Source organism: Thamnophis elegans, chromosome 1 (assembly GCF_009769535.1).
Source record: "Thamnophis elegans isolate rThaEle1 chromosome 1, rThaEle1.pri, whole genome shotgun sequence".
Taxonomy (NCBI): Eukaryota; Metazoa; Chordata; class Lepidosauria; order Squamata; family Colubridae; genus Thamnophis; species Thamnophis elegans.
The window spans coordinates 61,049,346-61,121,434 of NC_045541.1; the positions used below are offsets into that span (position 1 = coordinate 61,049,346).

The 72,089-nt window shown below is 42.1% G+C and overlaps 1 protein-coding gene across 1 annotated transcript; it reads right to left on the reverse strand.

Annotated features, from left to right (window-relative positions):
• Positions 1-2,884: 2,884 nt before the first annotated feature.
• IGFBP5 (insulin like growth factor binding protein 5) lies at positions 2,885-48,860 on the reverse strand. The gene is made up of 4 exons (XM_032217093.1): positions 47,813-48,860; positions 10,921-11,150; positions 9,728-9,847; positions 2,885-9,144 (listed from the first exon to the last, which is right to left on the reverse strand). Exons 1-4 carry the CDS (start codon positions 48,141-48,143, stop codon positions 9,013-9,015), a joined length of 813 nt encoding a protein of 270 aa, XP_032072984.1. The 5' UTR covers positions 48,144-48,860; the 3' UTR covers positions 2,885-9,012.
• Positions 48,861-72,089: the final 23,229 nt, after the last annotated feature.

A 72,089-nucleotide genomic window follows, 5' to 3' on the forward strand; every position in this document is an offset into this window, starting at 1 on the left:
TAAGCTTAAGAGATGCTGGTATAGGATGGGCTACCAAACCATCTCTAGGTGGCTGCACTCTCTGCCCCTTATGAAAAGTATAAAAGATGGCAAAAAGTTGCAAACACAACGAACGACACATAGAGTAAAAACTTCAGAGAAAAAGATGTTGTGCAAATGTTGGTCCAGGAGCTTTGCTTGTTGGGTTCTTAGCAACTCTATAAGACACATTGATAGGTCCCCCCCCCCTCTGTAATTCTCTTAATATTTATTCAATAATTCAAAACAAAGATTAGATAGATGTATCAGCTAGGTGTGCATTTTAAAAATAACCCCTTGCTAACGATTCTTGACAACTCTTGATATGTGAACATCTGTAGATCACCACCCTCCCCAGAGGTGGGTTCCTACCAGTTTGCACCAGTTCGGTGGAAACAATAGTGGAAATGGCAACTGAGTCGCTGAACCGGTAGGGATGGCATGCTTGCCACATCCCCGAACCGGTTCTCCAGTTGCCACGACATCTTTTTTTGACATTTTTAATGTTCTGCGCATGCATGGACCTATTTATAGGCAACTGCACATGTGCGAACACAAATTGCATGTGTACCAAACCGGCAGTAATGCTGGCAGAAACCTCCCTTCCCGAGGATGTGAAAAGAGCTGCAATGATGGATAGGATCAGAATTTGTGCACATTGGGTGCATTACCATTTCACATTTTTCCATATCTCTGACAGATATACTCTGTGGTTGTTATACTTTATGATGGAATATAATGTTGCACTTTTATGGCCATTTGTGCAGCAATTCTGTTCTCTGTGCAGTAGCTCTGTAACTCATTCTTTTTTTTCCCCACTTGTTGGATGGAACCTCTAATCTGTGCTTCCCTCTTGTGGACAGTGGTGAAGTAGCAGTCAGTGTCCCCCCCCCCCCCCCAGCCCCTTTTAAATAGTGGTGATTTACGGCAACATAGAGATTATTTTCAGGGAAAGTTTATGCCTTCCACTTTATGCCTTAGACTTTAAGGTTCCCCAAGTCTCTTTGTTGTTATGACAGAAAAGACTGTTTCACTGATTTTTTAAAAAACATATTTATCATAAAAGAAACAGTTGAGTGTAGTGGTTAAGGTATGGGTTTAGAAACCAGAAGATGTGCATTCTTCCTTCAAGCACAAAAGTATTCTCTTTCAGCCCCACCCACCTCACAGGGTTATTGTTGTGGAGAATATATGAGTTTGGGACTTTATGTATGCCATTTTGAGTTGATTGTACAAAATAAAGTAAACCAGTAATCATAAAAGTAGAATACAGGCAGGGATAAAATTCAGCAGGTTCTGACAGATTCTGGAGAATCGGTAGCGGAATATTTTGAGCAGTTTGGAGAATCGTCAAACTCAAACACCACCTCTGGCTGGCCCCAGAGTGGGGAGGGAATGGAGATTTTGCAGTATCCTTCACCCAGGAGTGGGGTGGGAATGGAGATTTTGCAGTATCCTTCCCCCAGGAGTGGGGAGGGAATGGAGATTAGCAGTATCCTTCCCCCTGGAGTGGGGTGAGAATGGGAATTTTCCAGTATCCTTCCCCCAGGAGTGGGGTGGGAATGGAGATTTTGCCGTATCCTTCCCCCTAGAGTGGGGCAAGAGTGGGGATTTTGCAGTATCCTTCCCCCAGGAGTGGGGAGGGAATGGGAATTTTGCAGTATCCTTTCCCTGGAGTGGGATGGGATTGGGGATTTTGCAGTATCCTTCCCCCAGGAGTGGGGAAGGAATGGGAAGTTTGCAGTATCCTTCCCCCAGGAGTGGAGAGGGAATGGGGATTTTGTAGTATCCTTCCCCTGCCACACCCACCAATCCACACCCACAGAACCGGTAGTAAAAAAATTGAATTTCACCACTGAATACAGGGGATGTATTCAAAAGCAATTGTATTCATGGGAAGAAGAGGAGGAAGAGATGAAACTACAACTATTAGCTGGGTAATGTATTGTGCATTTTTATCTTCCCCACCATGCACATCAGAAATAGTCCAAGAATTACACTTGAGCTACATTGGCAAGAGTGGCAGCTTGACGGATGTCCTTGAATCTCCTCTATTCCAATGTAAGAAAAACAAGGCTTTTTTTTGTCATGAGGCAGAAAGCAGAAGCACACACATTCATGTGCATGCATGTGTGTATGTATGTTGAATCAATCGATTGATTGATTGTTGAATCAATTTTCCGGTCAGTTTTGACACCTGGCAATTACCTTGAACAGTCCCTGCAGGTTTCTTTGTCAAGTTTCAGAAATGATTTGGCCTTGCCTCCTTCCTGGGGTTGAGAGAAAGGGACTGGCTCAAGATTACTCAGCTGGTGTTTGTGCATAAGGCAGGACTCCTGGTCTCCTGGTTTCAAGCTCGGTAGCAATAGCAATAACTATTTACATTCTAGCAAATTAATCAATATTCTAAATATGACTACAACCAAAGAGGTCAATAGAATAGAACAAATGTTTTCATGAGCTAGTTAGAAATAATTTTGAATTCACAATGTCTGGTGTCATCATGGTGTAGATGTGACTTTGACCTAAGGATACTCCAAACTCTTCATCTTCTCTCCCATGAAAAAGCAGATGCAATTGGCTCTTAGTGTAAAAGTGACGTAAAACAGTGGGGAACCCTGATGAATTAAGGATAATTCTGATGCTCAGCTATGCCATGAGGTGCCCTATAACCTTCAAGACTTGTGTAATAATACGTCTTTGATCCATCGCCATGTCTATGTTGGTGTTTTGTCCATGTCCATTAATACTTTGATAGTACCAAAGAGTCAAAAGATTCTCCATTGGCCTTCTTAATGCCAGGCTGGCCAGTTTTAATCCAGCATATAGTGAACACACAGACTTGTTTTAGGCCATGCACACAGACTTAACTGAATGCATAACTTTATTAAATAAATGCTTTGTCATAAGAAAAGACAAAGATCAAAGAGTAACATAAATTATAAGTTGAATAAATAGTATACAGCAATCTTCACCTTTTAATAAAATGTGAGATTCTTTTTTTTAAGTACAAAATGCTAAACAGAGCATTACACTCCTCATCCATTGTCAGGTTTTGTTTTTTTCACAAACTGCATTTCCCCCCCACCGGTAAGAGTATGAATATTCTTGCTTACTGCAAAGGAAAACAAAAACAAAATAGCCACAGAAGTATGTATGTATGTATGTATGTATGTATGTATGTATGTATGTATGTATGTATGTATATATGTATGTATGTAAAGCTATTAAAAGCTACTGTAAAATGTGTAGTGAATAAATGGTGTAATGAAAAATAAAACCAGGCAGAATCTCGGAATCTTGTCGTTCACTGTGCTATCATGGGGTGTAATCATTGCATTGGAAGGGCTTAAAGGGGGGGGGGGCAAGGTTGCAAATGGAAGGACTCAAGTTTTGGGACATTAGCCAAGCAGCTCCTAACAAGAAGGTGGGGTGGGGTGGGGGCTGGGAACCTGGGTGACTGGCTAACTGCGTAAGTCATCTAGGCTCTGTTAAAAGTGAAAGAAGGAAGGAGAGAGGGATGAAGTGGAGAAATAGTGCAGTCCTCCTCTTTGAACTAGTGGTTTCAAAATACAACTGTCCACCACAGCACTGACAAAGGATCTCTGGCTGCAAATAGGTTTGGACTATTCTAGAAGCTGCCTGCCTTTGAATATTATCAGCTGCAGTGTGACTCTCTAGAGAAGGCCTCTCTGACTTCGATGCTTTCCAGATGCATTAGAACCCTAAGGTCTTGCCAGGGTGGCTTAGGCTTTGGAGAGTATTAAGGCACATCTGGAGACCCTTCAGGTTGGAGAAGGCTGTTGGAGGTCTAGGTGTGCTCCTAATCCCAACTGGCTGATGATGCTCTTGGAGTTCAGAATTGACTACCTTTGGTGTCTCCAAAGCCTCCTTCCCACTTGCATTCTTTATACTTCTGAAGGGAGTGTCCCCCACTGCTTTGTCTTTTATCATTTTTATTACCTCCTCTCACTGTGATTCACTCCTCTGATGGGAGGAGGGTCATGTTTTGGGGGGAGGGGGGAACGGGGGAGCCTTCTCCCTTTGGTCAAGGATAAAGATGGGATTCAAAGCAGCAGGATTGTTGGCCAAAGTGACTTGCTTCCCTTTTCCTCCACTTAGAGCAGGGCTGAACAAATTATTTTGGAACTTGGGCAGGAATCCTAGAAAGACCTTTCTTCCTTTTGCAGGAAAGAAAGAAAGAAAGAAAGAAATAAGAAAAAAAGAAAGAGAAAGAAAGAAAGGGGATCTTTACTCAGAAGCAACCGCCTGAAGCAATTTCATCTTCTTCCAAATGACTGGACTAGAAGGTAAAGGAGATTAGTAGGTGGAGAAAGAATAAAGGTTAATTCTAAGGATAGCTGCCCTCATGGTGAAGAGCCCCCTCCCCAAATTTGCTTTATTCACCTTTCCTAGAATAAAAGAATCAAAGCTTGCAGGGATGGCTTAGAAAAGGAGCTTTGTTGCATTTCTAGTGAGATTTTAAGTGCTGAGGCAAGAAATCCAGTGAAGATTTCTATGTGTTGAAGTCTACCCTAGTGACTTATCCTCCAGGCTGTTTACCGTAAATCAAGATTAAATAATACAGATGTAAGGGAAGTTCTACTGTAACTAACATACTTGGGTTGATTTCTCTTTCTTATCTCAGTCAGCCAAATAATATAGTGAAGGGACTATCCTTGGAGGCAGTTGATGAGTGTCTGAAACAGTGGGGGCAGAAATATTGCATTGGGGCTGACAAGGGAACAGCTATATGGGGAAATGATTCCCACGAGTCACTTCCCTTGACAGTAGAATTAGTCTATGTGTCTCATGTGACCTTCCTCAAGCCTGTTTATGGAGGAAGAAAAGCTAGTATTATCTATGCAGGGTAATGTTTTCAAGTGTCAGGAAACAACAGATTCTTATCAAGGATGGAGGGAGAGGAGGAAAAGGAAATAACATTTCCTTTTCTGAGTTAAAGCTAGGGAAGGAAGGAAGAAGCATTTCAGTTACATTCTTTCGTCTTAGGCAATTTAGGATGAATTTGTATCTCAGACACTTAACAATACTTTTTCTTTCTAAATTAACGATTATTTCTCTTTCTAGGAAACTTAGGAAATTCAGTCATATAGTAGGATTCTTGACAGTCTTAGAAAGCTATTGCTGTCAGGATACTTTGGAAAGAGCTAAGCAAAATATATATATTATAGTAATAGAAACCCAGCATGATCTGTAAAATTGCCTCACTTACTTTTCTTATGTGCCTAGTACATCTCCCACTTTATGTTCTAGGCAGATGTACCTGCCAATGTATATACCTCTTTAATGCTAGCTTTACAGAAAGAGCTATTGATTTTAGAACCCTCAGGCTTTCTCTCTCTTAAAACAATCATGTGCATGGAGACAAATGCTCCAGTTAAGAGTCCCTGCCCTATAGAAAATTAAGAGACTTCAACCCATCCTTAGGCAGGGTCAGTTTCATTCAAAAGGGGACCAAACTCAACCTCCACCATTAAAATCTGAAGCTAGCAGATATGACATACATGAGAAGGACCATTCTGTTTCTCTAGTCTAGTCCAGTTATAATGGATGGAAGGCAAAGGGGTTTTCTAAATTTACTTCCCCTGGAAATGTCAGGCCATAGTAAAGGTAGGAATAATCATGGCAGCCATTGATCACTTGAAGGAATTCTAAGACAAATGACTCTTTCACAACATTGGGTCATCCCAGCTGGGAGGGAACGCTGGCCATTTTTCCAAAGAGACCCCTGACTGCCATTTGGCTATCGTTGGACAAGAAATTCTGTCCTCGGGGATTGAGAAGTCTGACGGGGATTGGATTTAACTCTTCCTAACTCCTCATAGAAGACCTGACAGAAAATCGAAATCCTACACAAATTTCTTGCTTGGGCATAAGTTACCACAGATGCTGTCAAAAACGTCCCTCAAGTTGCCAACAGCACAGATTCTCTTCCTCCTTTCACCATCACATTGATATGTACTCTTTTCATACATCACATACTTGGGACGGAGAAGTCCATTCGTACAATTTCTGGATTTGTTATGTAGACCAACCTTCTCCTACTTAATGCCATCCTAACAGGAGAGCTTTTCCCTGGAGGTTTTGTGGATCACTTTCCCAACACTTTTGAGAGTTGCCAAGTTGGAAAAGCTGGCACAGGAATTTTAAGACCTACGCTGTCATTACTTAGCATTAGTGATATCTAGCATCTTATCTATCATAGAATTTGAAAGGAAACTTATCCATTTGACTAATTATAGACCCAGCAGAATACCCAAGGGCTTCCTTAGAACAGAAGAGGGCAGAAACCATTCAACCAGCTACCAGCCCTGTGTAGATAGTAAACTTAGGCCTATTATGGGAAGGGGGGAAATACTTGGGTCCAGCTGTCACAGTAGCAAATATTTCAATCAAAAGTACAGTCCAACCACTTGTTTGTATGAAAGCTCATGGTAGGCTGAGCTGCAACTCTTAGAAGAATAGCTATGAAATCACGGCTGCCAAAGCCCAGGGAAGATGACAGATGGAGCACTTAGAGGTGACAATTTCTGGAAATAACAAATAATTGGATCAGATATCAAGACTTGGGACAAATGGATAGAGCTGAATTTTTCTTTCATGGTGTATAGTAACCAACAACTAATCAGACTTCAAACATGTATTGAAGAAATAAATGTTTGCATCCATCCTTGTAAGAAGAGGTTTTTGCCTTCTGCTTTCACAGTGAGGCCAAATATCCCAATTTTCTTGTCAATTCCCATATCCCTGTTAAAGCCAGATATTCATTAGCTTTCCAATGTAGTTTTGGAACCTAGTTGAATATTAGTGGTGAAGGAAGAGGAGCCGGGAAGCAAAACCCACCAGTGTCACTTGGATGTAATAGCCAATCCTGTCAGGAGGATTTCTTATTTCCTTTCATCTGTGTTAGCTGTGAGTATTGTGCATCATAGGTGTCCTTCTGGTTCTCCCATCAGTAGCACCCATTCTGGATGCTGGACACTTGTGGGCTTGCTGTTCCTGCTCCTAGGAAGCCAGCTTTTTTCCTCCATGCTTCTGATCAGTACTTGGCTTGGAAGTGCTTGCAGTCAGCCCCAGCAAGATCCTCAAGTCCTTTAGAGTCTTCTCTTGGAAGGGGAAATATATTCAGGACTGTCTTATATTGGCTAGTTAGATCAGGGTGGGCCAATATTTCTCGCTGGCTGCTATTTCAAGGATTAGTCCCACAATCAGAATGGGAGCTGTTCCTTCTTGTTTTTGCCTTGCCTTCCATTCATTGTTATGGGCAATGGGGGAACAACAACAACAACCTTGTTATGGCAGTGTCCATGGAAACATAACAACGAATTAAAGCAACAATTATAATTACAAAGAAATTAAAGGGCTTTAGTGGTCTGCCCAAGCCTGAATGCCAAAGCTGTTGAATCAATGGTCTCTGCAAGTGGTTGTGTGGGTTTGGTTTCTCTTCCTTTCCTGACAGGGTCCCTAGGTTTTTTCAGTGGGGCACTGTCAAAAATTAAATAGATACAGCTTCTCCCCAGGACAAATAACACATTAATGTAGTAGATCAAATCTTCACTGTTGAATTTCTGCTTACTAAGCAGCTGTTAGAGATGCTAGAAGTTTGGTTAGAAGAGAGAGGCAGGGGGAAAAAGGGATAACTTCTTTCCAGCCAGTCACTCAAGTAGGCTTTCAAATAGTAGCAGCCTCTGCCCTACAGAGACTTATCTGAATGTTGTCGATATGGGGAAATGGTAAAACATTTCAGACAGATCACATTTACATTTCCAGTATGTGTAATTTTATGAATCATCAACTGGGCTCTTGGAATTTTCATTGTAAAGGATATTTGGGATATCGTAGTGAAGAATCAGGTGTCCTTCCAGAGTTAAACAAAAAACAAAAAAAGCAAAGGGATCTTACTGATTTAGCCTGTCAGAAGGTGGAAATCCACAGGTGTGTTTATAGAAGCAACAAACATTTCAGGCTTTAAGTGCCTGCAAGATGTCTGGCAAACCATGTTTCAACTTGGGCACTGTTCCTGCAAATACACAACTCTGAAAACCTTTGACTTGTGCAAGTAGCCCTGAACAAGTTGCCGGGCCTTCGTGCACAATTAAAATCAAAGGGCTTTGCATGTCAGGAAATGGGATTGTTCAATTGAGAACAAAGAGTAAAAATCTGTGCACACATCTGTATTTACATAGGAAAGGACTATACAAGACACTTTAAATAATCAGGTCGAACCCTTTTGCTGTCCTGGGAAAGAAACCCACTGGGGACAGTAAGTTTTTAATTCTTAATTTTGCTTCATCCCACTATAGGATTCTGTTGTCATCTGACCTTTTGATTTTTAATAAAAGGGAAGTCATAGCGGGCAAGGGCACCAACATGCTTTTAGTCCTTGTAAGGGAAAAGAGAGAAGAGGTTCCAGAAATGAACATATTTTTTTAAAAAAGAAGAAGAAAGAAAGAAAGAAAAACGCCCTAATAGATAACAAGAGGTCTGCTTGTCCTAAGAGTTGTTTGCTTAAACTAAGTACTTTTTTAAAAAATTGGAAAGGCTTTAAACTGCCATATCAAAGAAAGGAGAAAAGAAATTATTATTCAAGTGCCTCTGAGAGCTTCCTAGGTCAGTGCTTCTCTGGGTGGCAGGCTACAGACAAGGGCAAGCATGGTGATCTATGAGCTTCTTGATGGCCCTGTTCCATGGAGGTGGTCATCATGGTGATCTTCCTTCCTTCCTTCCTTCCTTCCTTCCTTCCTTCCTTCCTTCCTTCCTTCCTTCCTTCCTTCCCTTCTGCCTTAATGGGTTGCCTTTTCTCCTTCAGTCTCTGTCATTGCCACTGAGAGAAGCTGATGACATATGCTGTAGATTCCGAGGTCCACAGTTCCTTAAATGAGATGAAAGGAATCAGTCTTTGGGGGCATCGTGAGGTGTGGGTGGGTGATGGGTGGGGAAGGGCTCTGGCAGAGAGAGAGGCAACCAGGATCTTCATTCTGTGTTTCCGCTGTCAAAATTGTGACACTGCAGGTCTCCAGCTACATAATCAGTTCCTGGCAGCTTCAATCCATACTTGTCCACACACCAGCACAGGCCACGTTTTCGGCCCCGAGATGGTTTGCACTAGAGAGAGGAAGGAAAAGGATCAACAGTGAGCAGCAGGATAGCCGGGCTGCCATTTCTAACACCTGATTCATCTTGCATGAAATTCACCTGAACTTTCAACTTATCATCAAACTATCAGGAGAGGAGGACAGAAATATAAATCCAGCTCATTACTTAGCCGAGCAGGATTGATCTTACAGAATATTCCCCCAAGGTCAGAAATTCATTTATTTGGGGCACAGGAGAAGGCTATGCAGTGCACTCCTGAGATGGTGGCTGGCCTCGTCTCTAGGGGGAAAACTATCCTATCTGGAACCAGGCATAAACAACAATTGAAGTGATTCTGGATCTAAAATGTAGCCTTCTCCTCATTGTTTTGTGGGGCTTCTATAGCTTTCCTACAACTGAACAAATTTAACTCCTGTCTCAGCTATAGCCTGTGATTCAAAGCTCCAAAATGGTGGTAGGACAAGAGGTTTCCCATTGGTGGAAACTCAAATCTGGTGTCTGGCTTGACAATGAAAAAAAATGGTGCAAATTTGTCCCTGCTCCTTAGCTGCAAAGCATACATTTTAATTTTGAATCCAGCAGGAAATAATACCTGTTTCCTTTTATAGAAACCTTTCCTGTCACAGTTGGGAAGATGAACAGCTCGAGGGATCATTCGCTGGCTGGATTTGAGCTCCTGTAATGATGCCTCCATTTGCCGACGGCAAGGGCCCTGGAGAAAGAGAAGCAACCACAGAAAAGTTGGTTAAGGAATACCAAGAAACTCAAGGCTAAAGTGGATGAACACAAGAGTTTTCGACTTTGAGTCAGATTAACTAGAATATACTCATGGGGACTCCAATCTTGACAATGGCTCAATTTACCTGAGTGTGAAGACTAATATTATTATTTATTTAAACATATTGGTCACCCAATTTCAGTGGCCTCTGGGCCACTTTTTACAAAACTGAAAAACAAACAAATAAATCAGCTAAAAACATAAAATCAGACTGACGCCAGACTAAAATGATCTGATAAACAACAAGATGAATCAAACAAAAGAGGTAAAGATATGTTTTAATTAGAATGTGTGGGAATTATATTAAGAACCTTAAAGCTATTAAATAATTATGTTGTGCTGATTACATAAAACTTGAAATTTGAAACTTGAAGATTTATATTGTTAATAGAAAATAGATGGAAAAGAAATGATAAAATGATAAATTGTTCATTTTTAAAGAGAAAGAAAATTTATATTTGTACATATTAAAAACTAGAAATGGGAAAATAGGAGAAAAAAAGTAATACGGCTAAAATAGGAAATAATGGAAATATAATGTAAAATGAATTATGTCTTTTGGTGGGAATGTTAAAGGGAGAATTCGTACAACACTGTTCACACATTTTTTTTTATTATGTAACAAAAATAAATAAAAAAACTTAAAAAACACACACAAAAAAAATACCAGAGACCATTGAAAAAATAATAAATCTCAGGCTTGGGGCCAAAACCAGGTTTTTAAAGCTTTCCAGAACCCCAGGAAAGAAGGTGTCATTTTTATCTGGGGGAAGTGAAGAACGTGCTCAGAGAACCGGTTGTTAAACCAGTAGAATCGTACAACTGCTTTTAATGCTGTCTCTCTTTATGTCCACCAACTCTAAGTCTGCCTCATTGTATTCCAAGCTCTTCTGGGTAATGGCCTCCACTCAAGGTAAAGGTAGCAGGAATATGAGAGGGAGAAAAGCAAGACAGAAAGATATGTAGACAAAGGAAGACTTAGAGGCCTTAGGAAGAATGGCTCTTACCAATTCGAATTCTGGTCTTAGTTCTGGAGCAGCAACTCGAGGGTGTGCAGTATTTTCTGCCCCACCCACAATCTTAGATAAAGTCAATTTCTTTTTGCGGTCTTTCTTCACTGCCTCTGCCTTTAGTTCGGAGTAGCGCCCAAACCCCTTGTTTCTGTACAATTTGGATGAATAGGTCTCCTCAGCCATCTCAGAAGTGGTTGGTTCTTCGTGCTCACGGGATTCCCTTTCTGGATGGGAAAAAAACAGAAAGAACATTTTCAATTTGTGTTTGGACTTGTTGCCATGTTCACCAATGCATTGGATTCCAAATGGCGGTTGTATGATTTGGGAATTCTGTAATTGTCATAAATATGCCGACTGCCGAGGACTCTAATTTTGATCACATGATCGTGGCGGTGCTGTAATAATTGTAAATGTGAGGATCGGTCCATAAATCATTTTTTTCAATGCTGCTGTAACTTCAAACAGTGGCTATGTGACTACTGGGCCTAATTCAAACCCATAGACAGAGATCTATGCACTCAACTTTGACAACAGAATTTTTGGGAGATATAGTTTAGATGAATAGTTTTGACAATAGATACAGTATAGACAATCATTTAGACAAACTATTTAAAATAAAGACAACTATTAGAGTCAGGACAAGTGCTTAATCATCTTCTGTGAGTCTGCCTATGGAGTTGCTGCTTCCGTTTCTCAGCCCTTCTCAATCTAGCATCAGGGACAAACTGCCTTTGATACTCCCCACTGCTCCATGCCTCAGGTGCCCCCTGGTGGCCAACCAGCCTCTCTGGTCCCTGTTCTGAGTCTGAACCCTGCCCAGGGTCCTCCACATCTTCCATGGCAGACTCATATGGTTCCTCGCTATCCGAGTCCATCAGCAGCTCAACCGGATCCTGCTGGGACGGAGACACACACACACACACACACACACACACACACACACACACACACACACACATTCTGCTCCATCCAGCAGTAGCTCTGACCTTGGAAGGCACCCTTAGATTATGGATAGGTTCCTTTCAGGATAGTGCTACCCCAACAAGAGGAAGCTCTGGAGTGCCCATTATATTTTGACTTCAATGGACATCCTCCAGCTGAATTTACCATTAGCGGGAGTAACGATAACTTTTATCAACGTTGTCTAGAAGTGTAAATTCTGACAAAGGGATTAAAAAATTGGACCATGAGAAATTTTTAAAGTCAATATTTCCTTTTTAGATCTCCCAAGACAAGCCTGAAATGCAAGTGAATAGCAACTTTTAACATGGATGGCATCCAAAAAAAGATCCTCTATCAAGTGTGTATTAGATAAAAGTATGCAAAAATAAAAAAGAGAAGCATTTTACTATTGGAAAAATATTTGCATTTAAAAACAAATGTGTGCGCACAAGTTCACATGTCTATGGAAAACTGCATTAATTTACATGGGTGTGTGTTTTTGTAGTGTGTGAAAGAGTATGAGTGGGAGAGAGGGAGAGAGGGAGAGAGAGAGAGAGAGAGAAAGGAAGGGAAGAAGGGAGGGAAAGTTAAGTAATAAAACCAACAAATTAACTTGACAGAGTTACCTGCCCCTATTCTGACTTTAGCTTACTGGCTTGCCCAAGAAGCTGATACAAGCCTCTTGCTAATCCTCAGTATTTGATCACTAAAAATACATTGCCACTTAAAAGGAATTTTACTTTTCTGAGTTTCATAGTCTAATTGGCAGTTGTTTCTTGTCCAGGTATTTGTTTTATTATATGTTTTTTCCTGGAGAGCAGTTCACGTTGGTGGTTTTTCCCATGCTGTTGTGGCAGTGAATTCCACAAATACAACCCACCTCTTAAATTTTGTACCTGATCCCTGCCAATATGATCTCTTTAATATAAGGTGACCAGATTTTCAGATTGGAAAAGAGGGACACCCTTGACCGGGGGGGGGGGGGGGGCTTGATTAAAAATTTTTTTTTTGTCAAAAGGTCACCCCAGGACCCTGAAACCAGAATAAATACGAATCTGTTGCCAAACAAAATTTTGATCACGTGACCATGAGGATGCTGCAACGGTCGCTAAGTGTGAAAAATGGTCGCAACGGTCACTAAGTGTGAAAAATGGTCGCAACGGTCGCTAAGTGTGAAAAATGGTCATCAGTCACTTTTTTCAATGCCATTGTAACTTTGGTCACTAAATGTTTTCCCCCTCCTCGAGACTCCTCACTTCTTCCTTCATTCCTCTTGCTTATCTACCTTCACCTTATCTGTCTTCTGCTCTTTCCCTCTCTTCCCTCCTCCCTCCTTCCATCCTCTTCTTTCCTCACTCACTCCCTTCCTCCTTTTTTCTCTTCCTTCCTCCTTCCATTCTTTATACGATATAAAATTCAATGAGGGTGAAACACACCAAATCTGGCAAAGCTGCCTTGCACCAACCTGGCCTGCCCATAGAATAGCAGCCACTTTGAGACACATAAACCTGGTCTGAACATATTGCATCACAAAGATTTGCAAAGATCACATTTGCAAAAAGGAACATTTCTTGTAGTAAATACATTTTATAAACAATTTAAAAGTAAAAATCCCCCCAAAATAATAAAAAAGGTATTCTATAAATAAAAGAAATCCTTAAAAACCATTGTTAAGTATTACACCAGCAATAATTTATACTGTCACCATTTCAAACTATCATCAGAAATACGAATCTGTTGCCAAACATCAACATTTTGATCGCGTAACCATGAGGATGCCACAACGGTCGCTAAGTGTGAAAATGGTCGCTAAGTGTGAAAAATGGTCATCAGTCACTTTTTTCAATGCCATTGTAATTTTGGTCACTAAACAGCCATGTTCCTGACTTAACAACCACCATGATTCACTTAACGTGGCAATAAAAGGTCGCAAAATCAGGCAAAAATCATTTAACAAACGTCTCCCTTACCAACAGAAATTGTGGGATCAATCCTGGTCGTAAGTCGAGGATTACCGGTAGCCAATTGCAAAAGGCAACTTTACTTGGAACAGGTGAGATTGTGCCCGGATCCCTTTCATGCCAACATATCCATCTTCTGCTCTTTCCCTCTCTTCCTTCCTTTCTCCTTCCATCATCTCCTTTCCTCACTCACTCCCTTCCTCCTTTTTTCTCTTCCTTCCTCCTTCCATTCTTTCAGCTTCATTTCTTTTGCCTATCTACCTTCTCTGTCTTTCTGCTCTTTCCATTTCTCCCTTCCTCTTCGCTTCTGTTCCTTTTTCCTTCCCTCCTTTCCTATTTCTTGCTTCTTCCTTCCTTCTGCCTATCTACCTTCACCTTCTCTGTCTTTCTGCTCTTTCCCTGTCTTCCCCTTTCCTCCCTCCTTCCCTTCTTTCCTTTCTAGTTCCATCCTTTCTTCTTTCCTCTCTCCCTCTTTTTTTCCCTTCCTTCCCCCTTCCTCTTGCCTATCAACTTCATCCTCTTTGTCTTTCTGCTCTTCCCCTCTCTTCCCCTTTTCTTCCTACCTCCTTCCTTCTCCCTCCCTTCTTCTTTTTCTTCCTTTCTTCTTCCATCTTCCTCCTTCTCCTTCCATTCTTTCTCCTTCCATCCATCTTTTCTCCTTCCATCTTCTCCCCCCCTCCCTTCTTCTTTTCCTCCCCCCTCCCTCCTTCCTTCCTCTCCTTCCCTTTCTCGCACACAGGAAGGGGAGGGGGGGCTATCTAGTCGCTTTCACAGCATAATTTCTTTATCTAACTTTTAAAAAACAGTGTGCAAATCAAACGAGATTTTTGTAACCTGCGAAGCACCAAGTTATATTATGTTGTTACAAATTCGCAGCTACTCCATTCTTTCTGATAGGGAACTACATTTCCCAAGATGCCTCAGGTCCTCAAAGCGCTGAACGCAGTTTTGCAATTGACTCCAGCGAGGCCCGGTAGCCGCCGGCTGGGGTGGTTGTCAGGGCGCTGCGGAGCGGACACGCCGTTTGTTACTGCTTCCAGCAATCAAGACGGACAAGGGAAGCGACTGAAACGGACGCTGGCCGCAGGAGACCGAGGCTGCTGCCAGCCGTTTCACCTCGCGCAGCGAATTTGCACTGGGTCCCGGGGCTTCTGCCGGGCGGCACAAGCCCGGGAAGCGAATGGAAGTTTTCTGCGCGACTGAAACAGAAGCCGCGGCAGGAGAGTGAGGCTGCTGCCGGCCGTTTCACCTCGCGCAGAGAATTTGCACTGGGTCCCGGGGCTTCTGCCGGGCGGCACAAGCCCGGGAAGCGAATGGAAGTTTTCTGCGCGACTGAAACAGAAGCCGCGGCAGGAGAGCGAGGCTGCTGCCGGCCGTTTCACCTCGCGCAGTGAATTTCCACTGGGTCCCGGGGCTTCTGCCGGGCGGCACAAGCCCGGGAAGCGAGTAGAAGTTATCTTGACGACTGAAACGGACTCCAAACGGACTCCACGGCAGGAGAGCGAGGGAGCAGCCGCCCGAGAACTTCCACTCGGTTCCAGAGCTTTGCTGCCCATGCCAGCGCAGCACAGGGGCTGGCTGTGAACTCCGCAAAGGGGGAGAAGGAGGAGACGAGGGCTGTCTCCTCCCCCCAGCGCCTCCCGATTCCCACCGGTACCAAATCATAACATGAACATGATTTACTCACCAGTGAGTAAGCGCAGCTGCAACCTCAAAACAAAGACGAAATGAAATGGGAGACTCGCGCAGGCGTGCTCAGCTAAGGAGTCCAGCCAATCAGTGAGCTGGTTGGGATGGAAAATTTTCAGCACGTGGCGTGCTGAAAATTTTCCATCCCAGCCAGCTCACTGATTGGCTGGAGTCCAGGCCAATCCAATCAGTGAGCGGCAGGCTGGGCTGGCTTAAATTTGTAGTAGGTAAAAGGCTAAAAGCACGCTTTTTTTGGCGCTCGCCGCTCCCGCCCATCAGCTGCTAGCTTGCTGGGCTGGCTCATCTGGTAGGATAGAGAACAGAACGATGAGCCAGCCCAGCAAGCTAGCAGCTGATGGGCGGGAGCTGCAAGCACCAAAAAAAGCGTGCTTTTTAAAAAAGTGTGCGGGACGCGGGAAAATGCATTGGAAAGCGGGGGTGTCCCGCCAAAAGCGGGACGTCTGGTCACCTTACTTTAATAGATGGTCATTTTCAGAGCTCCAGGGTGGTTTATATATAGGAACAACTTGGTGACAGCTATACTTAGCTAACTTATGACCTTTAATATGGCTCTTAAAGCAAAATAAGTTTATTTTTGGTTCCCAATTTAAAGGAATCTTAACTCCCAGAGTCTATGGAGTTTCTACTGAACATGTCTACTACTAGAACAGGGGAGAGGGGCATGGGGAGCACAAGATGGTAACAGGGAAGAAGAGTAGAAGCATGGCATTCTGTATCTATATATCCAAAGAGATGAGAGTTTTCTGGACACTCTTTAATCTCCAATTGGTGCTAAGCTTGCAACTAATTTCCAAAAGAACTTTCTTTCCATGACCAATGGGATACTTGATCTTTGGATCAGCCTTTCTCAGGTCCTTCCAGATATGTGAGGATGCAATCCCTTTAATTCTGAGGCAATTGGTTAATCTGAATTTCTCTTCAGGCAGAGAATACTGGGATTTGCAATCTCAGTTTACCTCAAAAGTGCAACCTGGGAAGTATTCAAGATGTGGAACTTGAAAATCTTTATGGAGAAGAAATGCTCTTGGTATCAACAAGATTATATAAGTAGCTGAAGGGTAATCCAAAGCAATTATACATTTCTTACTGTAATCTTGAGAATTCTAGGATACTGCTGGGGAAAATCCTAGCAGGGAACAAACCAATTTTCAGCAGTTCAGGCTTAGTTGGTATGGCTTGCCTTGAAGAAATGTAAATTGTCCAGCATTTTTGTTATCTTCTGATAGCAGATAGCATTATAGCACATTGTCCACTAAGTAGTCTTTAGAGATATCCGTTAATTCAAAATACTGTATACTGATGGGCTAGAGACGTGATGGCGAACCTATGGCACGCGTGTGTGCACTGGCCAACTGACTTTGGCCTTCTTTTGAGGCCATTTTTTGCCCTCTGGTGGCTTCAGGAGTTTCCTTGAAGCCTCCGGAGCGTGAAAAACCGGCCCTACGGACAAACCGGAAATTCGGAAACGTATTTCCAGTTTGCTTGTAGGGTTGGTTTTAGCTTTCCTGAAGGCTCTGGAGGGCAAAAAAACGACCCTACAAGCAAACCGGAAGTCCCCTCCAGATTGCTCATAGGCCGGTTTTAGCTCTCCGGAGCATTCAGGAGCTTTCAGGAGGCTTCCCTGAAGGCTCCGGAGGGCAAAAAAGGATCGTACAGGCAAACCAGAAGTCTGTTCCTGAACTTCTGGTTTGTCCATAGGGCTGGTTTTTCACGCTCTTGGAGGGCTTCTGGGGGGCGGGGAGGCTGTTTTCGCCCTCCCCAGGCTCCTCTAAAGCCTCTGGAGCCTGGAGAGGGTGAAAAAGCACACCAAAAATGTGGGGGGGGGAATGCTGGTTGTGTGCACATGCACTCTGGAGTCGGGCACATAGCATTATGGGTGTGGCACGCCCATGCACAACTCCCCCTGCGCTCCCCCCGCTTTTGGCACATGAGCCACAAAAGGTTCGCCATCACTGTGCTAGAAGCAATGCTGGGATTCAAATAAATTAACAACCGCTTCTCTGCCCTAATGATTTCTTCCAACAACCCGTTTACCAAACTGTTCAGAAAGTTAACAACCAGTTCTCCTGAAATAGTGTGAACTGGCTGAATCCCACCACTGGCTAGAGGCCAGGAAAATATTTTCCTAGTACCGAAGACATTTCATTGACTTCTAATTACAAAAGGATGCTCCTTGACCATATTTGTTGTTATTGCAGTCTGGCATTTGGGTCATTTTTCCCTTCTTGTTTAGTGCTGCACTTTTATCAGAAGCAGCTTTATATGGAAATGTAGTAGGCACTTTTCAAAAGCACAGAGATAAAGTGATAAAAGAATGCACCGCCTCACTTCATTTTATCTTCACAACAACCCTATGAGGCAGAGGTGAGAAGTATCCCAAAATCAGCTCTAAAATTCCATGATGGAGGCCTGATCATAGGCTTATGCTTTGGCAGCTATGCCACTAAACTGCTATTGGGCTCTTCCAGTATCTGTGGGTTCAACTCATTTTTGTTGTTGCTGCTTTCAATCTCAGTGGTGTTTTCTGGCAACTGCCAAGACTAGTCCCTGCATTTTTCTTGGCATGTTTTCAGAAGTGTCTGCTTTCTAGGGCTGAGAGAGAGAGAGAGAGAGAGAGAGGGAGGGAGGGAGGGAGGGAGGGAGAGAGAGAGAGAGAGAGAGAGAGAGAGAGAGAGAGAGAGAGAGAGAGAGAGAGAGAGAGAGACTGGCTCAAGGCCATCCAACTGGCTTCAAGCCTAAGTTTAGACTAGAACTCACCATCTCCTAGTTTTTAATCTGGTACCTTAACCACCTAAAATTAATTTGGCTTCATGCTCGGAATATACCTGTACATGTCCAGAGTTAGAGACAGAACTGAACCCAGGGGTAGTTTCCGGCTGCCGCTACTGCCGATTTGCTCAGGGACGCATTGTGCGGATGCACTTGATGTGTGCTGCGTGCACCCGCTCAGTGCAACAAAAATTGCTCTACGCATGTGCAGAAGGCAAAAACAAGATTGTGCCTATGATGCCGCCAAGAGAACCGATTCAGGAAGATGGCAGGCCTGGGTTGCTGCTGGTTCTAGTGACCCAGGCCGCCAAGTTATTATTGGTTCGTCCAATCCGGTCCGAACTGACAGAACCCAATTCAACTTTAATCAACTGTGAGCATGCATCAACAGTTTCTTTGCTTGCTTAAAATGGGTGTTTCTTTTTAGGGTCAGCCACCATTTTCTGAGATAAATCAAATGCTTAATGTGCTCTCTCTCCCTCTCTCCCTCCCTCCCTCTCTCTCTCTCACACACACACCAGTACAGTGTGTGTGAAACAGAAACAGAGAAATAGTATTTTTGTGCAAAATTTCCTTCCCACGAATAGATCATTACCCTGCATCCTGAAGAGGGCACCAGAGGCATGCATAACATGTCTGAGAAATATAATCTGGTTATAAATAAACTAGGTTATAAATTACTGAAAATATAAACAGTTTAAACCTGGGATCTGTCGGCAAGTTACAGCGGGGAAGCACTGGCCAACTTGTAATTCCTTTTGGGCCCTGGCATCGAGATACCAGCAGCTTCCAGGAAAAACAAAAACAAACAAACAACAAAAATGGGAGGCATAACATAGGGGTAGTAATGCTCGGAAGGGTTTGGTGGCTTTTAGCTTTACTTCTGTATAACATCCTTGTCAGAGATTCTGGCTTTAAAAACCTGGAAGATTTCAGAAGCCACAAAAAAGGAGGGGTGTGTGTGGGGAAAGAATGTGTGCTCCAGCATGTTGGAAACAAGGAAAGTCTTCCTGGGCATGCCTTTTGCATAAATATATAAATACTTCTTGAAAGCTGAGTAGCAGTTGATGAAAGCAATTGCTTTTGCTCTGGTTAGACCGCAGCCTCTGCTTCTAAAAAGATACGCTGCCTCTCTGCATGGATGCTCCATTTAGCCAGTATGGTTTGATAACTGACAGACAGGGAAAGTCATGCAGGATACTGCACCCACATCATCTTCTGTGAAAGCAGTTTGAGGGGTAATGGTGGCTTGAGCTGTGTTAGTTTTTGTGTATCTGTACTCTCTTGGCCTTTTTCTATCTTATTCAGCAGTATAAGTAGACCTGGCCTAGTCCCTCTCCCAACTGGTTCAAAATTCCTGTTGTTTGGGGTGGTGGTGGTGGTGAAATAAAGCACTCACTTTCCCTCTTTCCTATCTTTAAGCTACTTAGAGAACACATTGGAGATACACAAGCGTAATTTGCATGGTGTCCAAATTAGTTACTTTAAAATTTCTCCATACAATAGTGTCCTCCACAAATCTAACTTAGTAAGCTAGGAAAAAATAAACAAACCACAGTAAGTAAGGAGGTTTGCTTAGGATGAGTAAAAGATGATTCCCTGTAAGCCGCCCAGAAAGAATGTCAATGTTAATCTCTTCCCAACCATCTTTGCTTATTCTCCTTCACTGCAAGTGGTTTGAAGAAAGAAATAGTCCTATGGTCTTCCTGAAAAACTCTGAAAGTTCTAACGAGTTTTATATCAATTTAAAACATTGCATCAATTCATTGCAGCCAAAGTGGCTGTGAAAAAAAAAAACAGTTGGTTTAAGTAAGATATCACATAGCTATGGTATTTATTTTGCTGAGATGGACATAGAATTAGTCCAGAAGATGACCTGGGGGAAGTTTCATTTTTTTTTCTGGGCAAAATAGCATCATTTAACAGGAGTTCCAGCATTCTTGCTGTGAAGAAAGTAGGCTTTGAAGAAGATTGGCGATTGGAACCCCAGATTAGGTTGAGGTGTAATGACAAGAAAGCCTGAGCCTTGGCAGATCAAACCTAAACCTTAACATTTTAGTCCAAAGGGATGAGGGAAAGGATCAATTTAATCATAACCCCACAACAGAAACACACAACACTAATTTGCATAACATTTGTCTATGCTGATTTATACCTACCAATGAAAGTGTAGGGAGAAAAATACCCGAGTGATTTGTTTGCTTGCATAGTCCATTACTGTTAATGGCCAATTGCTAACTGCTAAAACAGTAGGCTCAGTGGTGGGATTCAACATTTCTTACTACCGGTTCTGTGGGCATGGCTTGGTGGGTGTGGCAGGGGAAGGATCAGCTGGGACTCGGGAGGCAGAGAATAGATGGGGGCGCTGCCAGTCAGAAGTAGTATTTACCAGTTCTCCGAACTATTCAAAATTTCCACTACCAGTTCTCCAGAACTGATCAGAACCTGCTGAACACCCCCTCTGAGTAGGCAACTAAAAAACACCCAGGCTTCATTTTTATACCAGAGAGACAGGACAGGTCTTATGAGCATACAGGTCTGCTTCAAACAGTGTACTATCATGAGTACTTACTAAGAAGACATTAATGGGTAATTAAAAAACAGGCTGTAAGGGCAATGGCTACCTTTGTTTCCAGTGACGATATTCAGAAATATGCTACTGATTAACCTGGTGGTAGTATTGTCTAAAGGGTGGATGATTTTTTTTTTTGCTGCCTTCAAGTCAATCCCCGAATCTTGGACAAATCCCTGCAGTTTCTTGGCAAGATTTTGAAAGGGTTTGACCATTGTCTGCTTCCTAGGGCTGAGAGAAAGTGACTGACCCCAGGTCACCCAGTTGTGCCTAAGACATGACTAGAGCTCATAGAATCCCGGTCTAGCCTGGTACCTTAACCATTATGCCAAACTGTCTCTCATTATATAATAATCACACATAAAGATATAACTATGTGGGAGAGATAGGAAGGGCAGGCCAGTGACAAAAATTGGGAAGAAATAGTATAAGGAAGAGGCCTAGCATAATATTATTAAAGAGGAAACTGGAGGGATACTTAGATGAGGGTCACACGATATGCTAAATCTGGGTTAGCAGATACTATACCAATGCTTTGTTCACGTAATATGCAGTGCCCAAACAAACAAACCATATTGGGGCATCAAGTAACTGTCTGGTTCACTTACTTTATTAAAGCAGGGATTAGGTTTCCATTTGGAAGTGGGGAGAGAGAGGTTGGAAGCAATCTCTGTTAAATAAAGTATTTATGTTTTATAGATTCTGAAACCATTGCGAGCACCACTTGAAATAGGACAGCCAGGTTTCTACCCTGCAACATTAGATTGGAAGTCATCTTACATTTTTAGTTTTGTTGCTGGGCAGGTGCATATCCATGCCTGTGTGTTAGTAATCCCCCCCCCCCCCAAATCAAATTTCAGTTCTGATTTTTCTTTGGCAATGCTATGCCTCACTTGTCAGGAGATGCAAGAGGGAGAAAGACAATCACTCAAAGAGGCTACATTTTGGGCTGATCTCTCTGAATAACTCTAGTCAGGCTTTGGTTTTAAAGCAAAACAAACAAACAAAAATCTGGCCAGGTGGCAGCCTTAGCAGTAAACTGGTTCGACTGGTTGAACTGCAGCCAATGCTTGGTGGTCTCTTCATCTTTAGAATTCCTTTCTGCCTGTTCCAGTGAGAACAAGAGGAAGGGGTTGAAAAGCTCCCAAGCATTAAGGGTGCCTGGAACTGACAGGGTGGAATGTTAGCTGGAATTCTGAAGGACCGGGGGTCTCTCTTGCTTTCCTCCCATTGCCCAGAAACTTGCGTTTGTCCAAGGATCATGTGTCCCCTGACTAGAATGAAGAGGAGCTGGCTTCATCAGCTGAAACAAATGGAGGTCTTACTGATTCTACCTTGTGCTATTGTAGCCGGTCTGTTAAAATTGCAGTGAGACTTTTCTGTATGTCTTTGCTGCTCCCTGATGGCTGTTTGGAGTTTTGGATGCCAGACCTGACAAACCTATTCTTGATACTTAATGTGATACAATAAGAATTCTGCACCCAAGTCAAACACACATTAATGCACCTAACAATTTTAAATGTCCTCCTCCTACCCCTACTGCAAGAACATGACAGAGAGGGATGCCTGACACTTTCATTCTGGATATATTTAGAGGAATGGTAAGGAATTTGTCCCACTAGGTATCAAAGGAAGGGATCCAGGAGACACCAAAGAAATCCCTCCAAACAATAGTCCCCATTCTTAAAAGCGTGGAAACATCCCCATTAATGGTAGCAGAAGATTAATCAAGGACCCTCATTGTCACAGATCCTGTGCAAACCAACCACATGTGTAGCTCTGGAAATGGAATATAGATAAAATGGAACATGAGAATCCATCACTTATTATTTTTTAGGATTCACTATTTGGAATGAATATTCTTGAGAAGTCAATGTGTTTGCATTTTCAAAAGAGTGTTAAAATGTTTTTAAGTTATCATGCCAGGGGCAAGTTACTTGATCATGCTAGAAGATAAAGTATTTGCAAGCTTCAGAGAATTAAAAAAAAACAGAAGTTATAGTAAAATATTACCCCTCTTTTATCTCAAAACAAACATGGAAACTGAACAGGGATTTTAAAATGTATACACTATTAATATTCTTAATTGGACTCAAATCTTAGTCGGGATTATTCATGATGCTTGACAGAATTTTAGAATAGAAATGAGAAGTAAAAGAGAAAATATAAACATTTGGATTAGATATTCAGGTATATCTTCTACCAAAATACTTTGGCTTTTGGCTTTGATCAACCTTTTTCAGTGAAAATGGTGTACTAATTTAAGATGACTTTGATTCTCCTTAAAAGACTAATCCTCTAGTAGCTATTGTTGAGCCAATAACTATGAGATAGAAAAAGCATAGCTAAATGCACTGCTTATTTCTCATGGTCTGTAGCCAATCTACAAATAGCATCATCTACCAGTTGGATGCAGTTTTAAGCTTTGTTTCATCCTTTACTTTCAAAGGGCAAATACTTTAGCTTATGAAGTCAGCATTTTCATCATTTTTAAAAATTAGCATTCCGAGTGGATGGCCAAAGACTATATTGGTTGGGAATAACAACTGCTAGAGTCCAAGACATCTGGAGAAGAAAATCTAATTCAAAATGTTATTCAGTATCAGGAATTTGGAACAAAAGTTCTAGAAAATATATTTGGCCAACAGAAGAGAAAAAAAGAAACATAGTAACAAAATATTTTCCTTCTCTAACCAAGTGAACCAGTATAGAGAAGTACAAAGATGATCTTGGAGAAAATAAGATGCACCCATTAATAGAACGTAAGCTTAGCCTGGGAAAACAGGAATGCATGAGAAAGAAACTCAAGACTGGCTTGCCTTGAGTCTCTTTGGTATAAGAGGGAAGAAAATGAAAATACAATTAGGCTTTCAAAATTATTTTATTATAATTTATATCAATAAAGCAGATTTTTCTTATTTCTTATGATTCTATTTCCTGATTTGACTTACCTCAAAATGCTGATAATACTGTGATACAGATGGCAATTATTTTGAGGGGATGACTAATACTGGGTTAAGAATGATAACCCTTTTTGCCTGCTACCACTGGGATTAATTTTTTTAAAAGTTATAACCTTGAAACCAATGTGAGTCTATGATTGATAATAAGCATGTTACCACCTACATGATCATACTTTAAACAAGGAATATATTGTTTGGTTCACGCTTTCCTGAACTACTTTTTATCAAGTTAGATGTCTTACTCATATGTTATTTCTAGATAGCATTTTCCATCTCATGCTTAATAGAAACAGTGGATTTGAAGATTTGTGTGGCCCAGCAGTTTTATTATTCATGAATTTCATGTCCTGGTGATAAACTCCCCTTTTACCTTTCTTGTTTAATACATTCCTGACAAACTCTGAAAATATGGCCATCAGCCCTAGAAATCCAAGATCCTACAACCTGGGAGACAAGATGGCGAGTAAATCAGACTTAAGCTGCAGAGTGAGCATAAAGCGTGATACCTTATCATATGCAGGCTAAAACAAAAGAGGTTAAAGCAATTACCACTGTGTATGTTTGTGTGTTCCCCCTCATTCCACCTCCCCCCCCCCCGCCAGCTGTAACTCTAGATATTTTGTGCCAAAATAAAATAATTCCTTGTGATACACTCAGGCTTGCTGGCCTCTGTAATCTTGCACTGTGCAGCTCCGATAACAATCACTAACTCAGCAATGTGCAAATAAATTTTACATTTGTCACCAAATTGGGAGCAGCTGCTAGTGGATCATGACACCAATCCCAGCTTCAACCCCACCATGATTGTAAAACCAAAACAGAAGCCTAGCCCAATGCATATAGTACTGTGATGGTGAACCTATGGCATGTTGAGCCATATTTGTTGGCACACGAGCTGTCAGCTCCAGTGTGCATGGGTGTGCCAGCCAGTTGTTTTTCAGCCTTCCGGAGGCCATTTTTGCTCTCCCCAGGCTTCAAGAAAGCCTCCGGAGCCTGGGGAGGGTGAAAAACGGGCCCAATGGGCCAACCGGAAATTCGAGAATGATCTGTTTCCAGCTTCTGGAGGACTTCTGGATGGCTGGGAGAGACCAGGAAAGCCTCTGGAGCCTAGGGAGAGTGAAAACTGCCCTCCCCGGGCAGGATGTGATGTGTATGTGGGCAGGAGTTGTGGGTGTGGGCATACACAAATGCGTCATAGCACGTGCATGCACAATTTTGCCACGCCTTTACAAAAAGGTTCACCATCACTGATATAGTAGATTCTCATCACATCTTTCCAGGCTTGAAACAGACATGCTGGAGTCAAGGATCCCCACTAGAAATCTCTCTCTCCTCACCATCAATGACTCCAGAGATGAAGGGCAGGTAGACATGTTAGAATCTGCTCCAAGTTATGGTAACAAGAGAGGGATCTTTTTGCTTCTAAGATTCTCATTTGGGCTCCTAACCATGTGAGTGGTGAGTGAAAGCTGTTATCAGGTGACAGCTGATAACATCAAAGGGGATGGTGGAAGAGGGAGGTGGTGGTGGTGGTGGGAAGGATTAATCACAGTTTAGTTTCTAGAGATAAAGTAAATCTGCAAGAAACTGTATCATTTGCTAATGCGTTTTAGGTTCCTTTCTTGCCAGAAAGGCTACAGACTGGAAGGTCCAGGGCAGAGATGCTATCTTAAGAAAATTGTCTTGCCAGGTCAAACACAAGAGATTGAAGGTGAAATGCCTGAATTCTGCTTGTGTTTTGCTATGGGCATGCTATGGATTCAAACAAAGTAGCCATAGCCACTACCACAGCCTTGAGTGGTGGGGAGGGAAGCCCTGTACTGACTTAAGCAAGGGCAGGTTTGGTTAATAGTTGGGCTCTGCTTGGGAATTTTGGAGTAGTATAGTAGATCAATCAATTGAACGCCTCAGAAAAAAGACTGTGACAAACCACTTTTCCCTTGTCCTCAAGAAAAACATCACGGAGTTGCCCATGAAATCATTAGGTATTGGACTCGGTTTAAAGGGTACTTTATCTTGACCTAATCAAATAAGACAGAAATCATTAGAAAGCGAGAGATAGGCTGGAAAACTTTTCCCTCTGTAACTATTTTGTAACTACTTTTTAGAATATGAATTAATGACTTAAAAGGGGGGGAAATACATACCTTGTTTATGATTCAACAGTTAGGGGACCTATAGCCTTCTGCTAAGAATAAAAAAATTGAAACTGATCCAAGGTTAAATCTATGCAATTCACACACATACAAAATCTCAGACATGGCTTGAAGTCACACTGACTGCTAGTTTGCAAAGCATTCAGCATTTTGGATTTTGTACTGTTAGGAACTAAGTGAAACTTTGCATCTCTCCGTCTCTGTCTCTCCCTCTCCCTCCCTCCCTTCTCTACAGTATAAACAGGGTGTACCTAAAGTCAGGCCCCAGAAACCATTCATTATATAAATAATATTAAATATTTAAATTTGTTGCCCTTTCCTTCTAAATCCTTGCTTTCTGGTTGTGCACATGATTTCCCAACAGTAACATTTTCTCCAAAATATTTTTCTGAAACGAAATACTAATAAAATATATGATGATTATCTTATGAAGTATGGAATATGACCTGTCCTATATGTATATGTGTGTGTTTTTGTGTGCATATGTAGATTACACACACAGCCTCTCCCTAATTTGTTTATTTATATTCGAGTAATGAGGGCTGCTAATAAAATATAGCTTGACTCCTTCCTCTGTGTGTGTGTGTGTGTGCGCGTGCATGCGCATGCATATATGCAAGCTTATATTGTATAAGGTTCTTCCAGGACCTTTGCCAAAGGTGGACAGATCTTAATTAAGCTATACAGCTGATATCTTTTGAAGAATGAATTAACCCATAGGAATTAAGAGTAGATGATACTAACACAAAAGAAGGCCCTGACATAACTACTTTTCATAAGTGGACATTTTCTTTTGCAAGGTCTGTAACCAGAATCTAAAGTGGGGAGAGTTATCATATCCCTTTCCAGAGAATGCCCATGAGGCAAAGTTTCTGGAATCCTTGTAATGAAATGTCCCATTGGATAACCAGCCTAACAGGAAAGATACTTAAAGCTTCCTTTACTGATACCTTGCCAGTCATTTTTTGACAATGACCAACTCATAATAAACTGTCGGGCAGTTTATTCCATCAGAAAACAGTTATTAAAGTTAAGAAATATATCTGAATGCCTACCCAAACCTTTTCCTTGTTTTCAAATTATCATAATTAGAAACATAATTGTTTCTTTAGATCCAAAGAAAATATAATAATAACTATGCACAAACCTCAGAATAAAAGGTTGAGGGAACATATAGGTCTCAACCATTCATGCCGGTTTCTTTATTGACAATAGGCAGTCTGAAAGAATAAACACTGATGTAGTAACATTAATTAATCCATGTATTTACCTTTGCACAGTGAGCTCTTTTAATGAGCTACACATGCCCCTTGATTCTTTCCAATTTTGACAAATCATATTTTTCAAATCTAAAAGTAAAAATGGCATTGTAAAACAATAACCCAGCCCACCTAACTCCCTTTAATTGGAGCAAGAAGATAACCTACTTTTTGGGGTATAGATTGTTGGCTTTTGCCTCTGGATCAGCTTTTCAGCTCCTAAAAGGCTAAGACATTTTTGACTTTCTTGACGTGGCTGAAATGCAGCTCCCAATATCTTTACCATTGACCATTTTGGCTAAGATGTGGGAGACTCTTAGTTCAGCAGCATCTCCAGGATTGTTCATCTCCACCTCTGACTCACATTTTAACAATATGGCTTGGATTTGTGGGCTGTCTGCCTAAGTAGATTTCACCTGTCCAGTATCACGTTGTCTGGAGGTCATGCTCCAGGGCCCTCTCAAGATTTTGACAGGTTTTCTCAGTTATCAGCTCCTGGCATGGAATTGTTTGATGAGCCGTGGTGGCACAGTGGTTAGAATTCAGTGTTGCTGGCTACTTCTGCTGACTGCCAGCAATTTGGCGTTTGAATTCTCACCGGTTCAAAGTTGACTCAGACTTCCATCCTTCTGAGGTGGGTAAAATGAGGACCCAGATTGTTGGGGAAAATATGCTGACCCTGTAAACCGCTTAAAGAGGGCTGTGAAGCAATATATGTCTAAGTGCTATTGCTATGGGATCATTATGGCCTCCTCCTTCCCACTTGTTCTTCCGAAAGAACATTAAAAACAGTGTTCAACCAAAAAGCTTCCAGTGCAGGGATTGACTGGGAACAACTGCCAATCAAGGGTTGTTCTCTAGGGTTATGGTAATGTTTTAGTTTTGCATGTTATTGTCGTGATTGTAAGCAGCCTAGAACTGATAAAAACTGAGCAGCCTACTTGCTTATGCAATAAATGGTATTATAATAAAATGGTTCATCTCTCTTGAAGCACATTGATCAAAAATACACTGTATTTCTGCTAATTCACTCTGGATTAGGCGTGCCATTTCCTAATGGCCAGAAATAAGTTGCATGAGAGGTTAACCTTCAACAGGTGCAGAGCTTCCTGCCTTGGGACGGACCCCCCCCCCCAGGAAAAGATGCGGCCATTGATAGCAGGTGATGGTACGATTATCAGCAGTGACCCACTTGCGAGAACTGAAACATAGCCAAAGAAACCCCACTGTACATTTTACAGACTGGGCCTGATTGTCCTGAGTACCCAAAGTGCTTCTGACATTTTGAAGGACCTCATTTTTGTTTCCAATGGTCTGCTTGGATTATGCTGAGTCACTCCTGCGTGACACTTGCCAACTTTTTTTCCTTTTTTTTAAATTGGCAGGGCTTCTGAACTGACAACAGGTGTGTGACAGACAGAAATTCTGCAACTGGAGCTTCTTTTTCTCCACACTGTTTGCTTTGGAGGGGAATTATTAGTATTGTGCTTCTTTTGAGGAGGGTTTATTTTTGTTTTCGCAGACTATTTTTAACCAAGGCTAAGAACTGTTAATATTTCCATTGCAAAGGGTTCCAAATGCATTGCAGGAGAGAACAAGGTGATCCTTTGACATCCTTTCTGAGAAGGGAAAGGCAAGGCAAATGGGTTCTCCTGCTCCTTGGTCTAACCCTAACTCTCCCAAATCATTTCTTTTCAATGCCCCCCTTCCAAGATTAAAATATTCTTTATCCTTAATATTAAGCAGAGGCAGGATAGAATATTTTCTCCAAAGGAGAAATAGAGAAAATTTTTAACAAAGGCAGAAAGTACACACACCCTTGGTCTTCCTGCCATAGGAAAACAGCCTCAAGCAGAAGCTTGAAATTTTGTATCCATTCAGAAAGACTGGGCCAATCTATTCATAAGCAAAGAGATTCCAAATAAGCAACACAACTAGCTGACAAGACAACCACCTAGGATTTGCATTTCCCCTTTTGTCTGTAGAGCCAGCCTTGACCCCTACATGATCCCATAGGAATCTGGTAACAGCCACTAAAATATTAAAGGACATAGTCTTACACAGGAACGGGCATCTCAATCACAAAGCCCCAAAGAATATACAAAAGTCCACCTATCCTGTTTTAGCTAGGGAGAACGCGAGCGGACAAACGGAGGCGAGCCAGGACTTCAAAATGCTAACAGTTTTAATGCTAACAGGTTGCCAAACGCGGCACTTCGCAATGTGTGCGTCTCAGCTAACTGGCAACAGCTGAGCCCTGTTTGACAGCTCTTTATATATGCCGGCTGTCAAACAGGCAACCAATCAGGAGTGAGGACAGCGCCCCCTACTCAAGGGACCAGAGGGAAAACTATAGAACCTAGCACTCCTTCACACCTAGAATGCGCATGTGTAATTTTCCAAGTAGCCAGGGCGGCGCTGGATCTGCCCTGACCTTCTCAGTGTGCTTTCGGCAGCCGTAGTAGGTAGTTGGCTCACCGGAGCTTCTGGATTAACCGGAGACTGTGCCAACTTGTTTTCTGATGACGCCTTTGTCACCTCAGAATTCGGCAATTCTGGAATGTCACTGGGAAGAGCAGGTAAGGCCATGGTTGGATTCCCTATGATAGCGTTAAACCTCTTGGGAGAAGAAGAGCGAGATCCTAAATTCTGTTTGCTAGTCTCAGCTGGGGTCATATGCAAGCTTAGCTGGCGTGGTTGCTGCACTGCCATATTTGGGGTAACTTGCCTAGCCCTTAATTGATTAATATGGCATTTCCAAATCCTTCCATCCTCTATCTCTATTATGTAAGAGCACGGCTCTGTGATTTGTTTAACTATGCCCGGCAACCATAGGGGATGGCCAGTATAATTCCTGGCATAGACTGGTCCAGAAGGATATCATCTAAATTTCTGAAATTACAATGTAAAGCAGCGGCCCTTAAAGCAGCCACATACTCATTAATTATTTCTCCCTCACATTGGATCCTCCTATGAAAAGCATGCTGGTGAGCTGTGTGGGATGGTGTTGGAGCGTAATGATTCCTTAGTTTTGCCATTAACACATCCCATGAAACAGTGGGTACGTATTGGGGAGCCACTAGTGTCCCCACAATATTAAACATCTCCCTGCCACACAAATTTAAAAAACATGACTTTTTTTGGTTTTCAGATAGCCCGGTGTAGTTGTTGGCTTCTAAAAAACATTCAAATTGGGAAATATATGAGTCCCAGGTCTCTGTGGCCCCGTTAAAAACTGCTAATGTGTTCATTGAAGCCATTTTGAGGTAACTTGCTGGCTCAGTTGATAATCTGACTGAAGTCCTCGTAGGTTTTGTGACTTCACTCAACCTCTCCTTGAGTGATTCCACTGAGGGAATTCAGCTCTCATGACTCAGCTTGTGTAGTGACTCTTATCAGCTCTGCCTGGGCTCCACCTCAGCATCCCACCTTCGTTGCCAATGTTCTAGCTAGGGACAACGTGGGTGGACAAACAGAGGCGAGCCAGGACTTCAAAATGCTAGCAGTTTTAATGCTAACAGGTTGCCAAATGCGGCTCTTTGCAATACGCGCATCTCAGCTAACTGGCAACAGCTAAGCCCTGTTTCACAGCTCTTTATATATGCCGGCTGTTAAACAGGTAACCAGTCAGGAGTGAGGACAGTGCCCCCTAGTCAACGGACCAGAGGGAAAACTATAGAACGTAGCATATCCCAACCACATTTTGCCAGCCACACCAGACACATGTTGTTGTCGCTGACGTTTCTGGCATCCAATAAACAGAGACCTTCTTTCCTGCAGCCAGCCTCCATTTTATTTCCAGCGTCTTTCTCCCGGTTTGGAATTGGACCAGATTTTTCTTCCAACACAGTGAAACCCACTCCCACTTCCTCAGGTTGAGTTCAAATCCTGGTGATTTTATGAGCAGGTCCTTTTCATACCAACAGTCAAGAAGTGGTTTGTCATGGACTTCTGGGATGTAAGCCCTGGCATTTCCTGATGGATTCTCACCCTGAGATCTGACTCTGCTTATGTTTTTCTATTTCAGATCAGCTAGGGTCAGCTTGTTTCTGCCACCCAACTGGGCAATTTATTTTAGACTCCCACTACAACTGCACTCAAAATACATTATTTTAAAGGGAAAAGGTGCTGGGGTCTTAAATATGGTAACCATTTTGGTTGCTTCTCTAAAATCTCTGCTTGTTAAGGCAGCTCCTGATTCAGCTGTTTCATTGATAACCCAACCTCTTTTTCTCCCTTTCTGTTGAAAAGGCAGACAGACCGACTGTCTCCACCAGCAACCATGCAGCTCAAACAAATGACACAGGCAGACAGGTGGGATCTCAACATAACAAAGTCTCAATCACACCCTATCCCTGAGCTCCTTCAACCCTTTTTCTGAAGTGGCTTCCCAGTACTCAGCAGGATGGACCCCCCCTGGGGGGGGCGGCTGCTTGGAGGACATACACCTGGTGACTTTGGGAAACTCATTTACAATGTATTTATCCTGTTTGTTTATACAGTGTTTTTCTGTCCCAGTGTTTTGGCTGAAAGAGGGATTTCGACAAGATCCCTGAAAGGCAAAAGCTGCAGGGTGGAGGAGTTGAGTGATAGATAGGTGGGTCCTTGAAATAGTAAGCTCCTTAAAAGGCAGGGTTTGGTCTCAAAAGAAGCATCATTACATGCTTCTTTTTCGGTAATTTTCTTACATTTTGTTCCAGCCAAAGGATTGTGTTGATGGGGAGGGTGAGTGGGGCTGATTCTATGACAGCTAGCCAAATTTGTAAGCCCTCAATGCCAGGAATTACCAAACTTAAAAGTATTACTTGATTGATCAGCCTAATTAAACCTATCACTAACTCAGCCCCCATTTCAGTTCAAATATTGGCTGGAGTTCCAGAGCTATCTGGTCACTTTGCCAGTGAGACTTGAACTCCTCCAATCTCTGGAAGTGTGTGACAAGAATGTCCCCCTTGGGCATGTTGTGTACATGTACATGACACTTAACAGTCATTTGTATAGCTAACGAATGACTGTTTCATTTAGATAACAGTAGTTACTGTTCCTCTTTGCTATAGATTCATTCACTAAATGCCACTGATCTTAATGGGTGAGGGCAGAGATATTTTCTATGTATACTTTTATAATTAGCCTCTATCATGTGCAAAGACCTGCAAATGGAAGGAGGTGTTATTCAACGTTGGCCAAGTAAAATAGAACCAGAATATGGCTCATCTTATTTTTTGTGCGTGTGTGCATGTGTGCACGTGTGCATGTGTGCACGTGTGCACGTGTGCACGTGCACCTTTAAGTCAGTATTGACTCCTGGTAACTACCTAGATAGGTCCTTGTAAGTCCAGGTTTCTTGAAAGTGATGTGCCTTTGCCTTCTTCCTAGAACTGAGAGACAGTTATTGTCTCACAGTCATCTAAAGGAGGATTAGAACTCAGTGTCCCAGGTTTTTGTCCAATGCCTTTACACCAAGCTGTCTATCCACTTCATCTTTTCATATTTACAATCATTATGCTATGATGGCCCTCCTCATCCTTGGAGAACCTCAGCTGACAAATACTGCGTGAGTGTCCTCTGTTTATTACAAACTTCTCTAACCATCCTGAAAATGACAACTTTTGAAGAAAGGATCTAGATCTCAAAGATGGATTGGTTTAATTCAATCAGATATGAATTTGGATTGAACTAGAAGTGTCACTTAAGAGGGTAGGTGAGAGAGGAAGACACTACTGCAGAATGCATTCTTTAACATTAGCTTTATAATTCATTTTAAACCCATGATGATCAGCAGTCCTGGATATTAGAAAAGAGCAGGGGCTTTTAAAATCCTATGCCTTGTGTTTGTAAATTAGAAAAATCTAAAGAGGGAAGAATATCTGGTTTATTGTGGGTATGCTTTGAAAGTTTGCTACATAATAAATGGTTTTTCTTAGAATCTGTTTTATTCCCAAAGCAAAATTTCCTTTTCTCAATTCCCTCAGGCTTGATTGATAAAACAGGCTGAGCTGATAAAAATGCATAACCCTCTGGAATATTTGCTATGAAATGTTTCATATACAGATGCCACAATGTAAGGAAATCATCTTTCTAACGTATGGAAAAAGAAGGCATTGCATTAGAGGCAAAGACTGGGCAGCCACAATTGTTCTATTGCAGATTAAAGAAAGGTTCTTTCCCCATATCTATTTATTTAAAGCTATATGCTGCCCATCTTGCTTAGAGATTTTAAGTGACTTACAAGATTTGAATCTTCATTTTAACAAAGTTTTAGATGTCATCATTGCATTCCCCCTTTTCTCACCAGCCTGGTTTTTTATTTTATTTTTTGATTTGTGTACTATGTTTGGTATATAGTAATTGCTTCCTACAATAGGCAGTAGACAAGTGGAAGAATTAGGAATTAACCACTGAAGTCCAGGTCATAGTGGGTTAAATTCCTGAACAGTTCAGACTATGTTGGTATCCTTTAGATAAAGTCAACCTGTTTGTAAATGCAAACTGCCTGCAAAGACAGGCCAGGAGAGCCACGATGACCTGGAAAGCTACTTGATCAGCCCCTGCCATACATTTCACTTTAGGGTGCCAATCAAATGGCAATTTTTAATATGGTGTGAGCTACTTAGCTTTAAAGCCTCTTTATTTATCTCACCTTCTACTGGGTGTTCCTGTTAATAATGTTACTAATTCCTACTTTCAATCCATCTGTACACTTTTCCACATCTTCCTCTCCTCAGACTAATGGTACAACAGGCAGAGACTGAGCAAAGAAAGAATGTTTTAAAAACAGAAGCAACTTTATGCTTGTTTATTTCTTTTGCTTTCCAAGAACCCTGCTTTATTCAGCTGCTGCCTCTCTTTTCATAGTGGTGGGCATTTTTGAGAAGGGCTATTCAACATAGACAAGCCTTGTAGATCAGTTTGTTGTTTAGCAATGGTAACTATGGGAAAGGTAGTATTCCTACAAGGACAACATTTAGCCTAGGCATTCTGGTTGCAAACACATAGTATAAAAACTTTGGTTTTGATTCTCTCTCTGTCCATTTATAATAACAACAGCACTTAGATTTATATACTGCTTCACAGTGCTTTACAGCCCCCTGTGGTGGTTTACAGATTCAGCATGTTTTCCCAACAATCTGGGTCCTCATTTTACCCACCTCAGAAGGCTGGAAGGCTGAGTCAACTGAGCCTGGTGAGATTTGAACTGCTGAATTGCAGGCAGCCAGCAGTCAGTAGAAGTAGCCTGCAGTACTGCCTTCTAACCACTGCGCCACCATGGCTCATAAGCTGCTAGAGAGGATTTGACTGATCAAAGGATTTTGCTGCCCAAAGCCAAATCAACTGAAGTGGAAATCTGATGTCATTTAAAATTAGTCATCAGAGTGTAAAGATTTAGAGTACTAAATCTGAGATCAGTCAGGTAACTTAGCAGGTCTTGGACATGCACACCTAGATCAATTTACTCATGGTTACACGAATAACCATGGTTAAGTGAATAACCAATAACATATTCAGTCAACCTACTGAACCATAAACTAAAAATGCAGGTTGGATTTTGTGCAGGACTCTTGGTCATGAATGGTCAATATGTCATGAAAGAAGGCTGCAAAGTAGATGTGGATCTATCATAGATGTGGGTGGGAGTTATGGGCTTTCTTCACCTTAAAAGTGGAATGCATCTGTTTTAGACCATTTCCCAGCTCAGATCCTGCCCATCAGTTTTTAAGACATGATCAGAGGGAGTGGGGGTGGGGCTCAAAAAATGGGAACTTGAGCGACACATGTAGCTTTGGGAATGTAGGATGCCCCTTACTAAAATAAACTCAGATGGGATGGGCTACTTCATTATTTAGCACTTCACATGCCACAGTATTCTCTAACATTTTATTCCCATTTGTGCTTCTTCTTTCAGCCATTGTTTCTTTAAGTGGCTGCCTCAATTTTAACCTCATGATAAGGTGGACTCTACTTTAGAGGATGTTCTTAGTTTTAATGCTTGGTTCTGTTTTCATTAATTTGCATCTTATAAGGGGCTAATCCTTTCCCCTGAGACCAGTGGTAACTTTGGGTGGCAGGGCACTGCTTGTTTATTCCAGCTGCCATCTGTTACATGCTATCTTCTCCTTAAGTTGCTTCCATCACCTACAATAAAGACATTGATTGCCCAAGGGGAAAAATGGAGGGAGAAGAATGAGCCTGGCTGTCTCTTTAACAATAGTTTGATATGCAAAAGTCAGCAGCTGAAACTTTTCAAAGTATGGAGCTATATATTATCAAGTGTTAATTGCTGTAGATAAGACTGCTGTTAGACAGGGAGTGTAAGTTTACATCTTATGTTCAGTTGTAAAATGATTTGTTTGAGTTGGGCTTACCCTATAGTGAAAGCTCAGCAGATTGAGATCTATTCAATAAACCAGAGTCAAGTAAATCACAGGTTAGCTGGTTGTGTGACCACAGCTGCAGTCTCCTGTTGCAGAACTGATAATTCTTTGTATTTGAACTGTATAACACCTCATTCATCTAGCTGGGAGTACTACAGAACTGAAGTCAGCTGCTGAAGGTGATTTTAGCTAACTTCAACTAGCCGGTCTGTCTATGTTAGAGAGCCTCTAGTCTACATAGTTTCTGCCTTTTTCTCAGGATAGATAGACTAGGTTATGAAAGTAATATAACTGGTACGAATCTAGAAACCTGTGATCATCCCTAACCCAGTAACTTTGACTGGAAAAGTAACAAATATCTCCGAAGATTATGCAGAATACTAAGAATTCTAGAACTGCCTAGATCCCAAGAGAGAACTCTGGTCAAGGCAAAGATCTAACAGATAGGGCTGGAGGATGGATATATGTACATACGTACGACAAGCCTTGTCATTTTTCAGTGATGAAAATAATAGTATTGAAAGAGACAGCTATAGCTGAGCTGATTGCCATTCTACAATAGTTTTAAATTTTTCTTAAGCAGAATAAATGTTAACTGTATGAATGCAGTATCTGAATGTGGTAGTTTGTAATAGATGTCCTTCATGGAAATTTTATGCACTACTAAATCTCAACTATTCTATAGCTCAGCTCCCAGTACAAGAAATGGTAGGGATGTACAGATGCAAGGAATATGTCTACTGTGGATCACCCATATATTGGACTTCACTTCTCCTTTGCCAAACCTGCCTCCATTCCTGGTCAGTACCAATCATCTGCTTTCTCTAACAATGGATACCAAAACCCAACAGATGTTAATGTATGTTGCAGCTGCTCCCAGATGGTATTTGAATAAAGCAGAAAGTTCTCCTTTAAGCCTAGGTGGTTTAAGATTGCCTCACTCATGGGCTGAGGATGATCCGAAGGCAATGCTGTGGGGATGCAGCAGAAAAAAAAGATGTTGATGTTTTAAGTAAAGCTGTGAAAAGTGGGCTATAACTGACTCAATTGTTAGAAGTAAGCCCGGTTGAGTTCAAGTTTGCTAATTGCTAAGCAGCAAGCTAGTAGAGAAGCCTGACACAATAGAATTTTACTTTTGCAGACTGCAGGGAGCAGGAAAAAGGATGCTTTGAAGTCTCCTCTGCATTTTTTTTAAGGTCAGCAAGTTGAAAATTTTCATAGACTGAAGCAGGCTGCAAAGAACCCTTTGATTTGCTAATAGCAGTAGACTTAGACTTATATACCGCTTCATAGGCCTTTCAGGCCTCTCTAAGCGGTTTACAGAGAGTCAGCATATTGCCCCCAACAATCTGGGTCCTCATTTTACCCACCTCGGAAGGATGGAAGGCTGAGTCAACCCTGAGCCGGTGAGATTTGAACCGCTGACCTGCTGATCTAGCAGTAGCCTGCAGTGCTGCATTTAACCACTGCGCCACCTTGGCTCTTTTGCTAATGGCTGAGGTTAATTGAAATTGAACATCCCACAAATTTGGAGACACAGATTCCCTATCCTAGTTCTAATGACTACAGGGCAGGCCGCAGCTGGCTTTATTCTGAGTAAATTGCTTCCAGGATCTTCAGACAGTTACTTAACTGAGGTAGTTATTTAAGAGACACAACCCTCATCCCTTTGGCACTTGCTCCTTGATAGTGTGATGAAATACAGGCAGGAGGAAGATTAATATTTCTGGGCACTTAATAAACAAGGCACCGTGTTGTTGCAGTCCACTCGCTAGTAACATCCATTGCAGAACTGTGCAATGCTACAGTGCAGAAAAGCAGAGGAATACTACCCTTGTCTCATCAGCCATTATAACAACATAATAGACTTTTGGTTTTTTAAACAAAAAGCCAGAATGGTGATGTGGGAAGTTGAAGAACCAGAGTAATACCCATTTCTCTTGGAAATGCAAACTAGGAAGACAATGCTCAAATTAAATGGAAGGCAAAGTGACTTCAGGCAGGCACTTGACCTCAGGAAATTCAGGAAAATGCTATGGTCTTGAGATATCTCTGCCTGGTAAAATTTCCATCTAGGTAGACTTTTCTTCCAATGAAAAAACAAGCAACATTTGGCATCCAAATGTAATCATAGATAGCATGCAGTTCATTAGCTAATTATATCTGTGTGCCATGCTTTTGAAAGAATGAGCATTTTGGCATCAGAGGGTATTGGATGTACTGCAGGGGTGGGCTGCTGGAGATTTGCAGGGATTCAGGAGAACTTCTGGCTAAGATTCTGTGCAGTTTGGAGAACCCCCAAATCCCACTCCTGTCTGGCCCTGCCCTCCCCCGCCCACCCTCCCCTCCACATGGCCCGTTTTGGATGCAGGTAAGTGTAGGACACATGCGGAGGCTCAGGGAGAGTGAAAAACGGACCTACTGAAAGTTTGGGAAGGCTGGAAACGGGCCTGTTTCCGGCAAGTAAGAGGACCTCCGCAGCCGGGGAGGCTGTTTTCACCCTTCTGGAGGTTCGAGGGAAGCCTCTGGAGCCTGGGGAGAACAAATAGCCCTGCTCACTGTGGTGCAGGAGGCCGACTAGGCCACACCCACCATGGCCATGACCAACCAGCAACCGGGCAGAGAATCCCTGGCTAAAATTTTTTTGAAGCCCACCCTGATGTACTGGGAATAGTCCTAACCATAGACCTGTCTGCTCTCTACCAAGTTACACAGGTTTGTTGAATAACTTATTATGGACTTGGTTTGCATAATATACTCAATTTCAAGCAGGCAAATCACATTTTGGTTTAGGACAATCTACAAACCCAGTCCCGAACCCACAGGAGTACCACACATGTTCTAGAACTGTAGCGGTTTCTGTGTCTTTCACAATAATATGATTTTCAGGCATTTGTGGATGAAGACGTTTGTCTCCAGTGTATCACTCAGAATTTGTCCTGCTTAAAGTCTACCATGGGAACATCATGCTACCACATTAAGATATATTTATACGTGCAGGCTCCACCATCTTGTTCTATATTTGGTTATTTTTTATAATCCGATTTACCTTGTACTTTCTGCCTCCTTGGTTTCATTGTGAGTTTGCCCAGAGTCAGCCTGGAGTCAGGCAGTGCATAAGTGGAATAATCAAACGAAGATAAGAGTAAATAAATACTAAGGCCAGACTATCCCAGCACACGATTAAAAGTGTATAAAATCTGGAATATTTAGTTTTTTGTATTCTTGGAAGCAAGCTTAGATCTTCTGTGCTAGATATGACCTGAGATGTACTTTGGCAGTATCAGAAGAGTGGGGAGGGGAGTGGTGGAGGATGGGTGTTCTCTCCCCTTGGGTCACCAGCAGGAATCTATCAGAGCTATTTCTGCCTTCTCCATTAGCACTGGACTTTTTCTAGTTCTTTGCATACCTTTCACCTCCTTCCTTCTATCCATTTTTTAAAACCAACTTCTTTCTAGGCTTCTAACAATGTAGGTGTGGAAAGAATGGTGGCTTATTTTAAAAAAAACCCATCTATTTTTTTCAAGGAAAAAGAGGGACACAGGGTGCAATTCAGCTTTAATGCTGTACTGATATGACTTCTTTGAGGGAGAAGAGTGTACTTAACATACGGTACGTCAATGTTGTTATATTCAGAAATGGTATCTGAATGTTGAACTGGGCTCTTCATGATTGTTGGTCATATAGGAGTCAAAATACTGTCGAAGATTGGTGGCCCAGCACCTAGTCACTTTCACTAATTCTAGGATGCAGCTACAATACCGTACATGTCCAAAGATGGGAGGGATTTGCCACTCTGAATTTATTTTTACTCTGACATCCTGGCCAAGTTTCAAGCACCCCTTGATAAAGTTCTGAATGACAGAGCAGCAAAGCTAAAGGAGAACAGTTAATCTCCTTACCTACACTGGCAGGTATGCTTATGAATCAGGACAACACAAACAAGAACTAATTCAGTACAGGTAATCTTCAACTTTGAACAAGCAGTTCATTTAGTGACCATTCAAATTTACAATGGCATTGAAAAAAGTGACGCGAGACCATTTTTCACATTTATGACTGTGGTAGCATCCCCATGGTCACGTGATTTACATTCGGATGCTTGACAACTGACTCACATTTATGATGGTTGCAGTGCCCCAGAATTCATGTGATCCCCTTTTGCGACCTTCTGACAAGCAAAGTCAATGGGGAAACCAGATTCACTTAACGACCAGGTTAATGAATTAAGAACGGCAGTGATTCACTTAACAAATGTTGCGAGAAAAGTTGTAAAATGGGGAAAAACTCACTTAGCAAATTTCTCACTTAGCAACATAAATGTTGGGCTCAATTGTTGTCGTAAGTTGAGGACTACCCGTATAGCCAGGATAGGACTGGGAACAACCTTAGTATATGTTTTGATAGCATTATTTTGTTCAAGAAAGCGTGGACAGTGCTTGGATAAAATAATGGAGAAAAGCCCTCAGAAGAGAAAGCTCATTTTCCTGCTCAGCTCTTTAGCAGGAATAGCACTAGCAATAGCATTTAGACTTATCTACCGCTTCACAGTGCTTTACAGCCATCTCTAAGTGGTTTACAGAGTCAGTGTATTGCCCCCAACAATCTGGATCCTCATTTTACCCACCTCGGGAGGATGGACAGCTGAGTCAACCTTCAGCCTGGTGAGATTTGATGTGTCAAATTGCAGGCAGCCGCAGTTAGCAGAAGTAGCCTGCAGTACTGCCCTCTAACCACTGCGCCACCGTGGCTCATAGGTGTTTATCTTCTATCATATCCGGATGTTGGGCAGGTGCTAAAGGTGTATTTATGCAGCTGATAACAGCCACCTGGAACAATGGTGTAAATCAGCTGCTAAGAGACATACTGCCCACCAATGAAGTCAGCTCAAACATTTCCTAGCATCACCCAGGAAAAATTCAGAAAGAATCATTCTGCCAAAAATCCCGGAAAGGCTCCGATTGTCTGTGTAAAGTGGAGAAGGCTACGCTCAAGGGACTCATTGATTCATTGCTCAAAGCAAGTTCTAGATTTTCTTCATCAATGAACAGGTATTTCCTGGGAGCCATTGCAGCGTGAAGTCTCTATCTAGTCTGTGCTTGGAAATTGAATGTTTGAGGACACTCCTATCCTCACTCCCTTTTTGTGCGTTGAACTAAAAGAATGGTGGGGCCCAGTGGTGGGTTCCTACAGTTCAGACCGGTTCAGCCGAACCAGTAGTAGTTTGGCGGCCTAGGTTGCTGGAACTGGCAGCAATTTGTGGTCAAATGTGCATACACGCAAGAGCGAAGCGAGAGAGTATACACGCAAAATTGCATATACACTGAACTGGCAGTAATGCTGGCAGCAACCCAGCCCTGGTGTGGCTGCCATTCTCCCACCCAAGGAAACGCAGTCATGTTTCCTAGCTCTTTGGTTATCCTTGTGTTGCTGCTTCTCTGTGAAATGATCAAATGACATGAAATCATCTGCTGCAGTGTTTTTATGTTATTTGCAGAAACCTGTTCCTGTACTCGAAATCCAGGGGATGAATTTTCCCCTTTCCATTTCTCCACAAAAGACAAGAAACAAAGGGGAAAAAAAAGAATGGAGTTTTTCCAGTTTCTTGGGGGAGCCACGGGCCTGTCGCTACCAGCCTTGGTTATTACCATAGATGGATCTGAAGCTTGCATGGTGAGAAAGAAAATCGCCCAGCTAGAATTGCTGGTTGCTTCCCAGATAGCACATACACAACCTTGCATAAGGCATGCCATTTACTTGCTCCCATGACCCTTGCCCCAACCCTCAACTCTCACCCTGCCAACCTTCAGGTCACTCCCCCAACCTTTCTTCCCCCTTTTTGACGCTGCACCTGCCCCCATGTTTCGGTCGCAGATGCTCCTTTGCTGCTGTTGGGATTGTCAGCCCAAGTAAACTCATTTGAACAGAGGCTACAAGAGGGCACACTGTCTGAGGCAAAAGAAAAGAGGAGGTATCCAGCCTAGCAGGACAATCTTCCTGCTTCCTTTGCAAATGCAAACACAAAACCCCCGGGATATTTAAAAAGATAAGTTATAAGGCAACCTTCTTCCAGTAACAACTTTGGCTTCACTCTCAATCACATGAATCAGGAGTCGACTCGAGGCCATCTGCTTCTTCAGAAGCAAAATAAAATAAATAAATGTGCAAGGAGGAGAAGTAATTATGGAATAGACAATTTGGAGTTTCAAGACACCTTCCCCAGTAAATAGTGTTATGGATCCAAATAAGTGTCAAACTTGCTGCGTCACATTGCTGTCACATGGTATGCCATGACTTTTTTCCCTTCGCGGAGCTGGGGTGGGCGTGGCCTGCACATGACGCATCCAGCCCCCGGGCCACCAGTTTGACAACCCTGAAATAAGCAGCCCTCTATTTTTCTGCAGTGTTTTATAAACTGTGCCAAGTTGTGTTACTCCACTCAGTCTAAGTGAGCATCAGGCCCCACAGGCAACAAATGCCTATAGCTAAAGATATAAATAGGTGGCAGGGATCACTAATCACTAGGCTACTCACCTAGACAGGCCATGCAGTAATTGTGGTTGGCAAATAGCATTTATGGTTTCCCTGTGACTTTTTCAACAAATCATGGTTATTACAAATGCGTTTGGTTTGATCCAAATGTGAACTATTTGAACCAAGACACTGCCCACTTGAGCCCAGAATGGTAGTTACTTATGGATAGGAAGTAGCAATGAAAGCAGAGCAGGGACTTTTCATTTCAGACATTTGAAAAGATAGAACAGGCTCTTTTGCTTTGAATAGAAGGCTCAAAGAGGACATTTCATCCACTGTAATGTAATTGACATATCTTGGAATTCCCTCCTTTTTGCAATATGCACTTTCTTCTGCAGCCAGCCATCCTTCCAAGTTACATCCACTAACAGTGTACAAGAGAAAGGATCTCTTCTGCTGCAAACATATATCTCTCCCACTTATTGCTGAGCAAGTTGAAAATGCAGGGTATGATAATAACTCACTGTTGCTCTTGCTTTTTAGAAGTAAACATAGGCTTGGATACTAACTTCCTCCTTGAAAGTTAAGTTAGAGAACAGCTGATGTGGTGTCACAAGGCCAAAGCAAGCAGGAGAAAAAAAAGAGAAAATCTGGGACAGCAATTACAGGTCATCCCCAACTTGTGACTATCTGTTTAGTGACTGTTCAAAATTATAATGATATTGCAAAAAGGACTGATGACTGTGTTTTCACACATATGACTGCTGCAGCATTCCCCCTTCCCATGGTCATATGATCAAAATTTGGATGCTTGGCAATTGGCATGTATTTATGACACTTGCATTGCCCTGGGGTCATGTGATCACCTGCAACTTTCTCACAAGCAAAGTCAGCGGGGCAGGCAGATTCACTTAGCAAACCCGTTCCCAGCTTAATAAGTGCAGCAATTCACTTAACAACGGTGTCAAAAAAGGTCGTAAAATGGGGCAAAGCTAGCTTAGCAACTATTTTGCTTAGCAATGGGAATTTTGGGCTCCATCGTGGTCTGTATAACCTGGAGGGTACTGTTTTATTTCTTCTACTGAGCTGCAGTTGCAGCATGTGGCCACCAGGGGTTGCTTCTGCAACATCTGCAAGTGTGGAGGAAGCCTTTTTCTCTCTCTCAGGTGGGTTTAAATGGTGTGGATGATTTTGAACAAGAGCTAAGGGTTTAAAGAACCTGGTGGGGAATCATTTCAAATTCAGATAAAGAATCAAAACTCCCCACCCAAAACCTCCCAGGGTACAAGAACTAGAAGAAAAGATTTTTAAACACATCACCTGCCTTTTTATCTATTCTTTTTACATGCAGGAAAAATATAAAAAACCCCATGGAGGTTCTATCCAAGGACTAAAAATCCATGTGTGATGGTGTTTGCAGTTAAAGGAGCATAAAGAAACCAATAGAACTGATACCATATACTGTATATGAAATAGTTAAAAAAAAACCATTGCTGTCTTTTTACAGGCAGGGAGAACTTAAACCAGCAACTATACCAGAGAAATTAAGATGCAGGGGTTGGAAAGTACCTTAGAGATTATCTAGTCCTAACTCTACCTTAAATACTCAAAGAGCCATTTGGACCCGTTTCCCACAGGAAAAAAAAACCACCGGGAGCCACAAAACCCTTCCTGTGCCTGACTATTTCCTGAGCGGTCACAAATCTAACATGTGTATTTGAATTAAAGGTTCTGTTTTCTTCTGACACTTTTCTTTTCTTGGATTTATCCATGGATTTATCCTACTGGGGGTTGAAAAACTCAATAAATCATGTGCTGGCAGGTGTTGCACATTGGTAGTTATGACACATATTTTGAGCGACAAGGAGCCACAGCAGAAGGATGAAAGAGCCACATGCAGCTCCAGAGCCACAAGTTGCTGACCCCTGCCCTAGTTCAATGCAGAATCCATAGAGCAACTTTTATACATTATCACCTAGGCTTGGCCTGAAGACTTCCAGCAAAAGCAAACTCATCACTTCATGTGGCAATCTGTTTCACCGGCTCATAGCATGAACTCCTAGTTCTAATCCTGTCCCCTAGGGCAATAGGGTGTAAGTCCACTTCTCTGTGAGGGACCCTTTAGATACTTGGACATGGGAGTTTACTGCTCTTAGTTTTCCTGGAGCGGATATTGTTCTGTGTTGCTTCACCCCATGGATCTAATGTCAGTGTGGTTTCTAATGATCTCACATATTTCATATTCTGTCCAAATGGAAATCATGCACTAAAACAAAGCAATAAACAGGTGCTCCTTGTTATTTTAAAAAGTGCTTGACTCCCATTTAAACAGAGCCTTGACTTTTACCCTTTTCATTGTTATCCCAGCACAGGGCCAATACTGATGAATAAACCATAGCCAGGACTCACTCCTTGAAGTTTTCTCCAACCTTGGCACAAGCTTTTGAGTTCAAGTCAAACTTTATTTCTTCCCCTTCGCCAGTTGCTTAGAAACATGCCTACAAAAAATATACTTCACAGTTCTCACATTTTGCTGTTCTGATGCTAGGAGGTTCCCACCCAACTTTTGCCCTCAAAAAATATTCTGCTTTAAAACAAAAGCCAGAGAGAGGGAGAGAGGGAGAGAGAGAGAGGGAGGGAAGGAGGGAGGGAGAGGGAGAGGGAGAGGGAGGGAGAGAGAAAAAAAAAGAGAGAGAGAGAGAGAGAGAGGGAGGGAGAGAGAGAGAGAGAGAATAAATATCTGACTATAGCTGAACCATCCATTCCCATCAAACTTCTGTATTTGCATAAAGAAGTCTTTGGTGGTTCACCTTTAACATTATTGGATTAAAGTTCCAACAATGTTGGAGAAAGAAAACAAGGTGTTTTGAAATTAATGTACAAGATTTGGGATAGAGAACAAAGTGATTGGTAAGCTGACAGAACAGCAAAGTATTTTTAAGGGAAGAATTATTTAGAAATTAGCAGCTCCATTAAAATATTTCAAAACCCTTGAAATGCATCAGGTATCTCATGAAGATGCCTAGTATTGATAGATATCTAAATATCCAACCTGAGAGGCAAAGATATGAATTGGTCCATCCCAAATGTTTCCCTTCGTTTTAATAATGCAATCTACCAAGGACAATCTGGTTGGTGAGGATCAAACTCTTGATCGCTTCCGATTGTTTCCCAATTGTTTCTGATGCCTCCTGAGATCCAGAAGGCATCACAAACAACTGCACACCACAGATCACCACCACAGCCTAGCGATCTGCAAACCTCCTGCAATTCCATCCAAGGTTCACTGTAACTCAGCAGAGGTTAATGATGGGGCAGTCATTTGTGCCACATGTGTTCCTTTTGTCAGTAATTTCTTAAACCATAACACAACCATAGACAAATTCAGACATTTCATTTATATGGAAAAAGACAGAAAGAAAAACAAGTGATTCAGATGCATTGGCCAAAGATATATGGGCTATATATACCATGGTTTTGTCAATTACTAAAAAAGCTACAATGGACTGGATCATTAGAAGAAAATAAGCCCAAACCTGGCTCACAACTCCCCTGGTTGGCTGCGAACAATATATTAAGCCCCACCACCCCTGAATTAAATGGTGTAGTATAAAATATAAACCTCTGGACTCCTCCATTGTCAAGGTTGACAATGATTTTGCCCCCTCCCCTCCTCAGGAGACAGTATAAAAATCTCTTTCAATCAGCCACAGGCAAGTGAGGGAGGTGCCATGTTTTCCTTAATCACTCTTTGGTCTTCACAAGACATGCATCAGCTTGAGGCCACTCGGCTGACACCCACGGTTTTGGAGCACCTGCTGCTCAGCTGGGACCAGAAAATGTGTGTGTATGTGGGGGGGGGAGTTGTCTATGTGTGTGTGTTTGTGGGGGAAACAGAGGGGAAGGGGCAGAGAGACAAAAATGCAAGGGTTATTCAGATTAAATCCAAATTTAAAATGCTGCAGGTTTCAGCAGTCTGTAAGGGGCACTGTTGTAATTCTAAAGAGAGGAGACTGAATTGCTCAACATTGCTGCTGCTCTCCCTGTAGGTAATGATTCCGCTTGTGTTCCTGGCCAGCATTCTTGCTCGTGTGCGCACACACACACGCACACAGAATCTAAAGAAGCACGTACTAGTGCAAGGAGGGTATCTTACTCAGCTTTAGCGGAAGCCATTCTTTGCATAATTTTCCGAGTTCCAAGACCAGAAAAATCAAAATTAAATCTCCTCTCCTCTTCCCACCATCCCTCCATAAGACTACAGTAGTTTGACCAAAATCTTTGGCTTTAATGTCTCTCTCCCCCGCCCCCACAAAAGCAGCAATTGAAGTTTGGCAAATGTGTTGATTTTTTTAAAAAAGAAACTTTTGCTCTGCCAAATGAAATGACAACCAAACAGAGCCAATGCTTTCAAAGAAGAGATGCGGAGTGGGTGGGTGTGAGGAGTGGGGAATACAATGAATGGAACAAGATTTATTGATGGTTAGCAAGAGGCTTATAGCTGATGTTCTTCACTGGTTAGATGCAACAAGCATTCCCTGGATGCTAGATTTTGCAGAAGGGGACATCTGATAAAAGAGTGGCTTTTGTTTTGGGGTGAGGGGGGGGGAGAAGAAAACAAAGAAGCTCTCTGGAATTTTGGTTTCGAGAGAGGAAGAAGAGGAAGGGGGCTGCTAATAAGCCAGAAAAAAAGTAGAGTCAGGATTGGATTTGAGGGTTTCTTCCTAGGCAAGAATGCTGACCAAGGTTTCCTTTCAAAACTCTCTCTCCCCCTCCCTCCCAACTCTTTTTCATTATTCTGTTGCACCTGTTTCATTTTGATGCCACCCTGCCTTCCCCTGCAACAACCTACAGATGGAGTCAGAGGGAAACTCAGTCTGAGGATGGGAAGGGGCTACAGAGACAGGTATGAAAAGTCAAGTCAAGTGGGACTCAACTGGATATTGGTGCTGCTACATTGATCCCAAGGGTGCTATATATTGTTTCACAAAGGCCTGAGGACTGCTGCTAAGCCTTCCCACTATTGGGGAAGGGTCATGGAGGTAATGGAGATCCAGGGGTAAGTACCAAAGGCAGTTATTTGTAGAATTGGGGACAATCCTAAGCTCCCACCCTCCTTTTTTCAGACGGGAATATGCATTTACTTCAAAATGGGGGAAGCTGGCACCCCTTTCTTAGGGGCATCTTGCTCTTTTTCCTGGGTGCCCCAAATGATCTGCCCTAAAGGTCCTTCAACCCCAACAGATGGCGAAGGTGCTTGGCTTGGGGCTGTGGAGAGGAACAGAGCAAAGATGGAAGGAGGTGGAGGTGCAATGTTTGAAGGTGCAGGGAGAGAAAATTCACCAAAGAGAGAGAGAAACCAGGGTCTAGCCAAGGTAACAGAAGTTATGTAAGATTAGACTAAAGACTCATCTGGGGAAGGAGGAAGATAGCTAGGTAGAAAGAGAAGCTGTGCTGCAGAAGACAAGTGGGAAGGGAGGAGAATGCCAGGGAGGCACCAGACCTGAGCATTAATCGGATTAAGAAAAATGACCTGGCGATGCCTAAACCTGCTTGAAGGAAGTAAAGAAAGATGTTCAGAGGATGCTCAGTGCACGGCAAGCAACAAATAGATAGGGATGCCTCTTTCTCTCCCCACCCCCCAACCCCCCACCAGCAGAAGAAAGTAAAGCAAGGAAGCTGAGCCAAGGGCCCAGGGCAGGACTCACCATTCTTAGCTTGCTCTCGGTAGCTCTTTTCATTCAGGCAGATCCCTCTGCCATGGAGCAGGGCATGCAAGGGCTTCTCCTCGCCTTGACGCGGCAGGCAGCGCAAGCCCTGGGCGCATCGCTCTGTGTACACCCCACAGGACTGCCCTTCAGCCAGGGCGCATGTCATGCAGCATCCACAACCGGGCTCCTTCACCAGTTCGCAGCCCACAGGGCTGGGAGGGCACATGGAGAGGGCTTTCTCGTCACAAGATTCACAGTGCACAAAGGAACCCAAGCTCTGTGAAAGCCCCAGGCACAGAGACACGAGCAGCGCCTGCATCAGGAACATCTTCAAGGCTCTTGTCAAGGCGCACTGGTGCAGGAGTTGTGAAAGGAAAAAACAACAACAAAGTTCTTTTTTTTTTTTGGAGACCAAAAAAAAAAGGGGGGGGGAAAGTCTCTTCTCCTTTAAGATTCCAAAAGAGGCTTAATCAGAATGTTGGAAAAAAGAGAACACCTAGATTGTTATAAAAGAAAGGCTATCACAGGTTTGTCTGCAGCTGACAGTTGCAAGAACTACAGATGCAACAGATTGGTAATTTCAAAAAAGGGAAACAAAAAAGTCACCGGAAAAAAGGGTTAAAAAAAAAATTAAAGAGCAAGGGTAGCTTTGGCGAGGCTGCACAAAGAAGTATAACATAATCCACACGCCCCACTAAGAAGCAAAGTCTGCAAGAGGCTGGGGAGGAAGCGAAGAATTGAACAAGCTTCTTTTTGACTGTCCTGATATGATCTGCAGCAAATTTAAAAAATGTCTGGAGTAGCACTAAAGCAGGTAAAAGATGAGCTTTGTCAAGAAGAGATTTTAGCTTGGGACTAGCTGTAATTTTTTTTTTTTTGTTAAAAAAACCCCCTCCTTTTCCTAGATTGGGTTAAAAACAACAAAGAGGTTTTCTGTTGAAGGTTTTTTTTTACAAAGTCTCTTTGACAAAGAGAGCAAAGGAGGAAAAGAGGAAAAAGAAAAGAATTCCACTTTGTAGATCTCCCAACACTTTCCCCCTGGAGAAGTTTCTAAAGAGACTGAATAGTGCCGAGCAGGCATGTCTTTTAAATAGACTGCCCCTGGCTGCCTGCCAGACCCTTGCTGCAATCTGAGATCCCAATGACACCTCAGCCTGAATTGGTGCCAGGAACCAGGGCAAGCTCAGTGCACACTCCAAGTGTGTGTGTGTTTGTGTGTGTGTGTGTGTAGGGAGGGGAGGGAGAAGGGTGGGGTGACTGTGCAGCTTTTGACTTCTAGGCTTTCCAACGGACACCACCCAAAGGCATCCAAATGCCACCTTTATGCTGTGCAAGAAGAAATCAAGTGTCTCCCCCTCTTTTTTTTTAAACTACAGGGATTTTTTCTTTTCTTTTTCAAAACATTGAGAAGTTCCGGCTCAACTGGTGTCATGTTTATTCTCAGTGCCCAAATTGTAAACACGTGTACCCATACTTTGGAGCAAATTTCATTCAATTCATTGGGATTTTATTCCAAGTAAGTTTGTGTGTGAATAGAGAGGAGCGTATCAGATTGCCAACTTTTTTTTTTGGTTAAGCACAAATGTACTTCTATAATAGCCATAACATGCAGGAATTTGATAGTACTTATCTCTATGCCGTGAAAAGCTTTATCAGCCATGTTTCTGAAATAATAGAAGCAAATCAACCATAATTGCACGTAGTTAGCTAGCAAACTTTGCAAAATTTGATCCAGTTACTATTACCTTTCAATCACCACATGCTCCATGCCCTAAAATACATACCCAAGGGCAGCATTGTGCAGACTCTTGTTGTCAGGCAGGGAAGCATTACAGCTAGGCTGTAAATTAAGGGGGTTCCTTGCAGGATCAAGTTTACACCTCCTCTAGAACCAACCCTGGCTTGATCAGGTGATGGGTGTGGCTATATATGGCATGATATGGCCCTGCAAGACTTAAGGTCTGCAATCTGTAAGGCTGAGCCCCTGAGGGTTTTGTTGCCACTCTGTGTTTGCATGTACGAGATGGACTGAGATAGATACACGATCGCCTCCTCCCCCTTCACCATAATCGACTTAATTTGAAAGCAGGAACTGGGGACAGAGAAGGGGGGAGAGGAGGGGAAGAATCCATGGAAGTGAACCCCTTGGGGAGGGGAATCAGTTACAGTGTATGACAAGGGGGAAGGGGTTGACTGGTAAGGCACATACAGTACTACAAAAGTTTCTTCTTCTTACACCTTTCTCCTCACAAAACATTCCAAAGCACCCCACAACTTGGAAACATTTTGGATTCTAAATGATAAGATGATCTTTGGGACGTCACTTGACCTATGACAGAACAATACCCTGCTCTCTTCTTACTCATTGACAGGACGAGGAGTATTAATTGCCTTCTCAGGACCCTAAAATTCAGTAACTGCTTAGAAAAAGTACAGTCCCCTTTCTCTCATTTCAATCTTTTTCTCTCTAACCACAGTGTAGCCCAACCCTGCTTTAGCTTTGCCTTTTGCCTAAAATCTGGAAGGTGAAGACGAATCATTTAAAGGAAAATGGGGATCTGTGTGATTGAGAGTCTTTTTTGTTTGTTTGAGATCTCAAGCAGACTTCTTCTCAAGTTAGATGCCAGCCCTCTTGCAGCCTGGACAGTCCTGTGCCTGCATTACCTTATTTCTGCCACTAGAATGCACCCTAAACTATGATAAGTCATTGAGCCTCTCTGCAAAATGTATTTTAATACTTTTCTGCTAACCTGACTATACTTTTTACCTAACTGCTTGAGGACTGCTTCAAATTCTCTCTCTCTCTCTCTCTCCCTCCCTCCCTCCCTCCCTCTCTCTCTCTCTCTCTCTCTCTCCTTAGATGTGATTATAGCCCTCAGAAATTAATGAAGCAATTGGAGGAGGGGGAGGACATGGGGGAGAGCAAGTTGCCCAAATAGTGGTCAGTTTCTTTCTCTATGTGGAATCTGGCAAATCTCCAGAAACTAATGGAATACTAGCCCCTTTGGTGATTCATGAGGTGTGGCTCCGTTTTCTCTGATAGAGGCTCTGTCTTGAAATGCCATGTGACAGGCAGAAACTCAACGGATGCAAGCCTATTCAATGTTGCAGTTGCAAGTGGGAGAAAAGAATATGGAAGCAAGTGTCTGTTGCTTCTGAAAGTGAGTTTGCTGATCCTCTGTGGTGGGTACATGTCCATCCCATGCTTACAACACCTTGTCTTGCTCCCTGGGCACTTTCTACCACCGATGGGAATTTGACAAGTATCTTCTTGTCACAAAAATGTTTTGCTTCTGAGTCCCTCCTAGCAACATCCAGGAAGACAATTCATATTCCAAGCATTTATATGGCTTGATGGATAAGAGTGATTTTTTTTTCACACCAAGGAAAAGGACTTCTGAATAAACAGAGGTCCGGGTAGAAGTGGTATTCAGCAAGTTCTGACCAGTTCTTGAGAACCGGTAGTGGAAATTTTGAGTAGTTCGGAGAACCAGTAAATACCACCTCTGACTGGCCCTGCCCCCATATATTCTCTGCCTCCTGAGTCCCAGCTGATCGGGAGGAAGTGGGGATTTTGCAATAACCTTCCCCTGGAATGGGGAGGGAATGGGGATTTTACAGTATCCTTCCCCTGCCACGCCCACCAAGCCACTCCCACCAAGCCATGCCATGCCACACCCACCAAGCCATGCCCACAGAACTGGAAGTAAAAAATTTGAATCCCACCACTGGGTCTGGGTCTATTTTATACTTCTCTTACTCATCTTACTTGCCAAATGACGAAGATGATGATCTTGGTGTAATTTATCAGCCTAAATCTGCTGCTGATGGTTTTCTCAGCACAAAGATAAGCATTTTCAAATCATTCCTTGAGGCAAAGAAGAGGTAGCCTAGTCGTGAATCAACTGATCCTGCTGTCAATCTGGTTTTGATGCTGAGTGACAGATTGGCCATCACTCTATGGTTGATCATACTGTTTGGTCTGCTTTAGATGAAGCATGTGTTTTTTTAAGCAGACATTGGAGATATGTAGCTTCCTAGATGCTTGTCTTCATTTCCCATAGGTTTACTGAACATATTTAGTGGCAAAGTTGGATGTTAGGAATACCACTACATTTACATGGAGTTACATGGCATCTTGGAGGCAGGGAAGTTCTGACATTTGTGAATGGCATCCATGAATCTAAGTACCTTTATCAGCTTTGGTTGGAGTATTTGCCAATCAGTATCAAATCTGTCCATGTTCTTCACACAGGGGCAATTTCCAGGATAAATAGCTATGTCCTACATTGGCTTAGTACCATGATGGTGAACCTATGGCACGCGTGCCACAGGTGGCATGTGGAGTCCTCTCTGTGGGCATGCCAGCCATCGCCCTGGCTTAGCTCCACCGCGCATGTGTGTGCACCTCCCACCGGCCAGCTGATTTTCAAGTGTCTGCCACTCATGTGCAGGGGGCACATGCGGGAGATACAGGTGCATGCGTGGGGTGGTGGTGATGGGAGCATGGGTGTGTGTGTGTGTGTGTGCGGCACAACTCCCTGTACCCCATTTTCTGTGTCCTAGGAGGCTTCAGGGAGGCCTGCTAAATCCAAAATGTGGCATGGGGGAAAAGGGGGGGGGCATACAGTATGTGCATGCACAGGGGGTGGGGCTTATAGGTGTGTGTGTTGCGCATGCATTGCATTATGGGTGTGAGCACACACACTTGTGTTGGCTTAGTACCTCTCCATGTGTTGGATTCTAACCACTATCAACTCAGGCCACACTTCCAGAAGCCAAAAGATGGGATGGGATGGTTTTGAAGATGTTTCAGAACTCAGGATTTTTTCACCCCAGGGTACTGTGAAAGTGTAGCGAATGCAATCTGGTCTCCATCTCCATCTTTTAAAAGCTACAGTAGAAGTACAATGAAAGTGAAGAATGTGCAATCCATTTATCAATACCTCTTTGCAATATTAGGTCCCTCAAAATGAAGGGGCCAGGAATTCAGGATAGTTCTGAAGTCCTGGAGTATATGTTGGGATCTTATTCCTCCAAGTCAGACTAATTATGAGTTCTGACTCATAATCATCTTTTGGCATATGACCCAGCCCTTTATGTTGTTGGAACTCATGAAGTTGTTTGCAATTCTCATTTGGAAAAAGGTCTTCTGAATTCATTAGAATTTACTTCTGAATGTATAGGATTGCACTGCTAGAATATCATTAACTGCATTATATTGACATACTTTCAGGAAAACCTTTTTACCGATTGGAGATAAAAGAACTTTCTTGATGGGACACCCATCATACATTTTAATTGTGGGGGTGGGGGATACCATTTGTCAGAACTCAAGCAGATGCACTAATACAATTGATTTTGAACTAAGGAATAAAAAGTTATTTTTTTTCATAACACGATCCTAAAATTGAAGCTGTTCCATATCAAAAGCTTTTTTGGCATCCAAGAAGGCCACAGTCAGTGGCTTTCAAGCTTTTAAAACTGAATTGTTATAATATCCACTAGGAGTTTCAAGAGTGAACTTGTTCTAATTATAAAACATTTAAATATTTATTTTCACTGGAAAGTATCTTGTAGAATTAATAATCAAGAAACCCATTAAAATAATTTTACATTTGTATCTCAGGTTGACCTTACTTTAACAGCGAAGGCTTCTGCTTATAGATATGATGTAGATGTAAATGCTATGCACCAATGCATCTCATATGACTAAGATCTACAGACTTAAGAAATATAGAAGTGAAAACTGTAGTTTTTGGTGAAGAATTTTTGTTCTGATCTATTTCTAGTTGGAAACTGGAAAGGAGTTTCAGCATTTATTTTTCTTCATCACTCACTGAGGCCAGATACGGTACTTGCTCTCTAGAATATAGGACTGAATTTAGTGTCCTGTGTATTGCATGATCCATCAAGGTAGATGGGTCTCTAGATACTGTTGGAAGAAATGTCCTTCTGGGTTCGGCTCCAAGTGGGGAAAAAGACACTGGAGGCATGGAAGCTGCTTAGAAAGATGCTTTAATGTTTAATGGTGGACAGGACCGCATGGCTTGAGGTCCTGGGGAAAAAGGTGATCACATGCTTCCAGGTGTTGGATGAAGAAGAAGAAGGGTCGAGGGTGGGGCTTGCAGGGCTTTTTATAATCTGTTTGGTCCCACCTATCTACCTCCTGCTCCTGTATAAGAAATGTATTCTGATTGGTTGTCAGACTCACATGGGGCCATGTAGGGGCAACTCTCTAGGCTGAGTCCAGGTTTGGTTGAATTCTGAGATACCTTGTGGTCAGTTGGGTAAAGGGCCAATATTATCATGCCTTAATCCCATCCCCCTGGAGCTGAAGGGGAGAATTCTTTTTTATGTAAAGGGACTAGCTCAGGCTTTAATGGCTCATGGACAAAGTGGGTGGGGGCAGGAAGCTGCAGGGAGAATTATTTTGTCTTTTTGAAACATGTTTCTTCCTTTTCACATCCAGAGAAATATTCTGCCTTTTCAATATTTCCTAGGGTATTTCATTTTTCTGGGAGAGGGCTGGATGATAACTTCCTACCATACTTTGTTCATTATTGTTGCTTCTGAATACATGACTGGATTTCAGTGCACCACTTTGTGACCTGTTTTGTAGGGTAACAAATAAAAGTTTTAGCTCTGCAAATTCAGATGAAGAGATACAGCATTTATTTTCCAGAAAGTTTGAGTTGAGCTGCACTCTGGTTTCTTGTTACATCAGACATACCCAGGGCCACAAATAAAGTTAGATGACTCAAAGATAAGACTTTTCTGAAAGGTGTGTGTGTGTTACAAAGATACTTTTATAAGCAGAAGTAAACAAACGATAATTTAAAAAACCCATGGTAAATAAATCTATACACACCTAAGAAAGACTGATCATGCTTTTTTGTTTTAAAAGCAAGGATGATATTTCTTAGAAACTTACATGTCCCTCTTCTGAAATATCAGAAGGCAATACCAACAAGTGAGAATGAAATGAGTCAATGATAGGAGAAAATGAAGAAGTTTTTATTGGCTAACCAAATTCAGTTAGTTGATGAAAGTGGAAAGGAAACAAATAGATTGGCATTTATTTATTTGTTTTCAGTCAGTTTGGTCCTAGATATCACTTTTCAAGGTCAAAGACAAGCACCATCCTCAGAAATTGAAATCCCATCCAATCTCTCTTCTGGAAGAAAACTGACATTATGCATTTAAAATCCCCTACAGCCTTCCCTGTTGTTTCTTTCCAACATCAGAAAACATCTATATTGGAAAGGTCAAATGCAGACATGATGGGAATTGGCCATTGCTGGATTCTACCATAGTCTCCAGTTTATTAAAATATAGTTTAGTTTTCTACTATAAATGTATTTCATCTCATCATGTGTACTAGGAAGGAATATTTCTTAACAACAATCACCCCAAAATATAATGAGGCATACACAATGCGACCCTTCCTGGCTATCACACACGGTATCTCTTCTGTGACTGGTGAGGCCGTGGGAGGGTTAATGCTGCTGGCATGGGAACTGTTGAATGAGTGAATTTGGATAGCTGCTGTATGAATACAAAATTGACTAAGATGTTTTAGAAACTGGCCATCTGCCTTGTTACCAAAGAGATCAATGAAAGGATTGCATTGAATGTACTGAATCAATCAATACATTCAAAATGAGATGCATTAAAAGGCATCTTATCTTTAAAGGGAATCAGGTAAAAGTAACCATTGTTTTCAAGAAATAAAGAACACAATATCTCCCTCTCCTTCCAACTCTCTCACCCACCATACTATACCATACCATACCACACCATACCACACCACAAACCACATACCACAACACAGCACACCACACACTACGCCACACCACACCACCTCTCTCCCTAATCTCTCTCTCTATCATTTCTCTACCATTACCTACCTACCTACCTACCTACCTACTATAATCTAATCTAATCTAATCTAATCTAATCTAATCTAATCTAATCTAAAACAGTATTCTGACAGTGATTTATAGGAAGCACCCACAGCTCTGATATGAGCATTGCATCCTGTAACTATCACACCAAAATGAGCATATTTCTTTTTTGGGGGGAGGGGGAGAGTGATTATGGATCCTTCAATTTAAAGCTGGAAGCACTCTGAAAACTTGCCAATCTGGTTTGACTAGTAGCTATAATGGAACAGGTAGAGACTCAGGCACCTGTCTCAGAAATGGATGTGTGTGTGTGTGTGTGTGTGCATACATACATACATACATACATACACGCACGCACGCGCGCACACACACACACACATTGTTAGCAATGAATGCTCTTCAGTGCTGCCTGCAGGTTTTTAGAAAAAAAATTGTCTATAATTTGGGGAGGTGATAATTCTGTCCATAGCAGCGTATTTAGAGCTGATGGAGGAATTGCAATTCCCAGATACAGTTCTGAGTGATACTGGTGTTACTGCAATGGAAAGGGATACTTTTTTCCTGTTTATTTGTGTTCAGTTCTCAGAGACTGCTTGAACAAGTACCTACAGGATTTCTTAAAGCAAGGTTTTCATGGCTGAGAAAGAGTGGATCGCCCAAACACACTACAGTAGTTCAAGGTCAACCAGCTGGTTTTGTGCCCAAGGTAGGACTAGAACTCACAGTCTCCCAGTTTCTAACCTAATGCTTTAACCATTACAGCAAAATGGCTCTCAGTTGGAAAGGTAGTCTGGCCTAGAAGTCCTTAAAACCTATTTTTAATTGATCAATTGTATATAAGGTAAAGGTAAAGGTTACCCCGACTCTAGGGGGTGGTGCTTATCTCTGCTTCAAAGCCGAAGAGCCAGTGCTGTCCAAAGATGTCTGCGTGGTCATGTGGCTGGCATGACTAAATGCCGAAGACACACGGAATGCTATTACTTTCTCCCCAAGGTGATCCCTATTTTTCTACTTGCATTTTTACGTGCTTTCAAACGGCTAGGTTGGCAAAAGCTGGGACAAGTAATGGGAGCTTAGTCCATTATGAAGTGCTAGGGATTCGAACTGCTGAACTGCTGCCCTTCTGATCAACAAACTCAGTTTGATATCGCTGAGTACCTTCAGCCTAATTAAAAAAAGGTTTTTTAGGTACTTGCCATTGTATGTTTTATTCACTCATTTCTTCTGGAGTTGCTTGAGCAAGATCCCAGTGCTACTTAGCACATTACATGTAGATTTACTATTAATAACTGCACTTAAGCCAGTTCACTGTGATCAGTCTTCTGAATGTTATTTTTCCCATTGCTACCTGCATTACTATTAGTGTGCTTCAATGAAACAGTTTTGAGTTACTGCTCCATCTGTATGAATTAGCTTTTAATGTGCAAGGGAGGTGGAGCTGAGGAGGGAATGGGCTAAGGCCAGTGGTGGGATTCAGCCAGTTCACACTACTTCAGGAGAACTGGTAACTTTCTGCGCTTGTTGTTGGAAGAAATCATTAGGGCAGAGAACCGGTTGTTAAATTATTTGGCCCGTAACCATGGGAAGACTGAGATCAGTGTCTGCAGGCCACACTTTGAAATTCATCACCTTGGAACAGAAGATGGAAAAGTATGGCCACAATGTCCATGTAAAATCTGCTTATCACGTTCCTCTTTGCCAGGGAAAGTTTCTGAGAGTTAAAATCATGGGTAAAATTAAACAGTATATATCTAAGTTGCTTTATTCCACAACAAATCATTTGTCAGCCCAGTACTATGCCAAATATCATCTATATCATACATATATCATGCTTATAGTTTGCTGACTCTCTGTAACACTTTGGGGCCTCCAATGTGGCCTGCACCAAGTGCCAAAGCCATCATTCATCAAATATTCTTCCTCCGTTTGAATTTTGCTGACTCCTTATTACTTATTGCTAGGTTAGGAGGGAGTATGTTTTCTTCTTGACTTAGTATAGAAGTTTAGTGTTCTGACTGATTTGAAAGGTTGTGGGGCTTGTATGAATGCCTAAGAGACAGCAAATGTATTTGAAAGAGATGGAGAAGTAATAGAGATGTTCTGCAAACGTCTCTTTTATCTGCATCTTTGTAGATCTGGTGCTTAAATCTCCAATTTATGGCTTCCCCAACCAATTTCCCACTGGTCTCCAGTGCTTTAGATAGAAGTCAGACCTACAGGTAGAGCCCAGGGCTGTCTGTCACAATGCAAAATAAGTTGCCTTTGCTATTGAATTTGTCTCCTCTCTGAAAATGCATGTAGTACATCTAAGGACTATCCAAATGGTAGACAGGAGCTAAATATGAACACTCCTGCATCTGAATCCAACTGTCAGCTTCTGCTTTGCTATCGCTTCAGCTGCCATGAAACGGGGAGGGAGGGCATGGTATTTGGTTACTCATTGTGCTGGTGGAAGTTTCTGGAGTCTACCGATTGATTGGACTACGCATGCGTGGGTGTTTCCCGCCAGCTCTAACGGCACCGACATTCCATCTTCGTGATGCCTTTTGAAGTTATCTTGCACCTGACATTTGGAAGAGTTATGATTGGACTGGGTCTATGATGCCAAGGGGTGGGGAATGGGCTATTCTATATATCAACTGTTTTCGCGCCTAATTAACCAGACATCGCTATGCATTGCCTTTAACCATTTTTAATTAGTAAAAGTACATTTGATTTCTACGCATGGAGTCTCATGGTCATTCTTTCCTAATTAACTAATGGAGAGGAGCTTTCAAGCCAAGACAGTCTGAAAGACTCTCAGCAGATGCCCCAGTCTTTCATAAACCAGTGCCATTCCACTGATAAACTTTGGATACTTTCCCATGTTATCAGAAATACCATATGATGACCAGAGATTTCTTTTTTGATAGTAACATGGGAGCCATATAAATTTAATAAATAAAATAGCAAATAAAAGAGGAAGGGAAATCATTCTATTTTTATGTATTTAAATATATAAAAGGTGACATGGGAGGCCTTTAAGTTTAATAAATAAATAAATATTTCTCTCCTTTTTGGATCAACCAACAGCTGCATAGTATAGTGTTAAATTAATAACTAAAAGGTCAAAATAAACAATGAATATCAAAAAATACATTAGAAAACACTGGCATCATGCAATGAAAACACCAAGGGACATCAAAAAGCACAAAACCTACTGCAAAAATAAAGCAGTTCCGAAAATGTGACAGCATTCTACACAGTTTTTAAAAATTTCATAATTTCATAAAATTTCATAAAGGTCTTGGTGTTGAAAGGGCCAAGATGTAAATGTTGAGCAAGAACTGTTTTAGGAGTGGCAAGGCACAATGAGGAGCAACAAATGAAAAAAAGTTGTCTTCACTGCATTTGACACTTATAAAAAGAGAGAAGAAGATAAAATAAAGGTTTTAAGTTTCAGGAAGGTAAAAATGGGAATAAGTGTTATTTGGGTCACCTTCAGATCAAACTGTGCTTTTAAAGTCACTTCATGGGATTGAGTCCAGAAATGGATTGGTAGTCAGCGCAAATGTCAACAACTTGACATAGTGGTTGCATTATAATTGGCTTGATCCAGGAAAACATGGGGCTGTGAATCACAGCTTGCCAAACAACAATTCTCCCCTTTTTGACTATAATACCAGGAAATACATTGTATGTAACTGTGTGGGCTGAATTGAGCTTCATGGATCACAGGCTCAAAGGTAATGAAGTGATTAGCATGATATATTAAGACTGAAAAAAGAAATCAAGTTTGCACTAAGCCATAAAAATTTATTTATTTATTTATTTAACAATTTATATAGCCACCCATCTAACCAGTGGAATGCTGGGTGGCACACAGAGATAAAAACATAGTACCATTTAACAGAAAAACCTAGAAAAACAAATATTTTATCTTAGAGGGAGGTTATGTGTCACCCCCCATCCCCACCCCCAGGTAACTTCCCTATTAGATTGTTAGAAGGAAGATATACCTATAACAGGTAAATTATGCGTACAAGATATGTAGGCCTGGCCAGTTACACTGATTAAAATCTCAACGTGACATTGTTCAGGTAGTCAGTCACGCACAAAAACACAAAGGCTTTTATCTGCCACAGCATACTCAGTTTGGTTTATTCTAATCTTGGCTAGTGTATATTTTAATATGATGGGTGGATTCAGCCTGTTAGTTGATTGTTAGACCTAGCATGGAACCAGAAAATTCTGTAACTAGGTTATGTTTATTGTGCCAACAGATTTGACCTTGTTCAGGCCAACCATCCCATCTCTTAGTCAATTAATTCACTTATATTATGTCAATTGATCATGCCAGGTGATTAGATCAGCCATACAGGTTAATCGTTTTTCCAGCTTTTAGAAAGGAGGCTGGAAGACTATTAATTTTACCCAGCATCCTATTCTCTCCCACCTCCCAGCTTCCTATACCCTCCCACCTACCAGGGGGAAAAATATAAACAATCTATAGCCGTGATGGCAAACCGACGGAATGCATGCCCAAAGTGGCACATGAAGCCATATAGCCGGGCACACCCAGCCTTGCCTGTTTGTCTTCCCGGTTTCTGGTGTGCATGCACGCATGACTATCAGCTGTCCTTTGCATGTGTGGCAGTGATGAAAAATGGCCTACGCATGTGCACCAGCCAGTTGATCATCGGACATACGTGTGTACTAGATTCTGGAAGTTTGGCTTTTCCGAAGCGTGGCCCCAACGAGGATGTGCGTGTACTGAAAAGATTTGCAATCACTGATCTATAGTAATCTGATAAGAAAGCTACAGCTACAGGCATGATAGGTGGGACTGAATACATGTCCATATTTATTACATTATTGTCCCACTTTTATTTTTGGTCAGCTCAAGGGTCCATACATGACAAATCCTCCTGCCTCCTATGCCAACAAGATCCTGAGGTGGGTCGGGCTGAAAGAAAGCAACTGACCACCAATCACCCAGTCGGCTACTTCTCTCCTAAGGCAGAACTAGAACGCTCAGATTTCTGATTTCTAGTCCATCCTCATCATCATTAGCCTAAACTGAATGGTTATTTCTGCCCCACTGTTTCTTTTTTCTTACTGCCCACAAAGACATATGTGTGGCCGCTCTAGGATTTCATCTCAGTCCTGGACCTTGAAAGAAACTATTTATTTGCCAATAAGTCATTTGCACAGAACAGGAAGAATTAGTTGTAGTAGTTGTAGTTGAGTTTATTTATAGGCCGCCCTTTTCCCTGAGGGGACTCAGGGCGGCTAACAACTTGTATGGGAGGGGAAAACATACAATAACATATAACACAATGTATAGTTAAAATCGAGCAACATTCATTCAACATTCGGGTGGGGGCGGATTATACTCTTTACCCCCAGGCCTGGCGGGATAGCCAGATCTTGAGGGCTGTGTGGAAGGTCTGAAGGGTGGTGAGGGTACGAATCTCCACGGGGAGATCGTTCCAGAGGGTCGGAGCTGCTACTGAAAAGGCTCTCCTCCGCGTAGTTGCCAGCCGGCACTGGCTGGCAGATGGCACTCGGAGGAGGCCTAATCTGTGAGATTTTATGGGTCGAGAGGAGGTGATTGGCAGGAGGCGGTCTCCCAAGTACGCAGATCCACTACCATGAAGGGCTTTGTAGGTAGTAAGAAGCACCTTGAAGCGCACACGGAGATCAACAGGTAGCCAGTGCAGCTCGCGGAGGATAGGTGTTATGTGGGTGAACCGAGGTGCACCCACAATCACTCGCGCGGCCGCATTCTGGACTAGCTGAAGCCGCCAGATGCTCTTCAAGGGCAGCCCCATGTAGAGCACGTTGCAGTATTCCAGCCTAGAGGTCACGAGGGTGCGAGTGACTGTTGTGAGAGCCTCCCGATTCAGGTAGGGTCGCAACTGGCGCACCAGGCGAACCTGGGCAAATGCCCCCCTGGTCACAGCCGACAGGTGGTAATCAAAGGTCAGCTGTGGGTCCAGGAGGACTCCCAATTAATCTAATTCACAAACAAGCTCACGTCTCTTTGGGCTAAGTCTATTTAATTCTGGGTTAATTAGCTTGCCCTTTTTAGAACGGCAAGATGCACTTACAGTACTGTGTCTCCCATTTCCTCCCCCAACCCATTTAAGTGTGTTGCATGAAGAGGACAATAGAGTGGGGAAATATTCCTCTTCCTCCTCCTCATCTCGCTTTTTCATTTGCAACTGTTCCCTTTGTCATCGGAAACAGAAATGCAGCTTGGTTTTCAACTTTGAGGCAGGGAGGGGAACGGAAGAGAGGGGTTGCCTCCATCTGCTGAAGCCACAGAAATGGCCTCCTGCTTAGCATTTATTCTCCAAAAGGTGAGAGAATAGAAACTGGGGGTGAAGCTGGCTAGGAAAAAGGGAAAGGACCAGCACCTGAAGCACAGACAACAGCTGCATCTCATAAAAACAAGGAAAAACCGCTGTCAGCAAACAGCAAAGGATATTGATATTTTTTTAAAGGAAGTATAAATCCAGCATGGTCTTCTCCAAAGACAAAGACAGATACTTTAACCTCATGAATTCTCCAGGCACTGTGTAAATAATTTCTTTTACCATGCAGGGGACTTAGTAAGGCCATTGCTAGGAAGCTGCTTGATCTTCCTTCCAGGTCTAAAAGAGGGTGTAAAAAGAAGCTAGAGAAACAGAGAAAGTAGGCAAATGGGCCTTTTGAGGCACTTCCAGGGAATGAATGGAGTATTCCTGGATAAATTCTTTATTATTATTTATGGTAACAACCATGTGCATTGCTGTTTACAGAAATGAATAGTCTGGCTATGTACCTTTTTTTAAAAAGTATTTATTTATATTTGCCTCCCCAGATTGCAGCACCTAGCTGCCCTTGGGTAATTTAGGAAGTTAAACAGTGTCAACCCTGGTAAATATTTGAAAGGGGATTCACCTGGAAATCTCAGTTGAAAACATCCTATTAGAAGGTGACAACAAACTACTTCCCTATTATGCAAAGCAACTGCATGGATGCATGGATGTAAGTCACCAGGAAGAGTGGGGCAGGATTGTTATGTGGTTAAAGACACTGAGCTTATCAGCTGGAAAGCTCACAGCTTGGGTTCCAGAGCCAAGCACTGCATGATGGGGTGAGCTCCCATTACTTGCCCCAGCTCCTGCCCACCTATCAATTAGAAGGCATGCAAAGATAAGGGCAAGTAGATAAATAGGTACCACTTTGGTGGGAAGATAATGGCGTTCAGTGCATCTAAATATGGAGGTGTCTTTGGACAATGCTGGCTCCCTCAGCTAAGAAACAGATGAGCATCACGCCCTAGAATTGGACATGATGGACAGGGGGAATAATTATCTTTACCTTTACCTTTACTTTTAAGTCTCTGGGAGCCAAGCCCAACTTGAACACAACCTGACATTTCGTTTTTACTATTTTTTCATATGGTATGCTTTTTATTGATCTCCATGTGACCCATCACAACCCACTATTTGAACATTTCTAAACTGCAGTAAGTTAAGCAGATCCTTCTGCTCCACTCTCAATTACATTTTAGAAGTGGAGGGAGACATGAAAATGAGTGGAGAAAAGAGAGAAACCTGAGAGATGAATGTGTCTTTCCTTGACTTTGGGCTTTGTTTCATTTGATGATGAGAACTAAATCACCAGAAAAGAAAGATCTCTTCAGGTCAGTCTGCTCTCCAGGAAGCTGAACAGGTCATTCTCTCTTTATGAGTTGGTATGTGGAAAGAAGAAACATTGCAGTGTTTTGTTGCAGAATGCTTGGATTTGTCTATTCACACATTGTTTTCTTGCTGAAAACTGACAGAAATAAATATGCTGCCTTCCATATGACAAGGTCCCCGCATTAAGAGGAGAGCCAATTTTTTCCCAGGCATTCAAAAATGAATGTAAGGAAAGAGGTAGCCCTACTCTCCCCCTCCCCCTATTTCTCATATTACTTCCTCCAAAGGTTACAGTGCCCCACAGTTATAGCCTGTGTATGACAAGCAACATCTGCTGTAAGTATGCCCTCTTCTATATATTTAAAGAAATGTGCAGAAGAACCAATCTTGTATGTATGGGACCAGTTGTCTTACACAGAGCTATCTAAGCTGCAAAACTGAATGGGTGCCCCAAATCATATTGATGCAAGAGGCACATCAGCTGAGTCAGTATTCAATGGTCCAGATATTGTTTTATTTTCAATATTCAGAAAGGATAGGATCTTCAACGGCTGGAAACGTCAAGGTAGCTTAGCTGCTGTAGGACTGGAGGTGGTATTCAGGAGGTTCTAATCAGTTCTGGAGAACTGATAGTGGAAATTTTGAGTAGTTCAGAGAACCAGTAAATACCACCTCTTACTGGCCCCGCCCCCATCTATTCTCTGCCTCCCGAGTCCCAGCTGATTGGGAGGGAATTGAGATTTTTACAGTATCCTTCCCCTGCCATGCCCACCAAGTCACACCCACAGAACCGGTAGTAAAAATTTTTGAGTCCCACCACTGTGTAGGACTCATTAAAAATAAAAAAGGCAACCATTTGCTGCCTGTTCCATCTAATGGCAGGACCAGCCCATATCAACTCTTCAAGTTTATTCAAGCTCCACAAGAAGATCCAGAAGTAAGCTTTATTGAAATAGGCCATATTAACAAAAGCTTGCAAGTCCGATCGTGTCCCCCACCCAATCCCCTATTTTTATTCCCCACTGAATCAGAGAGAAGTCATCAGACTGAATCTGTTCCTAATATTCCCTTCTTTTCAAGGATTCAAGGAAATGCTTCTGCCTTTTTTGGTTTTTGCAACAGCTCTGGATGTTTTCTCTCTCTTGCCCATCCATTCTTTCCTCCTGATTCTCACCCATCCTTTTGTACATCTAGAAAGCTTTTCTTACAGATAGTCCTTGACTTATAAGCATTCATTTAGTGATTGTTTGAAGTTACAATGACACTGAAAAAAGTGACTATGACCATTTTTTCATACATGCGACTGTTGCAGTATCCCCATGGTCATATGATCAAAATTCAGGCGCTTGGCAACTGGCATTTATTTTTGATGTGTCCTGCGGTCATGTGATCACCCTTTGTAACCTTTCCAGCCAGCTTCCAACAAGCAAAGTCAATGGAAAAAGCAGATTTGCTTAATGACCACCTGATTCATTTAACAACTGCAATGATTTGTTTAACAACTGTGGCAAAGGGTCATAAAATGGGACAAAACTCACTTAACAACTGCCTCACTTGGCAAGAGACATTTTGGACTCAATTTTAGTTGTAAGTTAAGGACTACCTTTATTTGAAATACTATTTAAGTTTCCTCAGTGCTCTCATAATTACGGTGTGATGCTTGATTATTGTTCATCACACTTGTCACTGATCTGGACTGACATGAGACATAATCTACCCTAAAGGCCCCTTCTTGACATCCTCTATGATCTTTCTAGCATACTATATTTTTACTCATATCTCCACTTTCCTTCTCTTAGTATTCCTTACTGTACACTTATTTTATTACAGTGCCTTGCTTTCTATTGTAGAAACATCAGAATGTTGAACTTTACACTGGATTTTTTCCCCTCAAAAATAAATGAAGGAATCGACTATTGCATGGTTCTTTGAATAATCTAAAACTTCCAGGTTTTTTCCCCTTTTAATAACCCTGCAATCTCTTGCATTGGGGTGAAGTTGGGGCAACTGAATGGAGCTGAATGGAGCTGGTGTACCGACCAGATGCCCTTCCTGACACCTATGCAAAGTTCACAGCAGGTATTTTCTTTTTGCGCCCAGAGAGAGAAATAGCGGTCACTACCTAGAATCAAACTCGCAAACTCCTGATAGTGAGGCAAGAGCTTCACCTCTAGGCCACCATGCTGCTTACAATCTAAAACTCCCATGAAACTTGCATTTTAATCAATTAATTAAAAGAGAGAATATGGTAGGGTTCCAAGTAGAAAATCATGTTACCTGAATCATACATGTCAAAGCCGTCATTGAAGCAGGATGACAGCATAACAAATCAGTGCCTGGAAGTACCCTGAAAGGAATTTCAGATTTCCATACTGATCCCTCGAGTAAAAGGTCCAATCACCAAATGCATCTTGTATCAAAGGAAATAGTTCATTTATTTAGGAATTGCTTGCTGGATCAGGGTTTCAGTGAGGAAATATTGGGAAACAAACACAGTAATGTATGCTAACTTTGCTTTTTGTGTCCTTTTCCGTCGTGCCTGGAGCCTCAAATCTTTAAGTACTGTGCACATTGTGGTAAGAGCAGTGGTGGGTTAGGGTTCTGTGGGTGTGGCTTTATGGGCGTGGCATGGCTTTGTGGGCATGGCGGGGGAAGGTTACTGCAAAAACCCCATTCCCTCCCCACCCCACTAACCTGCTTTCCAGCTCCATTCTCCTGTTCAGGACAACAAAAGAAGATAAACTGGGAGGCTGAGAGGCAGCGGGGGCAGAGCCAGCCTATTTGCTGGTTCTCTGAACTACTCAAAATTTCCGCTACCAGTTCTCTAGAACCTGTCAGTAGTGGCTAAATACAACCTCTGGGTAAGAGAGAGATGCAAGCATGGTCCCTCTCTGCTTGTCTTTATGAAGATCAATTAGTGGATGAGTCTTTTTTCTTTCTTTCAAGGCATTTAGTCCTGAATTTTAATGCTGACTCCCTTGAAAATGGAACTCAGGAAATAGGTTCATACATCCTGCTAGCCAAGATGCTGCTTGTTTGGTTCCCAGGTAGCATGGGATTTGAACCTAGGCCCTTGTGGTTTGTAAGCCATAGTTTACAAATTAGCACATAGTAGAAACCCAGACAGTTGTGGATTATTTAATAAATCATGACTGAACAAATGAAAACTTAGCACAATGAGCAGAATAAGGCAATATGCCCCATTTCCTGTCAAACTGTCATGGCCAGTGTATGTCCCCTATTCCCGTGGCGATGATGTGAGCCGGCAGTTTGGAAGATCCACAAGGTGCTTGCAGATTTACAGAACGAAGAGGACCTGTGTGGTCATATGGTAAGTTCAAAGGTCCCTTATTCTGTTGGGCTTCTGGGGTTTGGGAATGGTTTGGCTTTGTGGAATCGTAACAGCCTTCGAGACACTAGGCAGAGAGCCAGATCCCTGTAATGTCAACCTGTCATAAAACTGTTTATAGCTACAATCTTTCTTTACTGTAAACCTGCCATGAAGACTCAGCAATTTGGCAGGGTAACAAGTGTAGAGGCAGATGTGAAACATCTGGAGCTGCATGCAAGAGCATAATGTATATGTCTGGTGTTCTGCACTTGTTGAGGAATTTGGGGAGCTGACTTCTGGATGGACTCATATACAAGTAAGTGGAGAGAGAGATGACATGATGGAAACAGAGAAAAGGTCGGGATTAAAGGAAATCTGAACAGAGATGGCATTTAGAGGTGAATAACACCCCCCCCCAGTTTTTTATCATTATTATTTTTACTTGCAGCCAGCAGAAATGGTGGGTTCACAAGTGAAATTCTGGCCACAGCTGTCACAGAATGGGCGCATGACCTGTTATGTGCAGAGAAATATAAGGAAACTAATAGATATATAAAGAATATAAAGAAAAGATATATTAACAAGTGGCAGACTTAACAACTCTCTTATATTGCTATAAATGACTAAAACACGGTAGGGACAGTTTGCAGAGCCTCTGGATCACATGACCAGGAGGAAGGAGGGAGGGAGGGAGGAAGGAGGGAAGGAGGGAGGGAGGAAGGAGGGGGGGCTTAAAAGTGGAGCAGTTGGCATCATTCCAAGCTGTTGCCCATCTGCCTCTACCAAAACTGCGGCTCCAGGGAAGTGTTTTCTGCATCCTCCCCCACCCCCCACCCCCGCAGCCCTGGGTATGATCCAGCCTGTTTTCCAACCTGATCTTTCTTTAGCCAGCTTCTCCCCGCAACACCAAGTTTGGTCCTGTTCTATTCTGTTTTCAGAGACTTATCCTGCTGACAGACAAAGGGCTGAGTTCCTTTACATAATTTCTTTCCAACATTCCATGAGATTGGAAAGAACTTCTAAAAAATACTAGGGGTAGTAATTTTTATTTAGCATGCACGTCTGTCTAAGTATTGCACAGTACCAGAAAGCCAGTATCTGCAATAAAGCAATATAATAATGTCAGTACTATAGCACATTTCCTAAAACATATCAACACAGTATAAATCGGTGTGGAATAATGATGAAAGAAGCTACTGTGCCCCCATGATATCCTGTTGTTGCTCTCATTGCTGCAGATTTGAAGTTTAATTTTTTTTAACATGCTGAACCAACTCTTGATTGCAAAATGATTAGCTACTGCTGGTTTATAGGAATATTGAAGGAAAGGCATTGCTGATTCAGGAAAAGAAGAGGGAGTATCCTATCCAGGTATTAGCTCTCAAACATTTTTTAAATTAAGTTGGTAAGTATTATAAAATGCAAAAGTAAATAAAAGATCAATGATGAGGGAAGGGAAAGGGGAAAGAGAAGTGAGGAAAGGTAGGGGGAAAAAAAGAAAAAGAAGCATTGACTCCTGACTCTCTCTGTTGCGGTAAAATAAGGTATTTGCATCAAATCACAGCTTTTTGTTTTTCCATAATAATATGAACAAGTCATTTCTATAAAGGTATATCAATCTAGTCTATAAAACCCAAAGTCAAAATTATATTCTTTCCCACATCAAGCACAAAATTCAGAAACAGTTTTCATGTGGAAACAAAAGTACTTATGTTCTTTTCTTTAATCAGAGTAGTCAGTTTGCCATTTCAGCCAATTCCATCAGCTTCCGCATCCATTCTTCTGTGGTAGGTATCAAAGTGTCTATCCATTTTTGTACATACAATTTGCTGTATAGTATATGTATATTAACAAAGTTCCAGGTATTACCAATGTTCTCTGAATGTCTTTTGTCCATCCTGCTAAAGTGAAACCTTTTTTTCTTTTTCAGGTTTTTAGTGTCTCTCCAGCCATCTCCTGTAGGATGTATGGAGATGGGAAAGACAAAGACTATATTAAAACACAGTCACCAATGGAGTTGAACTCTTTAGCATTAAAGGCTTACCAACCACTCATTCAATGACTGTTCAGAGTTACAACAGTGATGGACGAGGAGACTTATAGCAGGTCCCCAAAGTTGTGTTCATCATAGAAGCCCTACAACCACAATTGGAGCACTTGGAAACCGGTACATAATCACAACAGTTCCAGCATCCCGCAGCTATGTAATCCCCAGTTGCAACCTTCCTTGCTGGCTTAGTGACAGAATTCCCATTCTTAATTATGGTCATTAACTGAGGACCATCTGTCTTGTGCTTCTGCAATAATGCTACCAGCAAAACATATCCTGTGGAAAGCATAAGCCAGCTATTAAAAATATGTATTGCATGCCAAATGAAAGAGAGTAGAAGTAATGGACTGAAAATTCTAAGAAAGTTACAAGGAAGGAAAAAAGCAATCCTGGTTAAGCAGAGGGGCATTGTACTATTAAATATATAACAGTCTCTCTAGTTCCAAAACACTAAACCCATGTCAAAAATCTGAAGTCTCCACCCTCTACCCACATTACATAGTCCTATATGTAAAAACATATTCCTAAGGTTTTTGAATTCCGAAGTTGTAATTTCTTGGGTGAAGGGATAGTTGCTAACACTGAAAGAATCAATAAAGGAGAATATTTGTAGCTCAGGGTTGACATGAGGGGTCCTTGGTGCTCTCTGAGCTTGCTTGTTTTCTTGTAGACATTTTGTTACCCTAACTACTGTAGGTAACATCATCAGTGCTAGTTAAGATACTTTGGTTGGATTGTCTACTGATGGCTCTTTGGCAGTTTCTTGATTGGGGTATTGCTTACTTGATTGTTGGCCTGAAGTTAACCTTAGTTAACAGACAGGCAAGACACAAGACTATAAACCGACAGCAAACGGCACTCCTTACTAGCGCTAGATGATGTTACCTAGTTAGGATAATGAAACGTTTGCAAGAAAACAAGCAAGCTGAGAGAGCACCAAGGACCCCTCACTGAAAGAATCAGATCAGAACAGAACATGTAGAATGGGCAGAAATGGGTAAGTGAAATCTCTAGGTGAAAGCAAACTCTTTCTATATGTTTGTATAAGAAAGTCCTGCAACTGTGACTTTCCTTTTTTTTTTTGTTATGCTACCGCAGGGTAATTTTGCTACCAGGAGCAGCAGTTGCAAAGCTTTAGAAAAGTGGATGTGTTGGAACGTGCCTCACAGCAGACTATTTACTAGCTGTGCTTAAATCTCAGTTTTCCTCCAGGGGCTCATTGGTCTCCCTCGACCATATATTATCCTTACAACCCTGGAAGGTAAGTTAACCCCAGAGATAGTGGCTGCCCCAAAGTCACCAGGTGAGTTTCACATCTGAGGGGAGGGGAGAATTTAAATACGGTCTTTCCGGCTTTAGTTCAACCCTCAAAACACTACATCACACTGGACAATTTTCTGCTGGTGTGCTTTGCATTAACTGCAGGGGAAACAGCTTGCCATGTAATGAAGTTATAATGTCCAGATGCTGAAGAGAATAGAGAGGAAGGGGAGGGGGGCATCAGTATGACAGAAGAGGGAGCCTCCAAGGTGAACTGAAAACGTGTACTTTATTAGGCTCCGTAGATTTGGAGCACAGACTTGTTGTTCAGGATACCACATTCTATAGTCTTACAATGACTTTGCAACTAAGGGCGCCCTGACAAGGAGGCTTCCTTCAAACCACTCATTTCCAGTGTCCCCCCCACCCCCTTGGGACTTTCTTTGTTGCAGATGCAAAGCATCTGTAAAACCTTCTCTGCAGAAGGGGGAAATTTGGCTCCTGTAACTTATAGTAAAGGAGAATGCTGCTACTTAGATAAACAAAACCAAGACGCCAGCTCTTTTGTATATAAGGAAGTCTTATGGGCAGGATTGGCAAAAATTGAACCTGTGGCATTACTAAAGGTCTAAAGTTAGGGTGTTTTCTTGCATAGCTCATTATTTATTTATTTTATTTGTTGGTTCTGTTTAAGTAACCCACTTATCATTTAATCATGCTTAATGAAAAGGCTAAATAGATTTGTTTTAAATATAAGCCCAGCAGTTCACTATTAGAGTGCCCTTTGGCCAAATGTAAAGTGTGTCCCTTTTCAGATTTTTTGCATCCTTGATGGCAGTTGTATCTTTATTGTATGATGAGGAATCAGCTACCACAATTCCATTTATTACAAATGATTTTTTTTAAAGGAGGTGGCAACTAGCCAAAGATGAGAAGTACAATATCAGCCCATTCATACAACTAATTCGCCCCACTCAGCTACAGCTGAGTGAATGCATGAACAACCTCTATAATCTTGTGTCCGAAAAGATTGCCAAAAGGTTTGTTTTCTCAGGCTTTGTGTCCCTCTGAAAAAGAAAGTTCTACTTGATATTTATTCTTGGGGTACTTGAGAATCTTTTTCAATTTTTCTTGGGCGTGTGATTCTCTAATTCCCATTTTAAAGCCGTGGTGATGCAGTGGTTAGAATGCAGTACTGCAGGACTAACTCACTGCTCATTCCAGAAGTTTGATTCTGAGCGGCTCAAGGTTGACTCAGCCTTCCATCCTTCCAAAGCCGGCAAAATGAGAAGCCAGATTGTTGGGGGCAATATGCTGACTCTGTAAACCACTTAAAGAGGGCTGTAAAGCACTGTGAAGTGGTACATAACTCTTAGGTGCTATTGCTATTAAAAATCAGTCTGCACCTTCCTTGGCTGTTTCCCTTTTCCAAACCTTGGGTTTTCACTGAAGTGGGGGAAGCCAGAGAGGCAGCAGAGGATATGATTGTACAACGATTATACAATGAAAAGCAGACCACTCACATGTCCCTGTGGCCCTTTTGTTGCTAAATTCATGCAAAGAGATTCCATTTTACCCATGAAAGTTCTCTTTTCTTCTAAAAGAAAATTCTTTTTTTTTCTTGATGTTGAATGGAAATGGAAAGGAAAAAAAAAAGGATATAATTTTTCTGCAGAGTATTAATTCCTGCACTCAGATTGCTGGTGTTTGATACATGATGAGATGATGTGATGTCTTCAAAAGAACCCCGAGCTAAGACTGAGCTAACTAAAAAGTGGAATTGCAAAATCCAATCTGGGTCAGTCACTTGGATCAGAGGTTTAGTCTTCTGAGTTTCCATACTGGAGTTCATCCATAGGGAACATGTGCTTTGGGCTATTCTATGCTTCATATTTATGTGGTGCCCTCCTATTTGTTGATGGCCAGCGATTGACTGTTGTTTCACTATGCTGCCATTCCTTGGCTCATGCCACCTTTTTGTTATAGTCAAACAAAACTATACCGTGGTCGTATTGTACTAAAAGCTTAGTACATGAGATATGATTCAACCTTG

Excerpts from the sequence above, each read along its gene's own strand:
- IGFBP5 (XM_032217093.1), bottom strand. The coding sequence starts at position 48,143 with ATGTTCCTGATGCAGGCGCTGCTCGTGTCTCTGTGCCTGGGGCTTTCA. Across the intron at positions 11,151-47,812 it reads CCGAGAGCAAGCTAAGAATG|AAAGGGAATCCCGTGAGCAC; the intron begins GTGAGTCCTGCC and ends TTTCCCATCCAG. Across the intron at positions 9,145-9,727 it reads GTTTCTATAAAAGGAAACAG|TGCAAACCATCTCGGGGCCG; the intron begins GTATTATTTCCT and ends TCCTCTCTCTAG.